The sequence below is a fragment of the Macrobrachium rosenbergii genome, chromosome 6 (assembly GCF_040412425.1).
Source record: "Macrobrachium rosenbergii isolate ZJJX-2024 chromosome 6, ASM4041242v1, whole genome shotgun sequence".
Lineage (NCBI taxonomy): Eukaryota > Metazoa > Arthropoda > Malacostraca > Decapoda > Palaemonidae > Macrobrachium > Macrobrachium rosenbergii.
This window is the reverse complement of record NC_089746.1, coordinates 65,504,235-65,576,323: the sequence shown is the minus strand read 5'-3', so window position 1 is coordinate 65,576,323 and position 72,089 is coordinate 65,504,235. Positions and strand designations below refer to the sequence as shown.

The 72,089-nt window shown below is 37.1% G+C and overlaps 2 protein-coding genes and 1 long non-coding RNA gene across 27 annotated transcripts in view; 2 read left to right on the top strand and 1 right to left on the bottom strand.

Moving 5' to 3' along the window:
- The window catches only part of LOC136839673 (uncharacterized), a 9,624-nt gene extending 6,039 nt beyond the window's left edge, over positions 1-3,585 (top strand). The window contains exons 3-5 of the long non-coding RNA XR_010853432.1: positions 25-135; positions 695-778; positions 1,933-3,585. This is a non-coding gene — a long non-coding RNA (uncharacterized lncRNA). The remainder of the gene's footprint in view (positions 1-24; positions 136-694; positions 779-1,932) is intronic.
- A 14,600-nt stretch (positions 3,586-18,185) lies between these two features.
- On the top strand, positions 18,186-50,933 carry Pak (serine/threonine-protein kinase PAK 3-like protein). Of its 20 annotated transcripts, none has more exons than XM_067106010.1 (14): positions 18,220-18,328; positions 22,184-22,666; positions 23,782-23,965; positions 28,214-28,240; positions 38,431-38,590; positions 40,640-40,770; positions 41,003-41,226; positions 41,348-41,491; positions 43,537-43,723; positions 43,923-44,011; positions 44,954-45,057; positions 46,091-46,252; positions 46,548-46,720; positions 49,748-50,933. In XM_067106010.1, the coding sequence occupies exons 2-14, from the start codon at positions 22,611-22,613 to the stop codon at positions 49,829-49,831; spliced, it is 1,725 nt and encodes a 574-aa protein (XP_066962111.1). In that variant the 5' UTR covers positions 18,220-18,328; positions 22,184-22,610; the 3' UTR covers positions 49,832-50,933. The 20 variants fall into 20 exon arrangements, with proteins under 20 accessions (XP_066962116.1, XP_066962111.1, XP_066962125.1 ...); XM_067106009.1 differs by having other exon boundaries at positions 18,234-18,324; XM_067106012.1 differs by having other exon boundaries at positions 18,270-18,316.
- Positions 50,934-57,167: 6,234 nt separating this feature from the next.
- The window catches only part of LOC136839669 (adenosylhomocysteinase-like 1), a 296,235-nt gene continuing 281,313 nt past the window's right edge, over positions 57,168-72,089 (bottom strand). For all 6 annotated transcript variants that reach the window (XM_067106005.1, XM_067106003.1, XM_067106004.1 and 3 more), the window contains 10 exons: positions 68,216-68,316; positions 67,093-67,195; positions 66,050-66,217; positions 65,534-65,684; positions 65,208-65,360; positions 64,619-64,784; positions 63,858-64,025; positions 63,071-63,149; positions 62,730-62,850; positions 57,168-62,165 (listed from right to left, as the gene is read on the bottom strand). In XM_067106005.1, coding sequence (XP_066962106.1) covers positions 62,159-62,165; positions 62,730-62,850; positions 63,071-63,149; positions 63,858-64,025; positions 64,619-64,784; positions 65,208-65,360; positions 65,534-65,684; positions 66,050-66,217; positions 67,093-67,195; positions 68,216-68,316 — 1,217 coding nt within the window. In that variant the 3' untranslated portion in view covers positions 57,168-62,158. The remainder of the gene's footprint in view (positions 62,166-62,729; positions 62,851-63,070; positions 63,150-63,857; positions 64,026-64,618; positions 64,785-65,207; positions 65,361-65,533; positions 65,685-66,049; positions 66,218-67,092; positions 67,196-68,215; positions 68,317-72,089) is intronic.

The window sequence follows — 72,089 nt, the reverse complement described above, 5'->3', positions numbered from 1 at the left end:
ATCACATTACTTATATATTTTCAGGTGACTCTCAGAAATTGACGATACCCTTGGACGGTCCCAGTGGAGTCCACATCACCTGCTTTGGAGATCCTGTGCAATGGAATGAAGTTATCACATGTCCTCACAACAAAGGTATTCTTCATCCTACAAAGGGCTGCTGACATTTTACGCTCCTTCAGTCGCTGGTTTACTTGACATAGGTTATTGGTATACATGACATATAAGTGTGTTAAAGCATTTCCTTTAGTCAAATTATAGCTAAAACTGGCATGGGTGAAAGCACGCTCTGAATTTTCCGTGATTTTTTATGCTGGTTTAAGTAGTTTTTTTCAGGAAGTTGTTTAAAGAGATGTTCTTCAGAAATTTAACTTCTTACTCCATTAAAAATGCCTCTTACAATGAGATAAACATTCACTCACTTAGAATAGAAATTATTTTTGCATTACTGTATACACTTCATATGCTGTCAGCAGCAGTGCTTCGTCAGAGAGTTTGAATTTTAGAAACACTGGAAAGAGGTTCAGTAAGGGAAATTTGCAAGATACATTGCTGTTTGTCATTTTTTTCATTGAACTTATGGGTAAAGGTCTTTGAGCATTTTTGTTCTCAGAATCAAGAGTTATAATGCTTAGCTAATTACTTCAGTCCTGTGTTCAAGAAACCCAGGTGATGTGTATTATTCATTCTACAGGAAACAAGCATTATCCCATTGTGGATGTAGGGTAGATGTGAAGATGATGTTGCAAGCTACAATTAATGACAGGACACTTGTCAGGTAATGGTGAATATCTTAAATTATTAAATCTCATCCTATTCTTAGTATATTCTTCAAAATGATTAAATCTTATCTTATTCATAATATATTCCTCAAAATGATTGAATCTCGCATATGTTAGTGATTAGCTGATATCAGTTCTGTTCTCGAAGACCCCACTTTGCGTTGGCTTTTCACCCAGGGGATTAATTTTAGGAAGAACATCAATTTTTCCATCATGGTTTGAAAAATTCTGAGAAGCCTGTTGTATCATAATGTTATTTCACAAGCTTCTGTAATGGTTGGCATTACTGAGCTTTGTTTGTAGGCCTTAGTAGTGGTTCACATGCATTAGTAACTTTAAGTCTCGGTATGTGAGTGAATTTAACATTCTGCTTTCTAGTTGGTTCCTGTAGGGCATTAAGTGCTGTCAGTGCACTGCATACTGTAGGCATTACTTAAGGTTCTTTGCAGTGTCCCTTCAACCCAGCAGTACTAGAACAGTCCTTAGTTTATTCAGCAATACCCTGTGCAAAGCTAACCTCAGTGACAGTAATCCTTTATTGGGCTCACTAGGTCAAATTTATACAGCTATTGTATGCCAGCCTTTCTCCTTGCAAATGAGGCTCACACTTCTGGTGTACAGAAAAAGGAATGGTATTCTGTGTGGGTATATGAAATGAAATGATGTGTGCTGTGAAAAAAAGAGATACAGTGTACTGAAAATGGCCCTTTTCAGGGTAAGTGACAATATTCAGATGGCTACAGACTTTGAGTTAGTGGTCCAGCATGTACATATATGGAGTTGTTAGCTGAAGGTTTCCTCTCTGTCAAAACCTTTCACACCGTTGGACTGTGGAACAGTCTCCTTGAGGATGTCGTGCAATTAGAACTTCAAAAGTTGAAGTGAAGATGCAGTATATTACCACCCAAAAAATAAATCACCTTGTATTTTACTAATTAATTTATATCTTTATCGAATTATTTATTATCATGTTTTCCTTTTCTGATAACTGATATCCTCTTTCTGTAATTCCATTCAAGTGAACTCCATACTCTTTGGAAGCTTGCCTTTCAAGTCTATGCCCCTATAGGCTTGTTCCTTATGAATAAGGGTGTATTTTCAAGTGACTGATTTTGCAGACTGAATATTAAACTGTGTTTTTTTTTTACAGGCTGTGTTAGCTGAGCTGTACAGGCTATTTGACTCCTGTAGTTGATGATTGATTGAAAACGTCCTCCGTGCAGCTACGTCAGAATTGAGTTATCATGTTTTAGTTGAACAAGGGAATTTTCGTACCAGACTTTGAAAATGTTCTTATTTACTTGTGGTATGCTAATTGAGCCTTCCAGTTTTCAACAAAATGTATACGTAAACAACAGGAACACATTCTCATATATATAATTTTGTATGTAAGAATTCAAACTGTATCAGTTTGTATGAAGTGTAGTAAATGTGGCATTGATGAATTTTAAGGGGTAGACTTCATTAACTGCTTAAGGAACAATTATTTATAAATTCTTCTTTTGAAAGTATTCAAAGTATGCCTCTTAGACTTTGCAGAATATACCTTTTCTGTCTTTATTATTACAGTTTGTGAGATTGCAATGCAATAAAAATACTGTCAGGACAGTCATTTTGCCCATTGTGCATTTCATCAGTTTTTTTTTTTTTTAATATCTGTCTTTTGAAGTCATGTGACCAGTTTTATACAGGTTGTCAAAGGTCCAGTGCATTCTAGTCTGTCTGGTAAATAGTCATTCCATAGGTTTTGTTGTTATTGATAAGACTTTGTAGGCTGGAGCCAGTGTTCATTTTAACTTGCGTCCACATGGTCATGCAGATTATTGATACATGATCTGCGTACAGAAGTCTCAACCATTTTTGAGGATGTTGAGAGGGGCTATGGTATAATTTTAGTATTGAATTGGAAGGAGCTGATTATACTTTAGTTAAATAAGGTCTTATGAACAATTCTTTGCATTTTCCATACTTACTGCAGGTTGATCAGGCTGAAGTTCATTGGTCTTAAATGTTGCATTGCTTGCCTAAATTCATATTCAGGTCAAATTAAAGAGATATATGTTACTTTAAAAGCTTTGAAATACTATCCTTGTAATCAAAACGTTCAATCAGAAACACATGGAATCAGAAACACATGGAAATGTTTGCTGGATATGAAGGCTATATTTGAAATATTCCTATATTCTATGGTAAATTTTGTATCACTGCAATTCAAACGTTACTCTGTTTATCCGAATTGTCACTGAAAGAATTGTGAAAGACCTATGGCTAATAAGTTGGGTTATATAACAAAACTAGAATGACCTTTGACAATCTGTAAAAACATCTTATAAAGAGGAAACCTTTCAGTTTATGGTATTATTACTTAAGGACTCTATTTTAGCCTTGTTTATAACGCACTTTTCATGTAAAGTAGACCTGTTTTTAGACGTCGTAATGTTAAGCAGGAAGCATTTTGACTATTCTTCAAAGGGATTATGAAGCTAAGTGGCCAAAAGTCTTGGATCACTGAAATGGGTTCAAAGTCTCCATTCCACCTGTTACTTGAAGCAGCCTCTTAGGAGGCAGATTTGCTCCAAAGTTAGTTATGTAGAACTTGGAAAAAAGTGACGTCTGGTCAAGTTACAATGCGATGCAAATTTTCTCGAGTCCTTCTGTCATCTGTGTCAAAGATTATTTCTGGTTCTGTGGTTTGAACACTTTTACAAATTTCAGCTCAAGTATTAAAAAAGGTTTATGATGACTTTCTAAGCAAGGAAACGAATTGTAACACAGTCTCAGGTAATAAATCTCTACAGCTTCATAAGACTTTTCAACAGACCTGTTTCAGTTGAAGTGAAACCAACTGGAAAGCTTCCAGTAACTAAACAGTTGTAAAATACTTTCAACTTTCCACTTGAGAGAAAACGAATACTTTAATCCACTTAAATTTTCTGTAGGATTTTTTGGGACTTCTATACAGGTCCTCTGGGCTCATATTTGCCAGCATAGTGTTTTATTAACACAAGGCCAACCCCTATTTTGTGGGGGACGCTAATGTATTTGTAAAAAAAAATTTTTAATGTAATATTTTTATATTTGTTTTCGACTTCTGGGAAATAAAAGAATGTGTTAAGTTCTGTTTTTTTGTTGGCCTTTCTGTTGAAATATAAACTTTCTTACAGTTGTTGAAATATTTTCTGACAGTACAGTAATGGAAATTTCATATAATACATCCGCGAAGCCAGTTCCTAAGCCCTAAGGGGTGTGAGGATGCCTATGAATAATTAAAGCAAAATATATTTTTATATACCCCATGTTTTTTTTTGCAGAAAAAAATAACATGGGTATATAAAAAATATATTTTGCTTTAATTATTCATAGGCATCTCGCACCCCTTAGGAACCGGCTTCGTGGGTGCGAGTACCCCTGGTTAGAAACCACTGCATTACAAGCTCAACTTTTAAAAATATTTGCACATTCAGTAGTGTAATGAAATGACCAATAATGTACTTTACACTACGTTACATGGCTGTTCAACTTCTTCAACCTAACCTTACTCCAATTGACACGGAAATCATTCCCTTTGTGATAACCTTACAATGGAAAAGATGTACATATGAATTTTTTTTTTTGGAACATTAAAAATAGTTAAGTAGCTACTATTCCTAGTTGCTCAAAAGTCCACTAAGTGAATTTCCCTTCTAGGACAAAAGTTTGGAAAATACGTATTTAATTATTTAATGAAAAAACTGCCTAGTTTTGATGTATGAATCTTTCGATAAAGGTTAGATATTAATGTAAATATCTAAAGTGCTTGTGTAAGGGGAGTGTGACAATGGTATCTTTGGTATATGAATTTATCTGGACTGCCACATTCAGAAAAGTCAAATTATCCTCACAGTAGCAATTCAGCATTTTGAATTTGAATTTACATATAATTTCATTTACCTAGAATATCCCATTCAGAAAAACCACATTATCCTCACAGTAACAATTCGGTTTGAGTACCTAACTCACCACCCTTAAAACAGTATTTTGAACTTGGGTTTACTTGAATCTTGTGCCTGCAATACCAAATTACCCTTATAAACACTTTCAATTTGAGTTTACTTATTTAATAATTTATCCACCATAAATTTGACCCTTATAAACACTATCAATTTGGATACCTTACGTGCTAGCAGTGTCTTGAGTTAAGTATATCTTAGTTTAACCAGACCACTGAGCTGATTAACAGCTCTCCTAGGGCTAGCCCGAAGGATTAGACTTATTTTACGTGGCTAAGAACCAACTGGTTACCTAGCAACGGGATCTACAGCTTATTGTGGAATCCGAACCACATTATAGCAAGAAATGAATTTCTATCACCAGAAATAAATTCCTCTTAATTCTTCATTAGTTGGCCGGAGACTCGAACTTGGGCCTAGGAGTGCTAGCCGACAACTCTACCGACTCGCCCAACGAAGAACTAGCAGTGTCGTGAAATATGCAGGGATGCCGTGACAGTAAATGATCTTAAGATGGTTACATTAACACTAGTATTCACTTTTAATCAATCGGTGTTTCATGTCAAGCAAGATGCATTATTTTCATGGCCAACATCACACACAAGAGAGTAGTGATGCAAAAAAATAAGAAATTTTCATAAAGTTTCTTATTTAGACACTTACCTACTGTTAGAATGGCTTATATCTCCTGCTAATTTAACAGTAGGTAAGGTTCATCCCAGATAATAAGTTACCCATCTGTTATTTGAGATAAAAATTCCTAAATGAAATTCTGAAATGCCTCCTATCCTAGAATATAAATACGTAAATATTTCAGACTGACCTCCCTCCTGCATAAAACAAAGCAAGTATGTACACAATCTTCACAGTACCAATGCTTATGTAATATTACAATGACCCAAGACCTAGAAGCTATTAAGAGTCCAGTTCTGCATTAACTGACATATTATTATTATTATTACTACTATTTAGCAGATAAACCCCTACGTATTCATATGGAACAAACCTGCAGTGGCAACTGACTTGAAGTTCAAGCTTCCAAAGAAACGGTGTTCATTTGAAAGGAGTTACAGAAGATTATAGGAAATGCAGAAAGAGGAGATTAGTTATCAGAAAATTTAAAAAAAATGATAAAATAATGAATAAAAAAAAATTTAAATATAAGGCGAACTGTTTTGGGGTAGTAATGCACTTTTCTTTGCTTGAGTGCAATACCTAAAGCTAACTATTGCATGTTTTAAGGCTACAAGGAGCTTATAAAAAACATTATTCAAGGTCCCTACTCTAATGGAAGCTGATTTACTGACCTGTTAGAATCAGCGGAGAAAAACTATCAGGAATCATTTGTACTTCAGCCCAAAATACTGCCAGCTCTATCAAGGTAATACATCACAGATTCTATCCCACAAAACTATTTCTTGCTGACTACTCGGAAGATACCCCTCGTCTTTGAACTAATGAAGCTATTTTAATAATTTTTAACGCCAGGAAATGACTGAAAATAATAAGAATAACCTACAGTAAGTCTTACAAGAACTGAACAATGACCTACTGAGGATGGGAGGCATAGCAGGGATTTGAGGAGAAAGGAGCAGCGATATCTTCTGCCGCAGAGGGAGAAGGAATAGGTTCAAAACTAGCCATATTTTCGGCTCTAAGGGCCTCCTTCCTCTTCCTATCCCTCTCTAACTTAACTGAGTGAGATTTCAATACTATCCGCTTTTGATCATCCCAATCCTGACATTAGGCACAAGTAATGGCTTTATCACAGTCCTGCCCCTTACATTTGACACATTTACAGAGAGTCACAAGCGATCTTGACAAATACCGAACACCAGAAGAGCTAGTCTGACTACGGTCTACCCCAAAGCCAAATCAAAGTCCTTCAAAAGAAGGCATCGTGCTTACCCCATACAAAAAAATGGGAAAAAGCACGTTAAAAGAAGAAGTTAACCACAGCTAACGATATAACTAATAACAAAACCTTTGGCGCAAGACCGAAACACAAAATCTGAATACTTCACCAAAGAGATTGGAACAGATATCCAAAAATGAAGAAAGGATTGCACAAACCCACCGATGTTGATCGAGAACAGGCAGAAAACGAATTAAATCTCTTTGCCGAGTTGTACCTGTCAGTCCCGATTGTGGGCGGGACCTTGTCACCTACACAAGCGATAGATAGTAGCGCCACCGCGAAATTTGATTTTTTAGACTGTCGTGGTGGGAAGTTTGTAGCTATGTAATTACGGGGTAAATCACTTTTATAAAAATATGGACTTATGATCAAGTGCTAATCAATTGCATAAGCACAGACCAGGATTTAATGACGATATTCACAAGTGAACGAGAAATAGCAGCTGTGGACATTTACAAACCCACACACACACACACACAGGTACAAGTAGCTTAAGATTGGTAAGGCATCGACCTAGCTGATCCCAAGAGCATGGGTTTAGGGTACTGTAGTTCAAAATAACCTGAAAATTTCAGGGCACTAATTCCAAAACAAACTTACAACCCTAAGAGAACAACCTACGAAACAACACAGACTGGGACGTCCCAACAACCACAACCTATCTCTACCAAAACCGGTATGGACTCTCTCCTCCCGACCACACTTCCTTCTTCACCTATACCAACCCCTTTCCATCTTTATTTTCACCTTTACAAACCCCCACCCAATCCCCAAGACCACAATTCAACAACATTATTCACAAACGACTGAAAAGCAACTGTTGCACACATTTATAAACCTGAATGGACTCGGGTTTACGGCACAGTATTTTTACTTTTTAGAAAATGAAAAATTTGATTCACAGTTAATTCCATCGCTGGATGCTGAAATTATAGCTCTGTTGTGATACTGCGCTGCTAATACTACCATATAAATAAGTTTTTACTACTAGGCTAACCCTACCAGCTAGCTCATATACATAAGCCATAAAACCCTCATGGCTCTGAATTTAATATAAAACCTGGAAGTAGTTTTAAACCAGTATTATCTCACAACTGGTATGCTCCCATCTGTTCTGGCACTACAGTACCAGTGGTCAGCAAGTAAGCACCTGTATGGCAGCGACCAGTAGCTCATACACCATAACCATGCTGGTGTAGCACAAGAATAGTAAAAATTTCTGTGAAAGACAAAACCTGATTTTGTTACGAGTTTATTCGGGGGTTAAATAACTTTTTCTCGGTTCACAGTACGTGCAAATAAAAATTCAAAGGCATTCTGGTTTACTCCTAGTTTAATACTTCAAACCCTATAGGCTGTGCCGTCACCAGCCAATCCGAGATTTCAGACCCTAGGCCAAAGACCGTTGGCTTTGAGCCTTGCGTCATTATGTCATGTTAACGCTAGCCTCATTATAATCAGAAGTCTTTAACTTCAATGAATTAATAATGACAGATAAAACGGGCTACAACTCCCCAATCAGAAACCCTAGAGTGTCGACCTTTCTATCTGAAGGCTATTACTATGACTATTCTCAATTATTCAATTAAAATTTTCATTAAATCAACACACAAAGAAATACAATAGCCTAATGAAACTGGAAGACATTGCACGGTTGAATGACTTTGAAAACTATGGGGTCAGTGGAGAGGGGGCAGCAGCTCCCTACTCTCAGATATGATATGTTGCCTAAATTTCGGTCCTAATATAAAAGTCTTAAGATACAACCTAATCCCGACACCACCCCCAACACCAAGGGGAACTTACTGACACCCCAAGCCGGGGTTCAGGCGAAGACTCGCCTTCTACCACAAGTTCCAGCCAACCTCCCGCTGGCCAACCCCCAATCCGCCCAAATGATCAGCTCATTCATTTCCCATCTTCGTGAGTCGCCGTGGGTATACTAGGTATAATCTCTTGGAATATTTTTGGCCTCAAGCGGAACATTCCTCCCCTAAACATGTTCTGCAAAAACTTCTCAAAGGCACCATTACATTACAAGAAACGCTCCTCTAGCCTCATGACCTTAAGTGGCAGTAGAGGACTCTAAGATCTCAATAATTGATGTTTATATGCCCTGGGAAAAGAACAATAATTTTGATCAATACTGCATGCTTCTGGGTGAGTTACTCAGCATTATTCACGATTCCACTGCTGATCATATTTGTATAATCGGGGACCTTAATTCTCACCCCAACAACAATTTTATAACGAACTGATTTGCTTCTGTCAAAATCACGCTCTCCAAATTAGCGATGCAATACTCCTCCCTCCCTCCTATACCTATGTGCAGAATAGAACGGACACAATTACAGCCTACTGGCTGGACCACTGCATTCCGTCCCCTCAACTTCATGACTCAATTGTGACCTGCAACATTCGCTACGATCTTGCAATGGGCTATGATCACATTCCCTTACTTGTGTCATTCCGTACCTCATCCCTCCCTACCGTGAACCCCCTAACTGATCACCCACCTGCTGTTAATTGAGATTTTAAAAACCAACAGAAAACCAGATCCTTCAGGGAAACCAGGCGGTCAATAGTTCAACCGGCAGACGCCTTACTGTGCACTAACCCGAAATGCAAAAACGACCATCGCAGGAGAGACTTGAAAGAATTCTATTCGAATATAATTTCCGCTATGCTTGCCTCCTGCAGGGATACCTTTAGATCTCGTTAAGGCAATTCTCGTAATAGAAGTGAATGGAATGACTTGGTTAAAGATCAATATACATATTCACGAGAACTGTTCTTACTGTGGAGGCAAAATGGTAGCCCGAGGGAGGGACACTTGGCACTGCTAATGAGGCAGGCGAGAGCGCAGTTCAAACTTGCCCTTAAGCACTGCAGACTGAATGAAAAGCAACTGAGAGCTGATGCAGCGTCTAGAAAATTAGCATCTGGCGATTACCCCCGTCTTTGGAAAGACATTCAAACCCTAAATCCCAAAACTAAAAAGCTGTCACAGTGTAGGAGAAGCCGTCGGTGACGAGGCTATCGCAAGAATGTGGGGCGATCACTTCAGCACTATCCTGAATTGCATAAACGATCAAGAACAACTTTATACCTAATAATAAATCGCCCGGCTGCGATGGTCTGCCTGCTGAAGCTTTCAAATTCTGCAATCTGGTAATTTACATGTTGCTATAGCTGCTCTGTTCATTGCATGCATAATTCACCAGTTTTCTCCCAGACTCCCCACTCTTAGTTCACTTAATACTATTAATAAAAAAAAAAAAACAAGCTAAAGGATGCAGTTGACCCTGGCAGTTAACCGCCCGATTGAAATTACTACAATTGCTTCGAAGATACTCGAGTCTGTTCTTCTAGGGAGACCTCTCCCCTTTCTACACACTACTGACAACCAGCTCGACTTTAAAGCAAACCACTCGACCGACGTCTGCATCTCCATCCTAAAAGAATTGCTGAACTATTACTTATCATCAGCCTCTCCTGTTTTCCTGTGTTTTGTGGATGTGAGAAAAGCATTTGGCAAAGTAAACTGCCTGAAACTCTTCCTGAAGCTGCACAAACGAGGCACACCGCTATATCTAACTGACATTTTGTGTTGTTGGTTTTCCACGCTGCAATTCTGTGTCAAATGGGCTAACGTATTGTCGCACACCTCACAGGCTCCCTAAGCGGGCTCCGGCAAGGGGGCATTCTCTCTCCATACCTGTTTAGCACGTACGCAGATGCCCTGAATGTCAAACTGAACTCACTCCCCAACCGGATGCACTATCAACGAAACAACAATAAACAACCTCTGTTACGCCAACGATATGGTTCTGACCAGAGCAAGGTCTCCAGCGACTCATCGACACCTGCCGCCGCCAATATGCAGAAGGATTTGATATCCTATACAACGCAACCAAGACCCAGTGTATGTCGCCGCTCCCGTGATCGCTTAAGCACATTGCAGAACCACTAATTTTCCTCTGAAATCATCGTCTGGAATACGTGCATGAATTTCCGTATTTGGGCCACATTATCACGGACGACCTAAAAGATACGGCAGACATAGAACAGAGACGTCGTAAACTATGTGCAACTGGTAACACGACTGCAAGGAGGTTTGCCTTCTGTCACCGAGACACGAAACTGCCGCTCTTCCGCTCGTGCTGCTACAGAATGAATGGGTGCTCCCTTTGGACGAACTATACCTGAGAGACCATGAGACGTATCACTGTTGTTCACAATGACTTATTCTCTATTTTATCAGTTATGAAGTGTCTTCTCCAGACTCTGACATTATCATCATTATTATTATATTTTTAAGTTTCTTGTTATTATTGGTATTTTCACTATTTATTATTACTGAGGTTGAGGTCATTGTAGCGTTTTGCAATTTTCAGTTTTCGTATTTAGCCTTCTGGACCTGACTTCTGTAACCACCTAAGGTCTCCAGCTGGAAATTAATCGTCTGCAATCTGTATTTTTAATTTTTATCATTTTTAATATATTTTTTCTACTATTATTCTCCATATAATTACTGTCATTAACATTATTATGAACTCTATCTTTTCCTACTTCTTCAGCAACTGTGTTGATACTGATGATTATTATCTTTATACCATGTTATCTTACGTATCTGGGTTGTGTATATTGTATTTGTACATTCCATGTATATATCCCTGAGCTGCAATGAGGTCATATAACCTGGGGTGAAATAATAAAAGCAATAATTGGAAAAGAAGCAAAGATAAGGAGTTAAATCACGTCTATGAGAGAGAGAGAGAGAGAGAGAGAGAGAGAGAGAGAGAGAGAGAGAGAGAGAGAGAGAGTTACAGGAAGTTATATGAGTTTTCTCTTGTTTTTGCTCTGCAAGCAAGCAAATAAACTTAAGCAATATCGATGCATGTGCTATGAAACAAATACCACATCAAAATCAAGAATGTCAGCTAAGCATTACCGTTGGTGAATCACTCTGTACATTTCAGTTTCAGTAAGACTTGCTTTTGGACGTTATATTTGTAGATGTGGAGAACTGTAACCTCCGTATGGGATCGACGCCGTGGACATACGTTTTTTTAGGGAGAGGCGGCGGGGAGGGGGGAGGCGTAGCAAACCGTTCTTACAACTGTTTGAAGAAACGTGACGTCATAATACAGTAGTACTAAAGGTGTGTGGAACTCGTGCGGATAAGCTGGTCGATCTATTGATGACCACTGATGTTGAGGGGGGTGGGGGTTTAGGATGGGGGGATGGAGGTCAACGCCCTTTTGTGGTTTTGCAAATTAAACTGCATTATATTTGCGATACGAGAAAGTATCGTTATCGTTAACGTAACCTAACGGTTATGAATTAGATTGTATCGTACTATCAATGTTATACACGCATAGGCATCATATATTAAGAGTTCATGCTTAGGTTAAGAAAAAAAAAAATCAACGATGGTAATAAAAACAACTTAGACATAAGTTTGTATAGCCTGACCAAAAAAAAAAAAAAAAAGAAGTCTAGCATCACATTATCGAAATCATTATTAACCTCTGTATTTCACAACCCACGACCTCTCGATATTTTGCAAAATCATTCATAAAATACAGAAAAAAACAAGGCAATAAAAAAACTGATTAGAAGATGGAAGTGTGTACGCTCACGTCTCAGTCTTAAACTCGCTAATCGCGAGAACTCCCTGAGGAAGATTGTGAAATATCCGCCATTAATATGAAAAGACTCTACCGGGAATTTCTAAATACCTGATACGTATTGGCGAATCATCAGTTGAGTGGGCTATCATTTTGGGTATGACTGATCCGTGAAGTGAGACAAATAAATCACCATTTTTTGTTATTTTAAGGATAAAATCATTAGCAATGAATAAAGATTTGTATAGTAAAAATAAATAAAGCTAGCAGATATAAAAAAAAAAACTAAATCAAGTAAACGCGATGGACTGATGGTGTTAGCGGGAACAAATTTAACAACGTGAGGAGGGAGAGAGAGCATCTTTAATAGCAACGATTTCCTTAAAGTTAGCCGTGCTGCTCGTCATTTCAGTAATAACAAAGTATTACTCTAAACTATGAAAGCGAAATACTCACCTGAACCAACGTGTTGGGCTAAAAGTGAAGACACTGGTACAAGGGCAGATTCAGCTTACTAATTGGATGGGTGGCTTCCCTTATTATGCGCTGGACATTTTAGTCTATATATAATTACGCCGCTTTATAACGAGTGAAGCCTTTTGCTAATTGGGTTGGATCAAGGCTCTTCCGACTGCTGATTGGTTGATACAGGTCACAGGGCGTGACCTCACCGCCTTAAAGATTGTAAGGTGGAGGACAAAAGGTCACACGGAGACTCCTTATGAACCACGTACCTAACTCATCCTCTTTGATCGATATTTTGCTGAAAGAACAATAACTGTAAGAATCTCAGACGCTGATCTCTTAGGAGGATTAATTAAAGGAAAGAGGGAGTGGCGTCTGACGACCGTAGGGTCAATGATCTCTCAGAGATAAGTTGAAAAGAAGATAAGGATTTTACTCATGAGAAACTTTTGTGGTCCTGAGGGAACCGTTAGGACTGTTTGCAACTGTGAAAACGTACTGATTCATTAAATAAAAAAAAAAACAAGAACGGCAAATAAAAGCATCGTATAAAGAAACTGCTGTGTTTGGTAAGGCCTGTAGACGTCTTGCTTAGATTAGGCTGACCCAGTGTCTGAATGTGATCTTTACCAGCGAACAGCTCATTTCCTACCACAGAAACCCTTATATTCATGGCCAAGCACTATCATCATCAGAAACGGCACGAGAAAACAAAATAACAAAAAACCACAAGAACAACAACAAAAAAACAAGGACAACATTAGCCTAGATTTCAAGATGGCTGCCAATTCCTGATGATCTATGCAGCGGCCCTCAGCAGGTATCAAGATCAACCCAGTAGCTCTATGGAGAAATTAATGTCAATTAACATTAATATAACCTGGAGAACACACACACAACATATATATATATATATATATATATATATATATATATATATATATATATATATATATATATATATATATAATTCAGGACGAAATAACTTGAAACAAGGAAAAGCAAAAGAACTGATAGTGTCATTTCAAACAAAAATTAGCATTAGAAAATCTGAACCAATCAGGTCACATAGAACCTGCTGCCAATGTAAAACAAGAACATCGAGGCAAGAACAAAACAAAAACATTAACACGTTAGGAGAAGCTAGACGTTAATTAGGTTCCGGGGAAGCCTTATTGTGTAGCTTAGTCGTTTCTTTACGTCAATTGAGGCGGTCTAAGGTGGAAATAGCCTATACTATTCTCTAGACTTACCTATACGGTAAGCTCCTATTCCCTAACGCTTGCTTCTTCATTTTTACATAAAGACCTTTTTGCCTCCCCGGCAAATGCTTATAGTTTAGTACATTTGCCAAAGGCACCCTCAACTCTCTCTCTCTCTCTCTCTCTCTCTCTCTCTCTCTCTCTCTCTCTCTCTCTCTCAGATAATGTTTGCATTTAATAACAATTGGAGGAAGTTGATCATTTGATAGCAGCATTAGACTCATCCTTTTATCTTGTGACAAAGGTGTCTCTTGAAGTGATGCTAATTATTATACGTACATTCATATTATGAAGACATACAGTAAATGCATACATACATACATACACACACACAACTTTGTTTGCGTCATGCAGTCGGCAGCCAAGAAAGTGCACTTGTATAGATTCCATAGACTCAAGGATTTCTCAGAGGGAAATTTCCTAATTAGAAGAAGAAGAAGAAGAAGAAGAAGAGGAAGAAGAAGAAGAAGAAGAAGAAGAAGAAGAAGAAGAAGAAGAAGAAGAAGAAGAAGAAGAAGAAGAAGGAGGAGGGGGAGGAGGAGGAGAAGAAGAAGAAGAAGAAGAAGAAGGATATATCGTTGATATCGTTCTGATCTGCATAGATGTCTTCCGGCTACTCCACGTGAGACGGAACAAACTTGAGAAGACTAGAACGATACACAGGGATAGACAGACAGTCCATGAACATAGGAATGAAAGGACAAACTATTAATCAAATAGGAGGAGAAAATGGCGGTATATAGAAAGCAAAGATACTCTAAAAACGCCGATAAGAAAAGAGAGGAATGTCCGACTGTCAACGGAAATACAACTGGCAAATAAGGAACGGCGACTAAGCCCCAGTCAAGAGAGCAGGGGTAACCCCCCTTAAATAGAGCCAGTTTTGGCCAGCAGGGCACTATGCCAGGCCGTTGCTACGAGTCTCCGGAATGTCTAGGGCAGTGACATTAGACTCACCCGAAGTTCCCGAGGGAGGATGACTAAATATAAGTAAAAAACAACACTGCCGATCGCCAGTTGACCATGTGTTAACGAAGGCTTTCTTGAACAGAGAGGATCGAGGACGTTCTGGTGGTGCCAAATGGTTTAGGGCATCAGTTTCGTGTTTAGCGCGAGCACGAGTTGGTTTTAACACGTCGTTCGTCACGGAAATAATGTTGATGAGAATACGGAACCATTAGAATCGAAGGAAATTGGAAAATAGGAGATGAACAGACGTGTTTTTGGAGATCTCTGCCGGAAGAAAATGGAGGGGCCCAGATGTCAAAACACGGTTGTTCTTTAAAATGTCTTTCCCGTTTGCCTTTGTACACCATTCTTTACTGACCTGGCGACAAGAAAAGTTCACTTTTAAGCCAAGTACACTTGCTTTCTGCACAGGAACGGTCTATGTCGTAAAAAAGAAAGCTATCCTGATTTACATAAATCGCCATATCATGCTGCTTACGGTGACATTTAGATGACAACTTACGTAAATGGGAACTTTATGATGATTCATGAATATCGTTTCATTTCTGTTTTACTCTCATTCATTATTATTATGATCACCTTTATGAAGTCTTATTATCATCATCATAATTATTATGACTAAATGTGCAAGGGAACCTTTGAAAGAGAGCGCTGAACTTTATTCTCCTCACGATTAATAAGTTATCATACGGCTCTCTGAAAGTTGTCGTTTTTTTAGCGTATCTTGTCGTACATGACAGATGTATTGTTTTTACACTATTTCGCCAATTAACAAGTCTTTAGCTTTCGCTACTAAAGCATTTCGTAAAAACTTTAGTATTTAAGAAGGAAATGTGTGGTTACCTTCATTGTTTGTAAAAGAATGATAATAATAGGTCTTATAATAGAGTACATGACTATAAGGCTCACGTAACATAAAAACAATAGTTTTCCGTGACACCTTCCCCACACTGCAGGTCTTCCTCAGGATAAGTGAAGTGAATAAAAATTTGGGTCGGGTCAGTACCTGGAATGGTAACCACCATACAAGGCTAGAAGCCCTTAGGCAATTGGCAATTAAGCATCTGCGACCATCTGTTGGGGGTTGGGGGACGGGTGGGCTTCGGCGGAGTACATATACAAGAAAAATCACTACTTGGAAAGTTGCAACAGGCCCCAGGTGTCCTGTCTGGGTGGTAAGAGAGAGAGAGAGAGAGAGAGAGAGAGAGAGAGAGAGAGAGAGAGAGAACATATACGCTGACCGAACAGAAATATGATATCCCTTGTATCCATAACCGTAACGTATACTGTTGTCATAAACCAAAGCCTTTCATATATATTCATGCTACAGCCACTGTTGTTTTTGTCTGAATGTTTTTAGACGATGCAGACGTTGAACTGAATCGAAAATTAGCAGGATTGACGGATTTTGTATATTCTATTCAAGGGTTTTCAATTTAGGTCTAAAAAGTTAAATACTGTTTAGACTAACGGAAGTAGGCCTAGCCGTAAAGTGGTGTTATGTCTTATTCCTGATATTTAGCAGTCAGTCCGTAGAGTGAGTCAAATCTTAAGGTGCATCATAATCAGTAAACCGTCCGCTCTCTCTCTCTCTCTCTCTCTCTCTCTCTCTCTCTCTCTCTCTCTCTCTCTCTCAACTAAACATCCAATTCCAGTTGACCTTCTGCCGTAACGCTTCTTTCATCCCCTAATTTCCTAGTTTTTTCTTCAAGAAGACATCTGAACTCCACCTGAACATCCCTGTCCCTATTCCGAGAAAGAATGAGGAATAATTCCTCATAAGAATGAGGAATTATTCCCCATTCTTTCTCAGAGACAACATTTCAAATCTCGCCACCGAAGCCCAAAACTTGCTTAATGGCTGTTATGCAAGCTTTCACTCTTAGTTCCCCTCCATTGGTTTGCCTGTCACACGCCACTCAATTACCATCTGCCTGACCATTTCATCCCAGAAGCTTTCACTCTCTCCCTCCCTCTCTCTCTCTCTCTCTCTCTCTCTCTCTCTCTCTCTCTCTCTCTCTCTCTCTCTCTCTCTCTCTCTCTCTCTCTCTCTTAACATCTGGTTCCATTCCACCTGTTTGTTCTGTTTAGAACGGTCTACGAGTTTTAGCTGTGGATTACGCCTGTCTTTGACCGTAATCTGGTCGAATTAAAAATGTCTGCGGTCATGTTTGAAATTACAAACACGTAAGGTCTGACGAAGCACCTGTGCATGGTACTATAAAAAAAAACGGTACACTTTAATGATTGCCGTACACCGGCTGCAAGTTTAAGCTGTTGATTACTTCTGTCTTTCTTGGACTGTAATCGGTACAGTTTACAACTTTAGCGATTTTCGCACACCATCTAGCAGTTTTATTGTTACACACGTCTCCAAACGTAACCTGTGCAGTTTAAAGCTGTCACCAGTCATGTTTTAAATTACAAACACATGCTATATCTCCCGAAACACCTGCGTGCGGTACATTTAAAAAAAAAAACCGTACATGCTATAGCGATTATCGTACACCATATACCAATTTAATTGTTACGCACGTCTTTAAACGTAACCGGTACAGTTTAAGACAGTCTACAGTCATGTTTTAAATTACAAACACATGTTATATCTCACGAAACATCTGCGTGTCGTACATTAAAAAGAGAAAAACCGTACACGCTCGACATTACTGTAAACCATCTACCAGTTTAATTGTTACGGGCGTTTCTTTAAACGTAAGTTACGGTTAACCGGTACAGTGTAAGACAGTCTACAGTCACGTTTTAAACTACAAAACACATGCTATATCTCCCGAAACACCTGCGTGCGGTACGTAAAAAAAAAAAAAAGCCATACACGCTAGCCATTACCGAACACCATATACCAGTTTAATTGTTACGGACGTTTCTTTAAACGTAAGTTACGGTTAACCGGTACAGTGTAAGACAGTCTACAGTCACGTTTTAAATTACAAAACACATGCTATATCTCCCGAAACACCTGCGTGCGGTACGTAAAAAAAAAAAAAGCCATACACGCTAGCCATTACCGAACACCATCTACCAGTTTAATTGTTACGGGCGTTTCTTTAAACGTAAGTTACGGTTAACCGGTACAGTGTAAGACAGTCTACAGACAGTCACGTTTTAAACTACGAACACATGTCATATCTCCCGAAACACCTGCGTGCGGCATATATTAACGAGATAAAACCGCACGCGCTGGCGATTATCGTACACCGCACCCCAACACAAGATGGCAGCACCGGCGCTTCTCAGCGACTAGTGAACCATCACAGTGACGTCATCATGATCCTACTGTGTATATATGTGTGTGTGTGAAGACCTTTTATGTTATTTCGACGCCTTTTATATATCCCATCCGCGACGATTCCCCCTCCCCCTTCGAGTTGAGGAGGTACATGGGGCCGAAGAGGGGGGAAATCCCCCCCTGATTTTACGGGGGCCGCATAGGCCTATTTACGGAGATGATTCATTGGTAGAGGTTTAAAAGAGGGGGGCTTTTGAGGGGGGGGGTGGCGGCCTATCGGACGGGCCTATGGGTGTCCAAAATTAAAAGAGAAAAGGGGGGGCCGCCGCCCTTGGCAGTGGCCGTAACGTCGGCTTCTATAAACATTCCGCCCCCGCCCCCGCCGCCGCCGCCGCGAACTTTTGGTGGGGGAGACTGACGACGAGGCGTGTCACTTCGGCGGCCCCCCCTGCTGTAGGCTCGTGTCCTGGGCCTGTTTGTGTGTGTGTTTGTGACTGTCGAATTTTACGTCGAACTGTTAATAATTTGTTTGTTAAATCTTGACGTGACGTCTAGGCCTATGTGTGTTTGTTAGTGTGTGTCTGTGACGTCGTCCGTCTCCTTTCGTATTTTGTGAGGACCCCTAAACAACTTTTATAATGTCCGTATTGCCATTTTTAAATCGGTGTTAATTTATATTTGGCTTGTCGAGGTCTAAAGCCCAAGCCTAGGCCTATGCGTTTGTGTTTGTGTTTGTGTGTGTAACTGTCGTTGTCTCTTGAACGGCGTTTTATTTCCTGGCATTCGTCTGTATTGTTTTGCTCGACTCGTCGAGCCTTAGGACCGGTCCCGGTCGTTTCGGCCGCGACGTCCAAAAAAAAGTAACGCGTTGCGTTGACGGCATTTGCCCTCGTCGTTTTGCGTTCCGCGTACGTTCCCAAGGCTGCCGGTACTAAACGCGGCGCCCGCTATGCATGTGAGCGTGCTTACAGCCCGAACGACCCACGGCCGATACGACCCGAACTCTTCAGGACTAGGCTGCGTGAAGTCTAGGCAATCTACTTCAGCCTGACATTATTAGACTTGAATTTTAGGCCCGGTCTTGACGGTGCCGTGTCTCGGTTTATTTTTGAGAATTTCGTGCGGAAAATTCCTAACCGAGAGAGCAGAATTAGGTCTGCTTTGTAAATGCCTCATATTTGTGTCAAAAACATTGCTAGTCCTAGCCCCATATTAAGGTAGGCCTAGCCAAGCTGCCAAAATGAACAGACACCGTTCGTATTTCTACATTGATGAGTTAGCATTTTGATAGCCTAACCTCATGCTTGGTTTTATACAGACTAGGCTTTTTTTTGAGTCTTCTTTTGGCGAGGTTAGGCTTGCTCGACTGTCCTATAGACAGATTTTGCCGTAAACTATACTAAGTATGTATTTTGAATGTAAAAGTTTAATACTTTCTTATTTTTTGTTGGTTCCATCAAATATCGTTTGTTTTTTACGTATACTTTCTTATTTTTTGTTGGTTCCATCTAATATCGTTCTTCGTTTTTTACGTCCGCATTTTAACGCTGAGTTTTGCTAGTGTGTCGTTATTCACCTATTCGTTATCAGTCATATCATTAATTTATATATTTCTAGTGTGTCATTATTCACCTATTCATTATCAGTCATATTTTTTAATTTATATATTTCTAGTGTGTCATTATTCACCTATTCATTATCAGTCATATTAATTTATATATTTCTAGTATGTCATTATTCACCTATTCATTATGATCAGTCATATTAATTTATATATTTCTAGTATGTCATTATTCACCTATTCATTATCAGTCATATTAATTTATATATTTCTAGTATGTCATTATTCACCTATTCATTATCAGTCATATCATTAATTTATATATTTCTAGTATGTCATTATTCACCTATTCATTATCAGTCATATCATTAATTTATATATTTCTAGTATGTCATTATTCACCTATTCATTATCAGTCATATCATTAATTTATATATTTCTAGTATGTCATTATTCACCTATTCATTATCAGTCATATTAATTTATATATTTCACCTTCGTTACGGCACCGAATAACCCCGATGGGTTCCCGCGCTTGGTCTTCAAGACCTAAATTTCATAATCAATCAATCAATGACCATAGCAATTCTGATCCCACCCATGCCAAAAGGGGCCACGTTAAATACAACCTGACGGCTGGGAGCACGACTTTACCGTGCTGACGAGCGGATGGGTATAGTTTTACTGGTAGCATGCACCTACCTGGCGTATTTTATTGATGTAGGACCAACAGAAGTTGTTTTTGCTCGATGTACTAACACTTATTTCTTGTGAAACTTGCACAGTTATTGGTATAAATGGTCAGAATTGAAATCTTTTAAATTTACTGTAGTCCCACTGCACTGTTTTGCTTTACAAACAAGCGCAGTCAGCTGTTGCAAAGCTGGTTCTACATTAGGTTAGTTGCGGTGAGAAATTGATCAGCGTGACAGTCGTCTGACAGAAAAGAAAAAAAGGTGAATTAAAAAAATGCTTTTATTTACTAAAACATTTAGGTTGTAGAATTGTTTCATTTGATAAGTTCTTTAAGTTTTTGGTTTTTTGAAGTGTTGAAGGATTAATCTTTAACTTACCCACCAGGAGGATTGCATCAATCAAAGCCAAATAGCCTTACTGATTTTTACCCCCAGAAATACTGTAAATCCCTTTTGGCATTTTAAAAAAGGAGAATTTGATACATCGTTATTATCATCTGTCATAGCATGCAGTTGTGGCATTGGCCTTGTAATTCTTTTTAGCGCTTTTGCCCTGAAATCCCTTCTTTGTCTTCATAATTTTTTGTCGTCCCGTTGGTCGTGTCAGCTACTTACATGTTTACTTAGTTTCTGACCAACAGGTCCTTCTCATTTGCAAGCAGGTTTTTCCCAGTGCTCTCCAGCATTGAATCTTAGCATATTTGAGTGACCTTTGTTCAAAATCTCCCCCATTTCCTTTGTAAGAGTACGTTTTTTGATGTAGGCCATACGGTAATGTTCATAGGGTCCACAAAGGATTGCTTTTCAAAAACCTTTATTCTCAACTTTTTGTGGAAGGGTTTTACAATGGTGTCCGGGTTGCTTGTTCATTATTTCATTATGCCAAGTGATTTGGAATTTCATTATGTTGCAGTAACACGAGGCAGTTACATTAAAGTAAGATACACCCATACCCAGAGTTTACATTTGCAGGATCAAGAGCAGACGCAGTTTTATCGTCATACCGTCGACAGATTGCTGGGACCCCTCGGGTGTCTGTGCGTCTGAGTAACAGCGTTTGCGATGACATTTATCACTTACGGTATTTGGCTGAAGGTTTGACAGCTCCAGGTTCTTGATTCTTGGCATGCCAGGTACCTGATGTTGTCTGGTGAATCAGATTAAAACAGGTCGTAAAATATGTAAGAGTTTGTATATTAAGAAACATTTTCATCGTATGTTCTATCCCGTAAGGGGTCAGTGCCATCAGTGCACGTGGTGCGGTGCACTGTAGGCATTACCTGAAGTTCTTTGCCGCATCCCTTCAGTGCCTAGCTGCAACCCCTTTGACTCCTTTTTCTGTATTTCTGTTCATATTCCCTTTCTTTCATATTCGATTTCTTCCATCTTACTTTCCTACCTCTCCTCACAGTTGATTCAGAGTGTAACTGCGAGGTTTTCCTCTTGTTACACCTTTCAAACATTTTTACTGTCAGTTCCCATTTCAGCACTGAATGACCTCATAGGTCCCAGTGCTTTGCCATTGGCCTTAATTGTATATTCTGTTTTATTGCATGTTTTGATTAAGGTTATGTTCAGTTTGATTCTGTCTACACAACAAAGTATTACAGCACATTCAGACTAACTTTTCTCATTTTTTACAATGGTGTTTTCTTCTTTCAGGGATACACAAGATTGCTCTAAACTAAAGAAGCATTAATGTCGAGGTCAAGTTGTTTAAAGCTGAGACCGAATCTCACGAGTCGTGCGTTGAATGTTACGGTGGGCCGTTACGTTAAGAAATGAATAAGATGAACTCATGAGAACGGACTGCTAATTTTGCCGTTGTGAGCCATCAGAGCTATGTGAGACTGAAAGACTGGGCCGGGCACAGAGCAGTTATGAAGTGGTGTCCTTTCGTTCTTTGAGAGCTGTGGTGGGTATGACGTCTCGCTGACTGCGAAATTGCGAGTGAAGGAACTGTGAAGGTGCTGGGTAGCAACTTAGAAAGGAGTCCGTTGGGTGAACTACCCAAGATTGTGATTTTTTTGATGTCTACATAAAAGCCGCCAAGTTGAGTACATTTGGGCATTCACCTCTTCGCCCCGCCATGTCTGATGATGAGGATAAACCTCCCGCTCCACCTGTCAGACTAACTTCAACGAGGTAGGTCGGGTCTTTGTAGCGGCAAAGAATGAATTTTTGTCCTGAAGCAGTGATTGTCTGTGCTTAATGGGGCTGCCTATTATTGAACTGTAATCAAGACTTTAATATAACCTTTTACAGCAGTTCTATGATTAACGATGTAATATAGTTTGCAAAAGTAAGATTTTGAGTGTTTGGTGTGTATATTGCTAAATGAATTAATAACCCCCTCATACTTTACTGTTAGTGATGTTCTCATGACTATTGTCTTAACATGCCTTTTTTTTTTTTTTCCTCTTTGCACTTCATCTTCCTTTGCCATTTCACTTGATGTTGCTTTTCACTATCAACAGAGTTTCTGCAATAGCATTTTAAAATGCTGTATAGTACTGTGATATGTTTTATGTGTAGCCTAGGGTACGTTCAGTATATTTAATTGTGTAGCTTAGAAACGTTACCTTTAGGCAAGGACATTAGTTTGTTACTGATTGTAATAATAATAATAATCCAGTGAATAGGCCTGTAGAATTAAACCTGAATCAGGATAATAGATATTTCACAACTGTCATGAGAATGGTTGTCATGATGTGGGGGAGTGGGTTTAATGTTGACAGTGTACAAATTTTTTGTTTGTGAGAGAGAGAGAGAGAGAGAATGTTTTGCTTCAAAATTTTTCTAACAGCTAACAGTATTCAGTTTATAGTTTTGTGTCTGTATAAACGGCAAAATGATTTTTATCTCATTCCTAGTGCACCCCTTGGGGGTGTGGTAGTGCCGTCATTGTACGTAATTCAGTGCACTAAGAAATTTTCTTAAGATTCTGTGCAGCGTCTCTTCAGCCCCTAGCTGCGATACCTATCATTCCTTTTACTATATCTCAGTTCACATTCTCTTTCTTACATCTTACTTTCCACCCTCTACTAACAATTGCTTCAACATTATTTCTAGCACTGATTGACCTCATAGGTCCCAGTGCTTAGCCTTTGGCTTAAATTTTGTATTCCAATTCCAGTCCTGTATTTTATAACTACATCTCAAAGTTATGGAAATTTGATTAATGTTGTTCAGATTCATGTAAATTTCATTTGTGATGATTTTATGTTGGCGTCGCTTTCATCATCTCGTGTATCTTTCAGGGCTGAACCTGTTATGGCTGTGGACATGAGGCCTTTACCGAAAGAACCCGAATCTGAAAAGAAGAAGCATAAAGGTCACAAGGGTGGAAAACGGCACAAGGATGACAAGCCGAACATCTCGTACCCAACAAACTTTGAGCACACGATACACGTTGGCTTCGATGCCTGTACGGGGGAGTTCACGGTGAGTGTAGCCTTCCACTCTGTGACATTAAACCTCTTACATACAGGGTCAGTGATAGGTGAATTTGGTATGTGTCTGGCACGTTACAGATTAGTAGGGCAGTCAGTCGTGGCGACGGTAGTTGCCCGACGCAAGGTCTGTGTTGGTTCGTGCATACAGTTTTTGATGGAGATTGCATAAGCATTTATAGTTTCTGTACGCAATGTGAGGCAAAAGATTTGAGGTAGTTGAGCAAAATTGTTTTTTGTGTTTTTACAGTATTATTGCTGTTATTGGTTTTTATCTTTATTTTTGTAGTACTGTATAGTTTATTGTCCCTGCTTGATTGTTATTTTCTCTCTCTCTCTCTCTCTCTCTCTCTCTCACACACAGTTGATATTTGTGTTTTAGTCATTTGTGTTTATTTCTTCATGTGTGCTTTGCTGTAGAAAGGTAGTGCTTGACTTTTAAGTTGACTTGTTTAGCACTTTTGAGTATCATTTTTTAAAAATCAAATTAGATTCTTGTCAACATTGTTCTTTTGTTATTTTGTATTAGATTCTTGTCAACATTGTTCTTTTGTTATTTTGTACTTGGGTGCTTTGTTTATTTCTAGCTATCGTGATGCATGTGATTAACATGAAAGGCGTTTTATCAGCGTAGAAAGAGTCTGTATTGAGAAACTACTGACCAGCTGGCCAGTCGATGTATTGTATGTTTGTAATGACTGAAAACTTGTGTTAACTGTTCCAACATCTAGTGCTTGTTGATTCTGATATTTTTGTGATGATGGAGGAATCCACGTAGATAAAGTTGAGTGTTCTTTTTATAGCTTTAGTTACATTTTTATTGTATTTCGTTTCAGTTTACAGTATTACGGTCAGATGGTTCTGATAATGAAACGTGATGGAAGCACTTGCGGAAGAAATTTGCTGTAAAAGCAGTTGAAAGTATTCCATGCAATGTAAGAAATCATGTTCACTTTTGCAGCATCTCTGAATCTGATATTCCATAAAGGATAAAAAATAATGTTTTGAAATCAGAATTAGGATGTTTCATATTGATGAAAATACCGAGGGAATGTCGTACAAAGAGGTGTTTATATTTGTAATGGAACTTAAGTTGCACAGGTATTTTTGATGTATGCGTTTATTCTTTAGATGGACTCCGTATGCAGTTGCAAATGGTTTATTTTTTTGTCTCATTCAGACACCTTTTCTTATTGTTTAATTTGAACATTTTGTGCCCCATAGGGGGTTAGTGCTGCCAGTGCACCTCACGCAGTGCCCTGTAGGTATTACTTTGAGGTTCTTTTTCATGTCCCTTTGGCCCTAGCTGCAATCGCTTTCATTCCTTTTGCTCTACTTCCATTTGTAATGTCTTTCTTCCATCTTACTTTCCACCCTCTCCTAACAATTGTATCTTGGTGCAACTGCAAGGTTTTCTTCCTGTTATGCCTTTCAAACCTTTTTACCCTCAGTTTCCCACTCAGTGCTGAATGACCTCATAGGTCCCACCACTTGCTTGGCCTTTGGCCTAAATTTGATATTCCATTGAACATTTAGAGAGGTGCTTGGAGTTACCAGACATTTAATGGCATTTTGTTGGTAATCTGAGTCCAGTGCTAAAAAGATATCTTTATTTTTTCATTTTATTTTTTAAAATCAGCACAGAGAGCTTTTGGTGAATTTTGGCAATGTGAATGAATTAGGTAATTGTGTTTTACTTGTGAGTTAATGACTGTTACTGTCAGTGTCAATATATCACTGTGAAGATTAGACAGGGCTGCTGTTCTTGTTTTATAGGATGATTGATAGTTTCTCTCTCGTGTATGATTGGATGTGATGTTGGTACCCTTTCCTTGCACCTTCAGTTTTTACTGATGGCACTATGAGCCCCAGAGTTTGCAACAATCTTAAAGTTTTTTTTTTTTTGCAAATTTGCATTCATATTCCAAAGAAATGGCTTTTGACATTTTCTTATTATATTATGAACTGGTTTTTTTGCTATATGGTCATGAAGGCCCCAAATGTTGGTGGTGTTTGTTCAGTATCGCAAAGCATTAGCTAGATCTTGGAGATAAGCATTTTGTCTTATGGACTGCCCTGCAAAAACAAGTAGTTTACGGCATAAACCTGACAAATGAAAATGAGCAATGAGGTTGTCACGGTATGGACAGTTTTGTCTCATGCTTTACCATCCATCTTTGTGATTGGTCAAGGTGTTTCCTTGGGACTCAAGATGTACTTGAGATTCAGGTACCTCACATGTGATTTTTTACTTGCCTGCCATGACGCCCCTAGTTTATTAGCATTGAAGGTATCTGTTTCCTTTGAGCATGTTTTGGAGTTACCTCAGTTCCTTCTGTCAGAAATACCACTAGGAAATCGGCTTTGTTCTTCACCCAAACTTATAAGTTGAATACTGCAGTATTATGATTGTCCAACCCTGTTCTCTCTCTCTCTCTCTCTCTCTCTCTCTCTCTCTCTCTCTCTCTCTCTCTCTCTCTCTCTCTCTCTCTCTCTCTAGTTGGTATTAGGTAAAGTTAAAAAGTGTAAGCACTGGATACAGCTTTATGTAGGGGCATTTTAAGGTTTTTTTTTCCTTGCTATATGATGGTAAGTTGTCTCTATATTTTGAAATAGATTCTTGCACTGGTTAAGTTTAGTCTTATAAAACGTATTTCTCATGGTTTCAAAGCCTTTCACAGGAAATATGCATACTTTTGCTGACCTTGGTAATCTTTAATTCAGGTACAAAGTTTGCAGACAGGGATGAAGTTATTTGGTTACAGACAGTGAAAGGTTTGAAATGTTGTATTGACTTACTTGTTGCACTATCCAGATTCTCTTTTAAAAGTTACACCACAGTTTTCAGTGGTGATACAATTTTCACCTATTTTCATTTTCTCTTATTAATATTTTGGGCTTGTGAGGGTGCTAATTGTTTCTGTTCTCAAGGGAAAGTGAGTGATGCCTACACATTAGGCCATTGTTAATCTTTTGTCAGTGCCATTTCTACAGTATATATACATATGAAACGATGTGCTCTGGACCCATTATATTTATGGTTCCAGTTATTTAGATGTGATCTGTTGATGTTAATGTTAAAAAATGAAATATGTGTTCTTTTGAGTTGCCTTAGAAATTTTACGCTGGACTTTTTATATCACAGATTTGACATTCTACAGTAATAAACATTAGGCAGGCACTATCAACAGACTTTCTTTTCTTTTGCAATCGATTACTTTTACCCATAATATTTGCGTCGATCTCTCTCTCTCTCTCTCTCTCTCTCTCTCTCTCTCTCTCTCTCTCTCTCTCTCTCTCTCTCTCTCTCTCTCTCTCTCTCTCTCTCTCTCATTGTGTTGATTTACAGGCTACCCTTTTGTAGTAGTGGTATTTTGGGACAGTGCCTTGTTGCATGGAGCTGCATGGATATAATGAAATAGGAGACATGGAAGCCAAGATCCTTTTTTTTATGACAAGTTGTACAATGAATAATATCCTTGGAGGCTTCGTCATTTATTTTTCATGTAAACCTTTTTAGACATACAAAATGCCATGAGTGTGTGTTGGCATTTGGGTACATGATTTTATTGATTTTATGTATGTAACAACTGTCAGGAGACAGGGATGTGAGATCTTTCTCTAGAGGATTTTTCTTTTGTATTGAAGACCCAGTGGTTGGTTGCTGTACCAGATCTTGCACTAAGGGCTCCCCCCCTCTCTACAAGGCCAGACTAGTACGAATAGATGGGAGCAAACTGGTGATCCAGACAGACAACATATTTTATTTTTGTTTACTTGTCCCTGTTCCTAATCTCATGTGACATATGAAGTTGATAATAAAAGCCTGATTTTACAGATCATCATCATCATTTAACTTGAGCATGCATTTTTTCAGTAAAGCTGTGCACAGCTTGGTATAATTGTTTTGATACGGTGTTTTTTAGCAAGGGAATTTGCTTTGTATTATTTGAGATGCCAGTGTCAAACAGCAATAACCACAGCACTTTGGTCAAAGCTTTTTAATCCGTTTTTTATGGTCATACCTTATGTGATGAGTTTGAAATACTGTACCTTTTTTAAGCATTTACCAGTGTTTTTAGGATTGGCCTTTAGGACAGTATCTGGATCAGGCCCCTGCCATAACTATTGTAGCCATGAAACTAATTCATACAAAAACAAGTACTGTAATTGTGAGAGAGATCATTTGTTATGCACAGCCCATTATGCAGATTTGATCCTTTTTTTTTCTTTCATGCAGCCAACTGGGGACCATAGCAGTTGTCAGGTGCACCTTTTATTTGTTTGCTTGTAACCCAGAGCCTTTTGAGTCTTTCTTTCTTGTTGGGTCGTTCTGTTATGCCAGACCCCTCGTTGTATTTTCTTTTCTACAGAAACAGCTTTTTATTACTCACTCCCTTCCTTCCCTTACTATGAATTTAATTCATTCACCTACTTTGCCAGTGTCCATGATAGTAGCAAGCTTGGTAGTTGTGTGTGTCTTTAGTGCAGATATCAGTGAGTTTCTGTTGTTATGTTTTAATGTTCCGTTCTATTTTTACGCTCATAATGACAGCCTTATTGTATTGCATAATGGCAAAGCCTTCATCTTGACTTTTATCAGTACTTTTTCCATTCTTCATTAGGATGACAATCTTCCTTGTCAAGACTACATTTGTCATGAGTTTCTTTGAATTTCTTTTCCCATTGATGTTTTCACAAGTCTCATATATATAAGAACCAGTGGTTTACAGTGTTTGTCCTCTCCTGAGTCAGTGTTACTTCTACAACATACTGACATAGATGTTTAGTCTTTAATAGCTTAAGAATGTTGAGTCATCTGGTTAAACTGTTTAATGGAAAATTATTTGACTATGGTATAGCTCTTTGCAGTGTATATGGTCTGTTGAATTCCATTGCTTAGGAAAACTGAGAGAGATCACTTTTTTAAATCGCGAGTACTGACTTATCTTGCGGGAAAATAAACATAGCATGTCTATTCTTGTTTCAAGTAAATTTAACAGAATGCATCTAGTAAGGCGTCCTTACTGGCGGTGAAGGCTTACACCTTTATGAATGCAGTGTCAAAATAAGGCTGACATGGTGATGACTAGTACAAGTCTTTTGCACAAGGTTTACATTTAAAGCACAGTTATTTGGATGCTGTCGTTAACGGAAGCGACCTTGTGAGGATGCTAGGATTAGAGCAGTCATATACTGTGGAGGTATACTCCTTCCTCATATGGTTCATGCAGTTTGCTCTCCTGTCTACTAGTGCTCTTAGGTCACATGGGGTTTGCCTTAGAGGTCAGACATTTATTTGTGGGGGGACTAGACGGAGCAGTTTGATCAAATTGTGTATGCTTTTAGTGTATAGACAACTTTTTCTAAGCAGTATCGTCTTGTATTTGTCAATGACTCATTCTCAGTATTGGCGTAGTGATGACATGTTTATATATATATATATGATGTTTCAGTGTCATTTTGTTCCTATCAGTGTTATTGTGTTCATTTGTCTTGTTGAATAATATTTAGAAGATTTTCAATAGCACAGTCTATAGAATTGTATGCCCAGTTTCTTTTTTTTTTTTAGCAGAAGATGGTAAGTAATATTGTAAACAGTTCACAGTGTCTCAAAATTTACTCGTTTGTATAATGTCAGTACTTAATTTATTACAGTTATTCACTTATCTTGATAATGGCTTCATTTCTCTTGGGGTTTATCTAAGAATCACCCTTTTCCCTTTCTTTCAGCACACTGTACCTCTGCTCAATCTTATTTACATCATACACAAGGTGGCATTTAGATTTTATGCACACTTAAATAATGCTCTAACCTATCAGTGGAGTTTGAATATGAAGAGGATGAAGTGCTGAGACAGGTCTCATGTAGAAAAGATAAAATTGTTTCTGATGCAAACTCATCATTTATAATTACCTAATTCCTGGTCTTAACGAATCCTAGACACCCCATTGTTAAATAGCCAGAGAACTTGCTGGGTGGTTTCCAGCAGGGCATATGCATACCCTTGGATCTTCAGTTATATGTAGATAAGAACCTCACATTGTTTGTGTGTGTGTGTGGGCCATGTTAGCAAGTCTCCTCTTAAACATTCAAGGCTGTTTTTTTTAATTTTCCGTAACTGTTATTTACTCTATATATTTCATATATTTTGCCCTCTTAATTTTCTTGCTTAAGTGATTAACCTTCTTATTGGATAGCAGACATAGGCAGTTTCTCATGGTGTGGTGACCTTTGTCACTGTGCTCTTCCAGAATAGATTCTGCAACTAACTCTGCCTGTATTGAAGAAATGCAAGGAATCATTTAACAATCCAGGCTTCATCAAGGCAGCAAAGGACAGTACTGTTTTCCAACCTACACTCTTTACCACTAGTTTAGAGCCTCCTTAGTTGCAATGGACTACCTGCCTGGGGATCTTCTACAGGAGCAGCAAACGTGAGGTTCATGGTTAAGTCACTCGATTTCATTAGATTTTGATTCCCATCTGAGCATCAAGAACACTAGTTCAACTTTGGGAGTGAGCATGATAAGGCCCTTATTTCCAGGTTTGGCCTGTTCCTCATACCGGACGGAATTGACCAACTGGAGCCGTCTGTCAGTCATGTATGTGACATCCCACCTCCAAACCCTGCTCAGTTGCTGCCATGCCCAGGCTACATAGGATATGAGGATTTTACCCATGTGGAATTGAAGGCCTCAGGGCATGCATAAACCCGGCAGCTAACCAAGCAATAGATAGTCTTCTATTTGTTGTTAGAAAATGGATTGTCTAGGATTCATGAATACCTGCAGTTAGGATATTGCCTAGGATTGGGTTTTGCCCTTCCCAATTTTGTATCATTTTCCAGTTCTGAACATTTTTTAAGGGAATTAAAGGTTTTTTACTTTATAGATAATAAAAATGCTGTTTACTGGTATTGCAGAGTATATGCTGGTACACGTTTTATGACACGTCTCATATTTTTTCAGTTTTTTACGCAGAATTTTCCTGTGTATGTAAGTGTGGTGTTACAGTACAGTGTACCATATTAACCACCCGGAAGCATTTCATAATTTTTCCCTTTTTTGAATTTTAGTAGTATTGGAGGCCACAATATTGGTTGGAGTTTTATGGCTTGTCAAAGAAAAATAGACTAGCATTGCAAACAGAAAAATCAGTATGTAAGCTGCCTAATTCTCTGATATCCTGCTCTTGCTAAGCACAAGCAGGAATAAGATGCAGGAAAGTAGCTTAGTCTAAAGGTGTGTTGACTAAGGCTTGAAAATTCTTATTAAGGCTTCCTTGACAGTGTAGATGCAAATTACAAATGAAGGATAAAATAACTAACATTAGTCATTTTGACACCAGGAAGTCGAATAAATTCGTATTTTTGGTTGTATCAACACCAGCAGAGAAAGGAGAATAGTTTATTTTTAAGGAAAGTTATTGGCTCACGTCTACTAAAAAGGAAGGGTGGTTCTTGCTAAATTGAAGAGTAGTAGTTTTGTTCCAAAGAAATGAGACTGCATACCTTTAACAATCCTGAAGGTTCACTTCTATATGCATCTCCATTCATTTCCTAACCACTTGTCCTAGGGAAAGAGAGGGCACTGAAGAGAGAGATATTTCTTAAAGCAAGCCAAACTAGGCCTTAAGTAGTTGCTCCTAGACTATATGGCATGGCTTTTTCAAATGTTTCTGTAAGGTTAATCCATCCATCATCTCACCTGGATTGTCCTGAAGTTTGTAAGGACAGAAAATACTGAAATTCCTGGTCCATGCTTTGGACCTGTAGTGCAAATCTGAGAATAAAGAATTTGTCATTTAGTTTCCACAGGTTTGGATTCTCTTCAATCAGTATCCTTTAGTTTAAAAGGCTCAGGAATAGCTTTTTCTGCTCCTGCTGTGTCTGTCCAATTCTGTCTTATCGTCTTTATTGGGACTTGTCAAAAGGTGGAGGAGTGGGCGGTAAGAATGTCTTTGCATCACTCCAGTGACTACATGATTACAAACTTAGATCTTAACAAGTCTTGGTTAGGGTGTACTTTCTGAAGCAGGATTTGCTTTTGGTGTGGTTGTCTGTTAGCAGGGAACATTAAATTTGATTTAGGTAGGACTCCTAGTGTAGTTCTGGGTCAAGGATTCCTTCATTCCTTCTGTTGCAATTGTCTCTGATAAGTAAAAGAAGAAATGGCAGCTAGTTGGTGTTTTTCATATTATTTATGTTAATGACAATGGCTATATACATAATTGTGTTAATTGCATTCTAGTACATTATTCATAAAAAATAGTATAGATGATGTAGAGTGTATTTGGTAACTACTAATTTAAAGGCTTGTTATTTTTATTAGAAATGTAGATCCAGTCATAGGAACAAACCCTAAAGATTAGTAGAACATTGTCCAGAATAGAATACTTTTACGTACGTGTACTGGAAAATTATATAAATACTTCCCAAGAGTTGCTTTTGCAAATGTTAGCATTCCCTGATTGCCCTTTCTAGTTCTAGAAGTGGTGGAGTGGCAATGAAGCACATTCTGGTGCAATGCCATTAATGCTAGGTTTTGATCAGCTACCTAGATGTTTTATTTAAGTAAGTCTGTGACTGATTTGTTTGGGTTTAAGGGTGATGTTGATGCTCTCATACCATTTTGAAGGTTAGTCACAACTATGCATTAACTAGAGGATTTTATATTCATTATATGACAATTTTTTCTTTTTTAACAAGCTCATTACGAGAAGAGAACTTGTCACTCTTTTCCCTTGACACTTTGTTGTGGCCATGAATAGTCTACTCATACCCAAATTCCAGGCTTCCGTTCTAAATACTGCCCTTTCATCCAGTAATTATGGCATATACAGTACAATTTAAGTTTAACAGCAACATTGTTGATCATAAAGTATTGATGTCCATATCTCTCTTCTCTCCATTGTCATCTGTCAAAGAGCTGGTTTTGTTATTTAGAAAACACAAACCAAATATGCTTGCTGTGGCTGAAAGGACCATAGAAATTTTTTATTGGAAAATTTGGGTAGAATTTATCCAGATCACCTCAGCGTTGTGTGCTGTTAAGATCCTTTTTTGATGTAACGGGAATGGAAAATAAATTGGTTGAGAAAGGCTCAAAAATGACAGGTATCAGTTGCAAGAATATCAAACAAGGTCTGTTTGGCTATAACAGTTCTGTGAATCAGCTATGCTTTGCCCAGAATGTTGGTTGTCTCGTCAGCTAACGAAGGACTAATATTAGGTTTGAGAGACCTTAAGGTGGAGGGTTTCAAAGGCAAGACTGATGATCCAGAGAGGGTGACCGTAATTTGTGACTTCTGTTTTAAAGAGGGTGAACATTTCTCTATTGTGTAAGATCTTGTCCTGTAATTGCCTGGAATTTAGAAACAAATTGTGTTAAGTAGTGGTCCTGTACTACCAAAACCATTACCGTTTCAAAAATGGTAGAAGTATTACCCAAATTTAAGGCTCTTTTGTTCATCCAGTTTATTCTTAATTGTATTTGCAGCCACAGTTTTATGTATGTATATTTGTTGATGTATATAAATACAGTCAGCCCTCAACTTAGACATTCCTTATGTAAATTTGAAAATGCACTTGGAAAATGATAAAAAATCCAGAATCACGAAATCTGAATTTGATGCACACATTGAGCGCACCGAAAATGTAGAGAATGTTTAAAAAAAACATTTAATTTCAGTAAGGAAAAGCGTAGTGGTCATGTGTGTTATTACCTTCTAGTAGTAATAAGTATTCCTGTAACATGACCTACTTTTCTGGATGTTCCCCCTTGCAGCATTCTGTTATGTAACCATAATTTCCAACTGGAACTAGGACTTTCCTTAGTAAAGAGTACCGTAGATGCAGTTGCTGTTGTTTAAGAGCAAATACCAAGCTTCCTACGTTAAATTCTCCGTTACAGAATTTGTGCTCCATGCAGTGAGGAGAAAAATTACATCATATATTCTTATACATACCAGACATGCTCAGTTAAATTCAGTTACAAAATTGAAACTCCAGTGATGTAGAGATGGGAAATGGCAAAATTGTATATCATACTGAAATTCTTCATTGTGTAGTTGAAGCTTCGGCTAAAGGAAGGAAGAGAGTTAATTTATAATTTCTTATATAGCAGTACTGAGTTTATACATATTTTTATTATTGTTTCTTAAAAATCTAAATAATTTTTTGCATAGCATTCACATTCTTTAAGGTGTTATGATATTAATGTCTAGAAATGATAAAAAGCATATAGTGTGCAATGGTGTACGTAGGTTATGGATATATAGGCACATATGCGTTAATATGATGTATCACAACATTTTTTGTAAGGAATCTGAATATGCACCAGACCCCTTGTAAGTTGAAAGTTGAGGGCATTCTTTATTTCAAACATTCCTGCATACAACAGTTGAGATGGCTTGGACATTTAATGAGGAAGGAGCCTGAAGCAGTTTGTTTGAAAGTATAGCTTTGAAAATAACTGCCAGTGAACTATTAGGAAGGCTTAAAGTACAGAGAAGGGCATAGTTTAAAGCTTGGACCAGTTGGGAAGTTGGGCAGAAAGTACACACAAGACTGTGAAAAAACTCATTTCACATCGAACTCCATAAAGGTGAAAACCTGTCTGGGAAATAGAAGCAATAATAACAATAATGTCGAAATCATCCTGTATATATGCAAAGTCCTCATTCATGTTTCGATATGCTTTAGTTATGCCCTCATTTATTCTTGTTTTTCCTTTTTTTTTATCTTCCATTTGTATGGGCATCCCTAAGACATATTTAACTGTGAGTTTTATCCTTCTACTGAATTGTTGTTTTTTGCCATATATCAGTTTTCTAGATTGATGAATAGTTCTGTAGTGTACCATTTTCATCTGTGTTGGTTGCAAGTGGTTCTATACAATAAAGCATGTTTCATGCTCTTTGTTCACTGTTAGGATGAAGAGAAAGCGTGCATTCGAGTCCATTTTGTGTAAACGATTTTTCACCCGTAGTGCAGTTTCTGTTTTATATGAATGGTGGAGTCTATTAGTGTGTTGTGTGGAGGAGTTACATTTTGATGTAGTGTAGCAAATGTTTTGATTTTACATATATGTCTGGCAAAACTTTTTATAGTTTTAGTCTGATTCTCAGTACAATTCACTTTTCTTAGTGCATCACAGTTAGCCTTCCTCCTTGAATGCTATTGATGGTTGATATTTAAGTAGAAATCCAGGAACATTTATGGAGAATAGTCTTTTTGTAACGTTATAGTTTTTGGTAGTCGTGAAGCCACATGGTCATGTACTTTAAATGTTTTAATACTGGACATGAAAAAATATTTCCTCAAGGATTTGATTTTATATTCAGATGTTGCTGCAACAAGTCATAGTATTTTTTCCCTCTCTTTTACATAAACCTTACTTAGTGTCAACTGATGCTGAGGCTTTTGGGAATGCAAATAAGCTGTGTGGTGATCGTTAACTGAAGTACTTGTTCACAGGGAGCTTTCCCAGATAATTTTTGCCCTTGGAACTTACACGTTGTATGTGTTAATGTTTTTGTAGCAATATCCATTTTACCTTCCTTCGTTGCCTAGATGTTTTAGGGGAGTATTTGCTGTTTGCAAGTGAATAAAAGTCCTAATAATTTACAGAATGCTTTATCTGTTGCTGTCAGAGAAAGACCTTTCCACACAGGTAAACTTTTTAGTTTTGTGGGATGCCAGCTGTGATTACCTAGTGAGGATGAATTTTCCATGAGGGTTATTGTCTCTGATACATCTTATTCAGGTGTTGTTATGAAACAAGTATTCAGAACTCTTGACACGGAATCTTATTTTTCTTCCCTATTTGATAGCCATAAAGATTTAAATCTTGGAAGAATGTTATTCAAGTTTTCATAAATTTTCCATGGTATTTTATTCTCATTATGAAATGCATACCCATTTTTAAGTGCATACACTGTGGAATCCTTCCTGTGATCAGTTGGAGCCCATGTCCTATTTGTCCTTCTTGTATCCGCTTATTATAACTTGTGCACAGTGCACCATATTAAGAAATGATTGTTAAGGGTTTTTTTTTTTTTTTGGTCTTGATTTAGGTTGCTTTCATAAGAAGAAAATTTAGTACTTTGCTTCATATTGTCCAGACTGCCCTCTACTGTAGTGCATTTTTTGAGCTTGATATTGGGCTCCCTAGGTTCCTAGTTCTTGAAAGCACAAGCCTCTGGGACAAAGAAGAGTCTGTTGGTTGTTGAAGTTGTTTGAAGTTCTGTTACCATTTGTAAGGCATGAGGCATTACAGTATTATTGTCCTTTTTATTGGGCAGAGAAGGATTTTAAATCTGTACAACCAGAAACTACAGAGGCCTCAGTCACAAGTTGTCTTGATCTGTTATTGCTGTGTTCATAGATCTTGCCTAGTCATGCACACTAGAGAAGTGTCATGGTTGTTGGTGTGGAAGAGCAACAACAATTATGACCAAGTTGAGCACTACCTTTAAGCAGTAATGCTTAAGGGAGCCATTCATTCATTTGATACTCGTAGGTTGGAGGAAGTTGGTTAAGCTCCATACAGCTTCACTTTAGTTTCGGTCTCATAGTGTTAATTTTGTGTATATATAATATATTTACATATGGGCTATTCATTCAGTGGAAACTAGCTTTGCAAGATACATTATTAGTTTTTGAGGTGAGTTCCATGCAAATGTTTGCTCATTATTAATAGTACAGTAGTAATAATAGATAATGATAATACTGTAATAATAATTATTAATATTGTGTTCAGCATCTTAATCCTTGGCTCAGGCTGAATTACGTCACAGTAACCTCCCTCCCTTACGGCATCTCCCCCGAAGATCGTATCCCCTTACAGCATTCTCAAAATTAATTTCATTTCCAAGTACCCATTTAGGCCTCTTGTTCCCAAGTCCCAGTTTACATCTTTAGTGCTCCCAAATACCCACTTCTGGCAGTGCAGCTGTTAACATTTTGCCAAATTCCTGTTTTTCTTTGTCTCCCTGTTTGTAATGTCTTTCGTAGGATGATTGTAATCTTTTATATCCTGGGATTTATTTGTGTCAATTCTTATCTTCCACTGGTTCATTTTGGACAACTATGCCAACTCCATTTTGTCTTATCCAGCCTCCTCTCCACCAGAAATTCTATTTGTGCCACTGCCATTTTTAATTTCTTAGAGTGTGCACAATTTATGTTCACTTTATCGTCTCACAAGCATCTCCACCACCTCCTTAGTCTTTCATAGTACACACTGTATTTATTAATATTCACTACATTCACTTTTGCAGAGCTTTCTTTGTCATAGATTTTATTTTGTATGGGATTCTTTGCACCCCAGCTATTTAAAGGGTGCTGTGTACTAGGATCTTACAGCTCAGTGGTCTGGTTAACCTAAGGTATACTTAACTTAACTGGGATCTTACTTCGTTTGGATAATAGTTATCTTTTATAGACTTACTACATAAGTATTATTTAATACCCTGAAACTCATGTACACTATTAGCAATCGTAGGTGGTTACAACAAGGTTGCAAAGTGCCTTGCGCATAGCACTCTAGAAGGTGTTATGGTTCTTTGCCTCATCCTTCTGTCCGTAGCTGCATTGGTTTCTGCCCTTCAGTATTCATGTTCTCTTGGCTCTCGTCATACTTGGCTGTTCAGTTAACCCTTCCAGTAATCACCTTCCATTTAAAAGCATATCCTTTGGCTGAGTCCTGTTAGAGTTAGTGATGTGGACTAGTAGCAGCTAGTCAAGGGCCATCCTACTGTTAGGGGACCTTCTCTCTGTGATTGCTCTTTATAAGTTAGTGTAACAGGACTACTGAGTTATTTCTGCATTCATAGGGTTTGCAGAAAGCAATGCAGCTTGGGTTGAAGTGAGTCTACAGAGAACCCTTCATACCTCCACAGTTTGCCATGCAAGGCACGCTGTAAGTGGTACCCTCTTTGGGGCCTAGAGTCTTGAAATGGTACACTTTCTCCCCTAGCAGCAGATAAAGCATTCTTGAATCCTTTTTTTATTTTTTTTTATCTTCCCCTCGTGGTTTTCTTTTAGTTTGATTTTAATCCTGGGAGATAGTGTATTTAGTGGTGGTGAATGGATTGGGATGTTAATTTATATTGTGCTGTGCTTTTGAGAACAGTATCGTGATTACGGGTGCAAACGTAAATACTGGTCATGAATTGAGCCAAGGTCATCTCAGTGAAATTTTTTTTTTTATCTTGTTTGTTTATTCCCTCTCTTGAAGTTAATTGTTAGTTATCTCTGTTAAAAAAATAGCAGCATTTGTTGAGGAATGTTGTTCCCAGGTTCATATCTTTAAGACACAAAATTTTTTTGGTTCAGTGCCTGTTTCTTGTAGCATAGGATGAAAGTGTTGACCTACCTGTGATGTTTTAAATCTATTTCCATTATCATTGCCTACTTATTGATTTGTTATATTTGCATTTTTCTCTTCCAGGGAATGCCAGATTCATGGACAAAGTTATTATCCATCTCCAATATAAGTAAACAGGAGCAGAAAAATAATCCCCAGGCTGTGTTAGATGTCCTTAATTATTACGATGCCTCTACGAAGGAACATCAGACTTCAAAGTTCATGACTGTAGCAAAAACTGTTGGTAAGTATTATACTGTGGTGCCGTCTGTATCTTAATTATGAATAATGGTTTCGTTAGTTGTGTATTTCAGCCTGTCGTGACTAGTGTTCTTTTTGCAACATCCCTAAGTATTTGCAGATTGTAACAGTTACCAAAGAATTTAGTGAAAAGTTGCATGATTATGCTTTATTTCAGCCCAGTAAATGAATTCCGTTTTATTGTCCCCGCTTTACTTCTCTTATTTTCAAGAGGTACATTACAAGCAGTGAGTAGTTAGTGAATTCAGTAGTAATGCTGTGAAAGTACTTGATCCTGAGCACTGGTTTGCATGTAGTTTTCCTTGTTAAATATAAATATAACCTTAACCTGTCAGAAGTTCCTCTTGATTTAACTTTCGATAATTCTTAGGATTTTTTTTAGTAGTTTGTAAAGTACACAAATTATAGTGTAAAGTACACAAATTATAGTTTTACAAGTCAAATTTGCTTAATCATATTAGGAATGAAATCAGTTGTAGTTTTGTAATATGTAAACCATGTATTTAGCTAGCAGATGATTTTAAGTGCTTCAATGTGTCTGTGTACGCAACTAGGAATTGTCATAAGCGAGCCAGCATCCATGTGGGTGACATCTATTTTGAGTAGACGGGATGTGTTTTCTATGAGGTTCATTAATGGTTGTGAGTAGACTTTTCAAATTGTTTGTGTGGTGTGTGGTTTGACTTTTTGTACATTTACCACGTTGTTTTGATAATTTGAAGTATTAGGGGAAAGAAGAAAATATTAAGAAATTGTAGTAACATTTATCAAAGAACATTCCATAACAGTTACTGCTTACACACAAGATGGAAAACGTTACAAGTGACTGACCACTTTGGTTCACATGTTTCCTATAGGGTAACAAGTCAGTTTAACTAGCTCCTGTTCATTGTTTTATAGTGACTATGAGGCAGACATTTTGTGGAACTTTTTCTTAGAAATTAGGTCCGTTTTACAGCAACAGCCGGTAATTATCCAGATTACTGAAGCGTAGATCACAAGAGAAATAGATGTCATCCAGTAAAAATGATCATTATTCAAGAGCAAAGTGATCACAGGGTTTTGCTGATATGTTTTATTTAATTATTAAATGTATTGTATTAATAAATTTTTGGAAAGTCACAGAAAAAATATTTAATTATATCACTTGAAGACAGTAATTTTCTTTGAAAAACAAAGTAGCCTTTAACAGATATGGTACCATTTCAGGTAAAGTTTTCAGTCTTAGCCAGGCGTAGGTTTTTATCATAATTAGATTTTAATGAACACTGTAAACACTACATAAACACCAGGTAAAGATCTAAAATATTGGTCTACATTTGAGGAGAAACTTTGTTTGTACACTTATCACAAAGCACAAGGGGATATAGGTATTTGAGTACAGTACATTGAAAGCTACAGATCCATTTATTGATCACAATTGTTTGTGTATTCGTGTACACAGTCACAAAAGATGCACGGGATAGTTTTGTACTTTGCAGAGTTTTACATGTAGCACAGTTAATGAACACATCAGATGCACAAATTGAGTAATGATCACAGAGATTGCTGTAGATAGAGCTATCACAGCACTGGTGTTTTGACATTGTTTGTACTGTAGAGTTGTTTCACTTGTGCACTGTACTCAAGGTTTCACTTGTGCACTGTACTCAAGGTTTCACTTGTGCACTGTACATCTTGAGTAATGAGTATTAGTTGGGATTACGATTGTTTATGTATGAAAATTCACTTTGTTTTATTTTCAATAACTTTCAAGTTTAAAGCATTAAGTACTTTTTGGGTACTGATAGAAAAGAAAGGATTCTTGTCCAGGGTAAAATAGTTTTTCAATATAAATTTTGTATATGATAGCATATCTTTTAAATTTGAAAACTTACACACTTGTAGCACAGACAGAATTAAAATTTTTCTCTGTGCATTTATAAATATAAATCTATATTTTTCTCTGTGCATTTATAAATATAAATCCATGCATATGAGGTATCTGTTTTCACATCAGAATGAGCCAAATGCAGATGTTTGACATTTTCAGACCCTTCCCCGAGACCAAGTTATCAGGGAGGTGTGAACATTTCCGGGTATCCGGCAACGCCTTCTCCTCATAAGATTTCTGATGCCTCCTCAGGGTCACCTTCAACTCCTGAAACATGTTCAGAAGTTAGTGTAAGTCGGTGTTTTTGAAAAGGCCCCAGTGATTGTAAGGGCTATTTGGATTTTTGTATTCATGAAAGAATGAGTCACGGTCTTGTTGTTAAATTGTAAGCATTCTTTAGATCAGTAACCAATCTCAAATGGTCACAAGATGGATGTTTAGCGCAATATATGAATACCTTTGCAATATGTCACATTGTCATGGGGACTCTTAATATGGTTGCAACGGGACTTTTTTTTCCAGGTTCCCGACGAAGAGGAGGAGGAACCTCCGCCTCCTCCTATAGCTACAAGGCCCGAACGTACCAAATCCATTTATACAAAACCCGTAGAAGATGAAGCCAATGCCAATGGGGCTGCCTTAGATAGTAATCGTAATCCTCAAGCTGCCAGTATTACCCCAGTGCCAGCACCTACAACCATACCTCCGCCTGCGGGTGCCAACTCTACAAATGCCATAAACACAAGGTTTGGACCACTCGTGTGTTTGTTTTTAAGATGCTGCTTTAATTATCTGTGGATTATTTTATGGAGCAATCTTGGGAGATGCCGCATGACTTACTTATCTGGTTTTCACCTCATTTTCCAGTGGAAGCACTGCCTTAGAAAGAACAGCCGAAAAGCAGAAGAAGAAGAAGATGAGCGATGAAGAAATTTTAGAAAAACTTAGAGTTATAGTCTCAGTCGGTGACCCCAATAGAAAGTATACTAAAATGGAAAAAATAGGACAGGGGTAAGTGGTGTTTTCTTAAATTTGACTGCTTAGTGTTTACGATTTTAGAAGTCCTTTATGATGACTGATTTATCCCGTCTTGTGTGACACTTGAGAAAATGTTAGTGGAGGAGTATAAATTTAAATTGAGTAACTGATAATTTATTCTTGGAATTTGAGTTTTTTGCAGCAGTTTTACATTTTTTTCATACAAATTACCTAGAGAAAAATCTGCCATGTTCCTTTGTAGGTTTTTTTCCCAGCCCGAGAAGAACCCTAAAAGAGGTCAGAGGTCTGGTTAAACAAATCATTTATAACTAACTAACTTTGTAGGTTTTACTGTAAATCGTCATAATGTACAGCAGGTAATTGAACTTCTTTATATACAGGTAGTGCTTGAGTTATGATAATTCGATTTTGCGTTGGGGTTAGCAATTAATACTGATACGACAATATAGTTAGAAAATATTTTTAAATTTCGCATGGGCACAGGCAGCAGTGTACAATCAGACAGAGTGAGAGACCAAATTACAATAGACCAATTAATTTTCCTCCATCTCTTTATCTCATCTTCTAGTTAGAAAAGTAAAAGAGTATGATAAAAATATTGTTAGTAATGTTATACTCTTGCGTGAATGTGTACAGCCATAAACAACTGAACGAGAAACTGCTGTTTTGCTAATAACTGAATCGGATAACAACAGCTGTTTTGCTTGCATTTCAACCGTCGTACAATAGTAAATAGTTACCGTAGTTATGTTACAAATGACGTTAAGTAGAATAGGACTGATATATATTTACATTATACCCTTATTTGCTATGGAGAAAAGATCGGCAAGGAAATATACTGCTAAATTTAAGCTGCAAGTTGTAGCTGAAGCTGAGAAAACAGTGTTCAAGCTGCTAATGACTGTAGATTATTGTGCATTGGCAACATGGATGAAACCCGACCGTAAATAAAATTAGAGAGAAAAGTATTTTAATCAAAACTATTGGTCATAAAAAGAACACTCATTACTGCTGTTTTCATGCCGATAAAAGATGAATATGTAAATCCCGTATTATGATGAAAGCAAGTGAAAATAGTGAACGGAATCTTGATTTTTTTTTTGCACAGAACAAACATGCTGCCAACGTCATCTATTGACGAAAAAATAGCTGAATTAATTTCACAACGAGACGTATTCAAGTTACACTTCGACTTAAAAACACTTCGTATAACGAAAAGTAACCTTGTCCCATATAAATAAAGTATCTAGTAATTCATTTACACTTACTAGAAGCAAGGAAAGTACGGCAAAATAAACTTATTGCATAATCGATTTCCAAACCAAAACATTGAGTGCAGTTTATAATACAAAAGCAATATGATGTACAATAGTATTGCATACAGTGAAGTAAAGCATGACTTTTTAAAAGGTCCATGGAAAAGATGCATATTTGTTATGTTGATGGTAGTATAATATATTAATATGTCAATATAGAGTACAATATAATGTAGGCTAGGCTACTGTATATGCATACGATACACCGTAGTATAGGCTAAGCTAATTCTTGTTTGTTATTCAATTTCTCTCTGTATCGAATTATCATAAGTCAATATGCATGAACCTCCAGAATTAGCTAATATTAATAATTACTATACCGTATATGTGTAGAGTATACTTTATAGTGTAGGCTAGGCTACCATATATGCATAGATGGTACTGTGAATACCTTAGTGTAGGCTAGGCTATATTCGAGATACGTTATTTCCAACAAACCTAACCCCATCGTAAGTAGGATAATACCTGTGTAAGCACAGTAACTATTTGAAGGGCAATTGTGTTGTTTCAGATGTAAAATGAAAACCTGTTGAGACTCTTGGTGATCTTTATAGCTTCAAGATTTATTGTTCCAATTGCCAGATTTGTTGGTTAGTTTTGGGCTTTGAAACTTCAAAATATATTATGTTAAGTTGGCATTCATGCTTAGGAATGCCATCTAAGGGATATTCTTTTATGATTATTGTAAATTTTAGTTAGGATATTTACATAGTAATATATATTTATTTATAATCTTTCTAGAGCCTCAGGCACAGTTTACACGGCAATTGAGACGGCGACGGGAGTGGAAGTTGCCATCAAACAAATGAATCTCTCTCAGCAACCGAAGAAGGAACTGATTATAAATGAAATTATGGTAATGCGAGAAAATAAGCACCCTAATGTAGTTAACTACTTAGATTCCTACCTCGTCAGTGAAGAGTTATGGGTAAGTTGCATACCAATTGCCCGTTTTTCTTTATTTTTTATTCATTGTGTCATGACAAGGTTCTCAGTGATTTTGTAATGTCTGTGGTTGAGAATTGTTGTTCTGTTAAAATGGCTGCTATGTTATTATTAGAACTGGATGCACCTTTTGTATTTGATATATTCGTACCTGGTCTCTTATTGTAACCATTTGTCAACAGGTCGTAATGGAGTATCTTCCTGGTGGTTCACTCACTGATGTTGTGACCGAGACATGTATGGATGAGGGACAGATTGCAGCTGTTTGTAGGTAAGTAATGAAAACTCAGTATAAATAGTTTTATGATTTTGAATCTTGACCACATTAATTAATGTTCTTAAGTTCACCAGTCTCTTGTCTCTCAGACAGAAGAAAGTAGCCTCTCCAAGCATGTGCCTTCTGGAGCCATTTGTTTCTCTAAACCAGTAACCTACTTTTCAAGAACCTATAGTACTGTTAGCAGCTTATTCTCATTCCTTCAGTGTTTACACTGCAGAGGTTTGCTACATAAGGGAGGCTTACTATTTCATTTTTTAATTAACTGTCATTTACTTTAGCCCTTTTTCATTTCAATGCACTTATTAAACGATGAAGCAGGATCTTTGTGCAACCCTTTAAGCTGCCAGGTGGTTTTTTTGTATAACTCTTTGGAGTCCATGGAGCATGCAGGAATATATTAACACTGAAGCATTCAACACCTTGGCCTCCCACTTGAATAGTGGTTGAGGCATTAACATGATTGGGTTGTGATGAAACGACATATTTTTTCTACAAATCCCATTGATTATGATTATATTGCACATGAAAAGTGAGGTTAGTGTTAGAGACTTCTTGTATACCAAGAAGATGCATTTGAGGAGAGTGTCATCTTCTGTCTCGGAGGAAAAGAATGGTAAACCTGGAAACATTTATGACAAAAATGTAGTCATGTTTTGATTAACAAGATTGTGAGAAAAAACTTTGAATCTCCAATATTACTAGAGTCAGTTTGTTTTTCCATTTATGGTGTTATTAAATGCTCTCTTTACCTTATGAATCAGATTTTTTGTGAAATTCAAGTGTTTCCTACTAAATAATCTGTATGTTGTGGATTATCATCTAATTTTATAATTTTCTTTCTGAAATGTAGGGCTTCTTGAAGGTCTTGTGCTTTGTTGTAAGGATACATTTTCATATTGAGTTTTATTTTGATTCATTTCGCTTTCATTTCAGGGAAGTTCTTCAGGCATTAGAATTTCTTCACGTTAATCACGTTATACATAGGGACATCAAGTCTGATAACATCCTTCTTGGAATGGATGGCAGTGTGAAATTAAGTAAGTACTTATGCTAGTAGACACCACAAAAATGTTTTTTTGTTGACTTGGATATTGCTGTATTATTTATAGAAACATGAAGATCTAATTAAAAAATATCTTCAATACCTTGGGTGGTCACCCAGCATTGGGACAAAACTTTAGAAAGGTGGTTTATGTAAGGAAGGTAAATATAATTTATTAAAAATGCTTCCACTTTAAGAACGTACAGTATGCCTGTTATATTATATTGATGGTTCCCTGCATTCACTTTTCATCCATTCTTATAAGGTTTTCCCAATCAGCTGTCCAACAATTTGACCCTGCTCCAGTTTTCACTGCAAATCCTTTGCAGTGACTTTATTTCAAATTTCTTACAACAGCAACCCTTTTGCAGTTTCAAATTTCTCACAATAGCAACCTTAGTGCAGAAGGCCTTTAAAGAAAAAGTGTGCAAAATATATAAGTTAAAAGCAATAAAAATGCTGGTTTTTCCATAAATAATAAATATTCTTTTACAAAATCAGCAAGGTAACATAGAACTAGTTATGAAACAAAATTGTTATTGCCTTTTTTTTTTTTTTCCAAAAGTAAAATGTAAGTGCAGTTGAAGTTTGAGGAGTACCCAAATAACAAGCATAAACTGCTTGTTGCCATCTTTAAGTCTTTACCTACAGTTAACTGTATTCATTCCTCTCCTTGTATGCTTTGCCTTATTGTTAAATCTCAGATTGACATAAGTAATTAGAATGATAGTGGGGGACCTTAAGTATTGTGCATTTTCTGTGAAAAGCATAGACCCTGGCAGAGTAGTTCTACGATAGTGGGGCGCCTTAAGTATTGGGCATTTTCTGTGAAAAGCAGGAACCTTGGCAGAGTTGTTGTACATCATAAAAGGGAAGTCTTTGCCATAGGGCGAAAATATGAGAGGCAAAGTCCCCAACTATGAGTATGGTGGTCATTCGTAATGCAGTCTCTTTTGGTCATTCCTGGACCTAATAGTTACTGTCTTGTCCAGTGTGGTTTACTGATAATTGGTCGTTTTTCTTTTCAGCCGACTTTGGGTTCTGTGCTCAGATTTCCCCTGAACAAAACAAAAGAACGACAATGGTTGGCACTCCATATTGGATGGCACCAGAAGTTGTAACAAGAAAACAGTATGGCCCTAAAGTAGATATATGGTCTCTTGGAATTATGGCCATAGAAATGATTGAAGGTATGGTAATCATCACTTCATTAATATTCATTGTGGCTCAGATACAGTAGTGTGCTTTGAGTTTATGCAAGCAATCTTTACTTTACAGTACCATACACTCCCCACCGATGATGTAAAGGTTGTAAATGTAGTGCTATAAAAAGTTGAACTAGATTGCAAGTTTACCTATAAATTATCTTAGCATAATGTTTAATGTCTCTATACAGCATTTGACTTTTTATATTAGTTTGCAGAATATGGATGCATGCTGAGAACTTTGTTATTGCTTGCTAACATTTTTTTTTTTTCTTTTCAGGGGAGCCACCGTATTTAAATGAAAACCCCCTAAGAGCACTGTACCTTATTGCAACAAATGGAAAGCCAGAAATTAAGGAGCGGGAGAAGCTTTCTCACGTTTTTCAAGATTTTCTTGATCAGTGTTTAGAAGTGGAAGTGGAGAAGCGATCTACAGCCAATTGTCTCCTGAAGGTATGTGTCATATGGCTGGAGGTTATCTACAAGTATGAATTAAAATGGAATATCAAGTAAAATTTATTTGGTTACACATGGACCTTTAATGTATTTTACCTGAAAATGCACTATTAATTGTAATTGTACACTTGAGCAAATTAGCCTAAGGCTTTTTATTGTCGATCACCTACATTAGTTCCCATAAGATTGTCGTTCCTAAGAAGTGAATCCAGTATGTGTAATGGCAGTGTGAAATAGGCTCCCTGAAGGTCTAGTGACACCAGGTAGTGCCTCTTTGCCCTACTGTAGATCTGATGAACTCAACCCTTTCCATAATTAGTTGACTGCATACATCTTCAAATGATGTGGATATGTCTTCAGACCCCTTCCAAGGCATTCTTCTCAAGTAACTAGCTTCAGAACTCCACGGTCACTGTGAAAACTTTCCTGATTGCTTCTGTGGCAAGAAATATAGCACATCTGAAGCTTGGACATCATAACTGAACAGGGTGAGAAAGAGGCAGGAACATCTGAAGCTGTGACCTTTTTTTAGCAATTGCTGGTTTGTAGGTCAAGATTCTTAGTCCTGGATCTTTTAGAACCTCCATAGTCCAGCTGCAAAGAGATTTGTGCTTGCCATAGGGTGATAATAGCCTCTAGTTGGCTCATGCCCCTGCATCCTTGATACCACATTTTTAAGGATGTTATTCACCAATTTGGCCTAATGAAAATCTTATCCCATCCTAGATTCATCATCAGCACAGTGTAGTTCCCACAATAGTTTTCCTTAAGTGGTGGGATGGTGGAACAGGGTGTGGAGATTAAAATTCCACGGATGAGACCTCATCGTAAGCCACCTTAAGGTTTTTCCACTGGCACTTCATTGAAATTTCCATCATGACTGCTTAGTTCAGTGAAGAGCCACTTCTGTCTTGTTGGTTAGAGGCAGTGAGGAGTTGGGAGATACAGTATGCGGGTAATCTCAGTAGTCTTGCCCTTTTTGTTTTTGTGGTTTGGACTCGGTGTACACTGACTTCCAGAAGTAACTTAATCATGGTATCTTCTTACTAGTTCATGTGACTGAATTGAAACTGCAGCTAGTTCATGTGATTGAATTAGAACTGCAGATATTTAAGAGTACATGTAAAGCTCTGTTGTTGGACCTCTGCTGAACCTTCATTGATGTTTACACTTGTGCTCCTGTAAGTTTCTGTATGGGTAACTATTCCCCACTGGAGCCCATGTGGTTGATTAGTATTTTGCTTCTCCAAATGGGGTTACAGCTTAGCAATAATAATTAGTAGCAGCAGCAGTGGTCCAATTCACCCTTAGTAGGTAGCTGGAAGAGTGCACTAAAGGCAATTTTTCTTCATATTGCTTGATAATTGTGTAGGTCTTAGGATCGGGAATTGTCCATGGAATTCACTGAAGTCTGTTGTAAAACAATCTGGATCTGCAGTGTCTTATCTTTTTGGCCACAGAGAATTGCTTCTGCAGCCAATGATACTCCTTGAGGATTGATCCCTCTCACAGCCTCTCTCCCTCAGACGTCTGGGGACAAAGTGCAACAGTACTGTAGTTCATGGCTCGTTTTCCTTATGGTGGTTTGTATACAGCATTAACAGCAGTGGCCACAGCATTTAATTCCAGTGAGTTAGGAACACAAGGCACAAGCTGCACTCCGTGTAGCACTAATCAATTGGACAGGAGGATTCTCAGCTGTTGGTTAAATTTGCTGTGTGGGCAAGGATTCTGGTGTCACAGGAGAGGGTTTGAGTAGTAAAGGTGGTAAAACACCTTACCTTACAGTCTGTTGCTGGATGCTCAATGAAGATACCTGTGAGTTGAACGCACACCCCTTGATCTGGATACGCACTACTAGTAGCAGAACAAGAGGTGACAGTGGAGGAACCAGTCTAGTTGATGGTACAAACATGAACACAGCTACACTTGAAGGAGCAGAAATGAGAGTATCTCACCCCTGGGTGAGAGGAAGAGGGTGGAGGAGTTAGTTTCCTGGTGTGGTAAACTTTCCAAGGTAGGCAGAGTGTTTGGTCAAGGAATTCTCTCCTCCTCCTCTGCATGATGTAGACTCAGGGCTTTCAGGAGGCAGCATGATACAAGGAAAATTTTCATGTGATGATTGACAGTGAGTGGCAACTGGGAGACATGGAAGCATAACTGTAGACAGATGATTCTGATGATGCAACTGCTGGATTCTTTGGTGTGTGCTTCATAGGGTCTCTTATGCACTTGAGAAGGTACAATTGCTCAACAATTCAGTCATTACACACTTCACAAGTCGTCTCTGGAAAAAAGACAAGAGGTTCTTTAGGATGACATGTATGAACTGGATCCCCAATCAGGGAACCCTTGACACATGCTGAGGCATGGTTGTAGTGGGTTGAGTATAATAGCCCAAGGGCTGGAATTCAAAAACCACCCACCTTTCAGACTTAGCAGCTCTTCAAATGCTATTTACAGCCACATCCATCCATGAACAAAACACAAGACAATCATAGTAAATTTTGTTATAATTTACCCCAGTTAAGTTAAAATCATTTTGACAAGCTCAGCAATTAGTTAATCACAAGCCAAGTAATGGAAAAACCATACAACCCTTTTAAAAAGCAACAATAAATTCCACCAGCTCTAAAAAAAAAAAAAGTGTTCACATTAACACCTGGTGAAGGTACATGATTGTCTGGTTAAAACTGACGAAGAAATATTGATGTGGAAAAGTCTGGCATAACCACTGCGAATAAGTGGTTCAGGGATAGGAACTATAACACTGGTGGACTGAGCAGAAAGCTTAGGAGCAATGATTTAGTTACCACGTTAATTAGCAATTTAGCTTTATTATATGGGTGCTTAGAAATGCAAGCATTGAGAATTCGGTCACCAGCACTTGGTCTTTTAGGCATAAGTAAACTTTAAATGGTGTGTATATTTATGGAACATATCCTTAATGTTTTCATATTTTTATATGGCATGGTGGCATGAGTGTAGTTTTTATTATTTACTAAAGTTTCTCAATACTTTCAGCACCCCTTCTTAAAACTGGCCAGACCACTGTCGAGTCTACACCCCCTCATCGTAGCTGCTAAAGAAGCTGCCAAGAGCCATTAACGTAGGTTCACAAAGGTATTACAAACCTTAATCCCTATCCTTAACCTTAAAACAATCCTCCCTATTCTTAATCTCACCTGACCCTACTACCTTACCTTACCTTAATCCTTTCCTTACCTTTGTTACGCTGGTGCATCAGGTGCTGCTTCTAATCTTCAGTTGTCAGTGAGGACGACCAAGCAGCCTTGTGTGATTATTATAACATTAGCCAGCTCAACAACTAGTCATGGGAATCAGAGGAAACTTCTCTTCAGTTGACCCTGCAAGGGATCCAGTCAAAGTCTTCTTTGGAAGGCCCTCGTGCTGGTCGAAGAAGCGTCGACATGTTATTTTCTAACCAAGATCTACGTGAAGAACCTCAATTCTCTCTCAGTAATCTCATATTGGTCTGAAAATAAAGTAATGAAGTATGTGTTCATTTAACTCATAATCTTAAGACGATGATAACTGCAGATAAGTAGGTAAATGGAACATGTAAAGGAATCTCTGTTGTGTCAAAAAATGTTATTATTTAAAGACTATATTATTTAAAGACTGTGTTCTTTTTTTTACTTAAATTTTGTTGTGCACAATTGCAACTCTTATAAGTTTTTTAAACGTTTTACTATTGGGTTTTTCTTCTGTATGTTTGATTCTGCCTTATTATTGGTTTTTCATGTCGCAGTTACATAATCAGCAGGAGCCCTTTAATAATACTTAACGTGCTATGCAAGTAAGAGCTCTTGTTTTTTTAACTCTAATAGGGCAAGTGATATGGATCCAAAAGATGCCATAAAAATGCATTTGTATTTTAATTGACTTGCTTAATTGTTACGACTATTTATTTTTTAAAAGATTTCCGTTCTATGAACGAGAAAAACAATTTGAATCTTACTTTTCTATATTGATTGCTTAGATAAAAGAAAGTAGTGTGTTTCTGTTTCATGTAAAGTATATTGACGAAGCACTACTAAACAGGGATATATGCATTTTGTTATTGAAAATTTTTTTCAGTGCATTTCCATTTTCCAGTGTATTATAAAGCACAAGTAGATATATATAAATAACCTTTGCTTTTGGAGAAGGAATCTGTGTATCTTGCTAATATAGGTAGTAAATTTTCCTTTGTTGTTTCTTTATCCCTTGAATTTTCAGAGTGATAGATCAAGTGTACTTGATAAGTAGCTTTGTGAAACTATAAATGTACTTTACAACCACATCAGTTTTAAAATAATAATCACACTTTAGAACCACATCAGTTTCAAGAAGTGCATTCTTTACAAGAAGGGCAATTTTACTAAAAGCAACACATCAGGGTTTGAGAGCTCACCCAGGAAAAGGTATTCCAGATTCCCATATCACATAGAGGGTCGTTCATTTAGAAGTTCTCTTGACCATCAGCATATCTGGAAATAAAAAAATGAAGTTAGTCCTGTGAACACTGGTTGTATTGAGTTGATTTTACATGCACAACATAATTCGAACTTTTAAGGAAGCAAATTGCAATTGTTTTTATCAGTGTACCCAAAATAGAAGGTATATACTCCTAATTTTTAAAGTTTTAAATGCAGTTTTTCCTTAACCCTGTGAAATGTAATTTTCACTTGCCACTGGTTGTAATTCTCCCTTTCTATATCTACCACCACCTAATTGTCTGCACCTTACAATTTTTGTGCCAAAACCATTTGATCAAGCTCAGGTGCTTATCACACTTATGCCACATCTCTTAGCCAATTTATCTGCATAAGAATTTACCATTTCACCTCAGCCGATTTTATTGGCACTTTGTGTGTCACACATCTCGAGAATCACTTGCACTTTATCTTCCAAGACATGTCTCCCTTGCATAGAGAAGTTCTTTTGTTTACATAAAATTTTGCTGTTTTATGAAGAGACCACTTTGCCAACAGTTCTAATGCAAACTTTAGCTCAACCCGTATTTCAAACAATATTGATAATGTTAATTTACTACTGTCATCAAGGTAACAGCTATACCATTCAAGGCTTATCCTACCACTATAATCCATCTCCATTTTGTACAATTGCACATGTGCACAGACAGATGCTACCACTGACATGTACATATAGGAAAACAGCTAAAGTGACAAATACACATATTGAAACATTATCTCACCGAGATAACGGATAAAAGAAACTCCGATATATACTTATAACCTGTACCCTTAAACTAAAACAAAAATATACCTTAAATAATAAAACTATTTAATATTTCAAACAAAAATACACCCCAAACCATCATCCCAAAACACCCAAAGTTATCTTGCATTACCCTTCGACATCTGTTACTCTTAAGTGTACACACCCCTAAAACGCTAATAACAATGATGATTTGCTAATTTTAAAATGTTAATATTAATGTAAACACAGCAAAATATCTATACAGGTTTACGATCTCTTATCCGCAATTCGAAAAACCGAAATATTCTCTGGGGAAAAGTGATCATTTGCAAAGTTTAAACAGTACAACTATGTTTACAATGATGATTTAAATGAAGGTTGTTTTGCTTGCTGCGTCCAATTACAGTATTTTAAATGTATTATCATCACGTTACTGTATTTTACAGAATACAAACATTGCCATCGTATGCCATTTGCATTTGATATCGTTTTACATTCTCAAAACCTCTGCTGACTGAAAACTACCAAGACCAACGGAAGAAACATAATTCGGAGATACGTTTTCTTGCAAATTAACAAGTTGGGTTTAAAACGTGCGCATTACTTAACTGAAAAAGCATGAAGTGTGACTTCGCCAGTCACTTTAGCCTATTCCAAAAGGTTTTACAGCCTGCCCTTTAATCGTTTAATTCAACCTCGTGTAACCCCGAACTATAACCTGCAGCTTTATGAGGGATGAATAAAAATGTATATTTTTACTTACGGAAGCCACGATTGAGAATCCCCAACCTTTAACGACTTGCTACTCAATAGTTAGGCTACGATAAATGTTTCTCGATCCGGAATTCTAAAAACCGGAATTTTTTTCAGCGGAGGATGGAGCATCATCATCAATATAGCGGTCGATGAAATGGGGGGGAGAGAGAGAGAGACCATTGTCCCGGTTAGGCTGTTACTATCGATTTGCAAAAGTCGAATATTATTAATAGTTGTATTGAGAATAATGATAATTTTAATAAAACTTTTACTGTAACTAATATTTCATGTGTTATAGTCATATCGCGTCACAAAATATGAACAGAGCGATCATGTGCCATTTGAATTCTGGTTTTGTTTGCAGTCTTCAAGTACACATACGCGAACACACATTTTGAAACATGCACATGCACATACTAATGTACATACATAGATTCAAACAAACATGTGCACATGCACATACTAATGCACATACATTCAAACAAACACTGCTATTACACATGAACATGGCCTTCAAGCTACGTACAATTACACATGTGCACAGATATGGTCTCACAAACTTACATACAGAAATAAGCTTACTAAAATAGCTATTTATATAACCACAAGTACCGTGCACGTATGCGTAAGCCCGGATACACACGTTTATACGCATTCAAAAATACAGATTTTTAAACATACCCGCGTGTTCATACATACTGGTATACATTCAAATAAAAACACGTATTATCACATGTGTAATAAATGTATAATAATGTTGATGTTATCACCACTTGTGGCTTGATAAGTCAATATTGTACTTGACTTACATTATTCGGAGGCTACCATTCATTTTAGGACAATTAACTCGAACTAGCCTATACATGACAACTCAAATCTAATAAACCCAATCCTACTCTTCCATAATTGTTAGACTTGGTTCCTAAAGTGGTTCTTATACTGGTTCCCTGTAATACGAATACGAAAAGTTCATTTTGGACAGCCCTTTGTTACATTTACGCACTTTCGTACGCACACTCGATCATAGACAACCTCAATTTCGATTGGTTCACTTAACATCTTGATCAGATGAAAACCAATTCGTTTTTCCAGTCCACCAATTATTGTGAAGGGTATTGTCATTAATTTGAATGAAGCGTTTCCATCATTACACATTAACATGGCATATAGAAATACACATGCACACATACATACAGATACACATACTAAAGTAGCTATTTATATAACCCAATTACACATGTGTATTGGCACAGATGCACGTTTAAAACACTCATGTGAGCACGCACATACATATGTGCATGTACAATTAAACATTTATGCAAAATGCATCATGTGCTTTTACATATGCAAATATATGCAAAAATTATTAGCAAAATTAATGTTACTGTCAAAAGCAATTGCGATAAACTTGCTTCATTCAAGTATGAAATCTTGCATTATGCATTATCTGTTATAAAGACTTTGGGTCTAACAATCACTGTTTGCATATTTAATCTCGTGCTGTTGTGGGGGAATGTTATTTAATTTGATTCATTGCTAGGTGATAAACTTTCTTCTGTCAACAGGAATTTTTTCTATAACCACCAATGAATTTTTGACATGCACAGCAGGTCACTAGAGCACTACATTCATCGATAGTCGGCAACCCGTTTCGATCTTATTGCTTTAGAATCCTTCCCACACTAAGAACTGGATGAAAGTTTAGTGTTTCACGGTAACAGCTATTTACCAAACTATACTTGTATACTTGCTCAGAATATATGTGAGCATGCAATAAACTAAAATTTTAGCTGTTATAGAATATTCAGTAAATACTAAAGTCTTCAAACATTTATCTCTGATTTTTAATTAGCCTTCCCCATCCCAAAATATCTAAGCACTCAGAATGATAATGTTAAAAACCTAGTCCTATACAAGGGGTTCAAGTCTATCACATTCTTGTTCTATTTTGCTAAGCCTATCCACAAAAATGGGTTCTAACAAACTTCATTCCAAATCAAGAGGATATAGTATTCATAATCATGAGGTCATACCTTAGAGAGGATTACCCAGCAATCCTTCTGACGCAAACTCACTCACCTTTATAATTTGAAGATGTAGTAAGAATTCATGCTTGTCCTTGGCCTAGTTCTAGACTTAGGATGCGGACACTGATACACTCAATTATTCACTAATCAATTGTTTTGTCTTCAATAAATTACAGTTGCAACCAGTCACAAGCATTCAAGGGTTCTTTTCAAGCAACTGGATTGAAAAAAGACACCTGTATGAATAACAGGCAGTCAAGGACTCTCAAATTACATTACAAGTAGAAAGGGTGACCTCTGTTGGCAAAGTGACAAACTATGAGAAACTTAACCCCTTTAATGCTAGGAAAAAGGGACATGAGTCAATGAGCTATAATCCGAAACATTTTGAAACAAAGACAACCATTCAAGTAATATTTGGTAAAATTTTCAGTTTAATTTTTTTTAGGGAAAATCTACCTTGATTTTTTTAATTACAGTTATGCATATGTATATTTACCCTTGGGATTGAAAAACCTGTTTTTAGAACACGTCTCTTAAACAGTAAATTGCAAATGACTTGTTAATTTGGAGGGGAATTCCAGACATTCCAAAATGAGCCCTGTTTTGTAATAATTTGTAGCGAGTGTGTCGCGGAGTATAATCTTTTCTGGAGAAAAATAAAAACGTCCAGTTCACGAGATGAAAACTATGGAAGAGAAGCAAAAACCCAACTTGAAAACACTCATTAGGTGACCTTCCCAAGGTGATCGAAGTTTGGGAGTAACCATGCAAAACCCAGTTAGAATTATTTATGAACTGAACATATTTTGATGTAATTCTGGTGTATTATGCCAAGAAAGGTATATTTTGTAACTAATGAATGTATTTTGATGTTACTCGGGTGCAATTATATGTATACATTGTATACATAATGCATGAGTGTGTACAGTAACAAGAACTTTTGCTATATATATACACTGAGGAAACCTGATTTCATGCACGTATTTGAAGTTTATAAATGGTCCATATACATATTAATGAATTATCTACTATGTTTTTGGAGAACCCGGTATATTTTTAAATCCTACTTCAGTAGATCATATACTTTACGTCAGCGTGACTAATTCACCCAGGTGCATCTTAGCGAGATATTACAATAAACCTTCAGTTGTAAATACTGTGTCTGCTTCCTTTTTAGGTTCATCATAATATCATGGCTAAGACATTACTCAACAGCATTTCGTCACCTAAGCTATAGTTCAGCTTTGTTTTGCTGTCTTATTTAATTTGGAGTTAAAAAACTGGTAGCCTACTCTGTGCTAACGTTTTTCAGCAGGCCAGGCACTTGGTAGCAACTATAAAAATGCAGATTAAGGTGACATAACTCATCCTTATCTGGTGATACAAGGAGCGTTTGTAATAGACCCTCCTTCCTCTGCCACTAATCATAACCATTCAATATTTGCTGTATCCTCTTTCTATTGATACAATATAATGGCAATTCCCCTAATGATTAAATTTTTGAGATTTGACAAAGGGCAAGGTCACAGATTTTGTTTGTCTGAAATGCACTCTAGCTGGTTGCATAAGTGGAATTTTATTCCTAATTATCCATAGCACTCACCTAATCTACCACCTTTTAAAAACAATGTTTACTTATTTCCACCAACACTTGTTTCTCTCTTTAACTGCTTCAATTCTTAAACGTAGGAGATTTCAATATACACAAAACTAAAAGGCTGAGTGACCTATGGGTAATCGTTAAGTACTTTACTATTCTTCCTCTTGGACATGTGTGCTGGCTCAGTCCGTCTGAAAATAAGGCGACTGTTGTTCATTCGAACAGCCATTTTGTTACTTCAACAAGTACTCAAATATACTTGACTCACTTTGGAATTATCCTCCAATTCAAAGTTGCATCTACTCTTCTTCATTCCAATTTACTTTTCTCAAGACATGGACAGATTAGGGCATTTGGTAACCTATCCCACTGGCATTTTCATCACAAAAAATGCATGATTTTTCCTGAAAAGCTCAAATACTTTGACATTACAGCTTTGGGGGCAACATGTCCTGCCAGCATCACAATGGCAGTTGCTAGCCTTTCCAAGTTTCTGTAGGATACTTAGTCATCATTAGACTTGCATGATGGGCGACTTGTCTCTGAAATGAAGCACAGACATACCTTCACCAATTGATTCAAGTGATTATTGTTCAATAACATCTGTTACATAATTATTACTCACCGTAAATCTTAGAGCAATTAGCTCCGCTTTTCCCAGATTAAAAAAATTAATTTTATCAGTTTTCAAACTCCACTAAGTCAGCCAACAGAAGTTCACTTTTGTTTAAAAGCTCCTTGACCTAATAGGTCTACTTTGTAGTCAGGTATGGCTGTTAATGGGGCAGAACATCTTAGAAACTATTAGCCGTCAAGGAGAATAAAAGACCAATTCTACAAACTAATATATTCTTATAACCCTTACCAACAATATTGTTTAGAACACAGAATAGGTTAGTATGAACATGCTGCTATTTCCAAGTTTCACTTAACTTAAAAAATTCTTTTTACCAAGGCTTCACTTTTGCAATCAAAATTGCCTTTGTAATAATCGCTAAAAAATGCATGTGGGTGAGAGAAGCACAAGACAAGTTCTGAACGAACATGACTCTTAAAATGAAACAATCTATTGCCTACCGATAATGAGTAATGGCACTTTTAAATGGTTGACCTCCAAGAATAAAAAAAAAAAAGAAAGAGATGATGAAGCAACAATGAAGGCAATGAATAAGTCCTATAACCTAATATATCATTGTATTTTGGTGTTAAAATGAATGGTTCTTACACATCCACTGCTACACAACTTTTTTTCTGAAAAGGAAAAAAACTGCTAGTAGAAATAAAATGTAAGCACCAATGAGATCCAACAAACTTGTCACTGTAAATTTTATGGAATGTCAAATATAAGATAAGCTCACCCACTGTGCAACCATCTTTTGAAGCACATCATTAAAACTAAGTTTATTTGACCTTATTGCTATATCCTACATTAATATCTCAAACCACGTCGCTCTGCTTAGCCCTTTGGCCAGAAATTACGTTTCTTGATGCACAATCTAATGTCTTCTCACTTTAAGATTTCGAAGCCTGTTCTTGCTTAGTCTGAAGCAAAATGTAAGTGGAGCTGTTTACACTGAGACATTGCTTGCTAGAAATGTCAGTTATAAAAAGTAAGGTTCATGTTTTAGTATAATGACTGTATTCAACTTCGAAATGCTAATTCAGATCTAATAAGTATTATACAGTGTCAACTAAAATGGAAAATTATAGGCCTAGAGTAAAATTTAAGATGAAGAATTAAGTAAAGAGAAGTTACCCAATTATTTGCATACACCCAAAGAACTTTCCATTGTAATGGTATTCCTTTTCTTCTTCTGTGTCCATGTAACGACCAATCAAGAAAGCAATGACTAACCCAAGGGTTAAATGTAGAGTGACGAAATCCTGCTGGCAAACTAGCTATTTGATTCCTATATTTGTATTTTATATTGACAGTGCTATGTAATGAGTTCACTTCGTGCTGAAATATTTGCAATCATGTCCATGAAATACCTTGCGCTTCCTCTTAGTAATGGTGAAAAGTATGGTGTGATATAATAGGAAATCAAACCCCATGAAGTTTTTCCTGTTTAAGACTATGATGGAAGTTTTATCACAAAACATAGCCACCTGAATAGTTGCATCTGACCTAATTTTTTCAAGATTAAAACAAAATCATTTTCTGTACACAACTATGAACCACAAACTAGATTCAGTTGATGATTTAAGTCAGCATTTATCATCCGTAAACCAGAAAATCAAAAAGGTAGCAAAGATCAGATGCTTTTAATCATGGCACAAAGACTTTCAGAGTTAGAATACAAATAACAAAATGGCTAGAAGGCAATACCTCTCATGTCCCGATAAACAATGTACGCTTGAGATGGAGTTTACATACTGGCTGCAATTATGCTGTTACGCCGGACAAAATGTAAACCCAATTATATATAAACTGGTAACACATTGCAGAATGATGAAAGTAAAAGTTCTATCAGGCATTCCCTAATTCTATGACCTTATACTGTAAAATGACAAAACTCTCTGAGTTATGATAAAAAAATATTCTGAGATAATGATCAACATGGTGCTGGCATCAATGGCACGGAATAATTTGTGTAATGAATTCGTGATTGATTTAAAAGTGACCACTAGGCCAATCCGTATCACTCAGTGGAACCACAGTAGAGCCATTCAGGGTTGACATCGAATACCTTCTCCTGCTTTCAACATAGAAAAAGAGACTACCATTAAGGGGTGACATCAAATGGCAACTCTTAGTTCTGACATAAACAGATAGAAAGTGAGGAAAAAATGAAAGCTTCGAAAGCTCCACTACAATTACTGCGTCGTTCACTAAACGTTCTTGCCTCTATATGCTTTCACTCTGAAGTGAGCTCTCAAATTACAAGCCTATTAATGTACTATGTATACTTCATTACTTGAAAATATATTTATTTTAATATAAAGACTTCTCTTTTATCCAGTAAGCAACTCAAGACATCCCTGGGAAAACTAAAGAAACCTTTGCAAGATCTTGTATAATGAAACGGCCAAAATAAAACAATCAGACATTTCACAGCAACAGAGAAAGAAAAACTACAAATGTAGTGTTTACTTCACTTTTTATACCTGCTTCTTGACACTGAGAAAAACAGCATTATAAACAATCAGCAAATGAATTTTTGGTGGTTCAGGTACCTTTAGTTTTCCGCAAACCCAGCTTTTACTGTACAATAGAGATAGTTAGTTACAAAAAGGTGCATTATCATACAAAAATTTTCAAGACTTGTATAGTACGTCTCAACCAATACTGATGAAGTTTTGTTTTTTTAAATACACATTCTGCTGATACAGCCATGATGACAAACCCTTTCCCTTTGCGCCTCATTCAAGAGATGTCAACTTAGTGCCATCATTTACGTTAGATCGTCTGGATGACTCTATGCCTCATTGATGTGCTTGTCATTCAACAATGCACTTCAGTAAATAATTACCAGAACAAGCATAGCAGCCTTTGGTTTCCTGTTTATAAGAATGTTTGTAACTGAAATGAATAGGCCCTGTTTAACCAAAGGTTTGCAATGCATCCCTGACAACACAAGCAATGAGGCATACTCACTTTCGATTTTGCTAAAATGATGCCACTTATGATTGTCTTGACAGCACCGACCGAGAGAGACAGTGGATGATGAGCTAGTGATGGTTGCGCATTTAACAGTATAGTTATAATGGCAGCGCATATAACAGTAGTCATAACAACAACAATAATGTTAAGGTCCTTGCTCTGATGTATTATGTAATAAAGGCATAAGTATTCCATGTACATTGGCAAGAGCCAGTCAATATCGCTAGACACCCAACTTTAAAACTCAGTACTGTATATTCTTTGTATTACATAATGCTTCAAAACTAGACCTTGGATGAGCAACACGATTAATTTGCTGTATGTCACATGGAAGCAAAACATGTCACCACCTTCCTCCATCTTGGAACGTGTTAAATTCAACACAATATACATACACACACTATCTTTCTCAGTGACATCTGATTCTTAGGGGTCCTTTTGACATCAGTGGATTGTACACATTTATCTCGGTAACACCTAATTTTTTAAAAACAGATTGTGTCAGTAAACTGGACCAGTACTTCTGCATCTGATGCTTATCAACAAATATTGTCCTTTACATTAGTTACATGTACATGGTGACATTACTGTAATTTACATATGCTACACAATATACAATGTGGTTAATTCCCAAAAATTACTAGTAGTTTATATCAGGGATGACTAATATTCACTCAATTGCATAAAATTCCAAATGACAACAGGCTAATATAGATTGGGCAACAACAGTAGGAAAGATTTTTTATCCGTAAGCAAAATTTCTTCTAAGAAACAAAAGCCTGTTGCTCAAGCTGCTTCATCTTCGCCTCAGTGAGCACCTGGCACTGTACACTAGAACTATCACAGACAAAAGACACACATCCTATCAACAAACATGGCCTATTCATGTTACATTATCTTCAATATTTGGCTAGCTTAGCTTCACAGACTGCTAATGAAAGTAGTAATTAGAAACAAATGAATGTTTGGCTAACTATCTCAGGCTATTTAGGCTATGTACATTACTTTCCAAGTACAGAACAGTATCGTCAAAACGTGTCTTACTGGTGTACTTTCAGGAAAATATCTGGCCCAAATACTGTGATATTGTTTAAATTATCCTGAAGAAAACTGCCTGCCTTCAAGCCCTTTTTAAACGTCGCTTTGAATAAGTTCCAACAAACCAAGTCCCATAAAAAATTTGTAAAGAATCCATACACCAAATGATTGACCATCAAGTTATACAAATCATCTGAATACCAATTAGCAAAACTCAAAGTACAATAAAAGACTTTTCATGAGTTTTACCCTCTATCAAGACATCAAAATACAACCAGCCCAATCATTGAGTGTCCCCTACGTTTCACTATACACAGGTTAATTTGTATACATCTGAGTAAATATTTTCCTGAATGTGAAATTAACAAGAAAATGTAAATCACTAGTGTTTATTTACACGTGGATGTAGATTTATGTGACAATAAATATAATAACCAACCTATAAATAGGTACCTTGGGCAGTGCTCTACAAACTGAGCTACAAGTCTCTCAATGATTAACAGGACTCTAAACTCTTACCTACACATCTGTATAAACTAACTGGAAGTGCAATGGGCTGTATTAGGTACCCATACAATCGACTTCCTTATACAAATCAGCCAAAGCATGTGCTTGATTCTCTCTCAATCTTTAAATAACGATTAACGCACATGATTCAAACTGGCCAAAAGACTTGACCCACTACATTCATTTGTCTTATGATAAATCAGTATCACACAGCCAAAAAATTCAATGACGTTACGGTACCGCGATAAATACATGACAGCAGTTAACGCATCCTAATTTTAAGAAATGTATCTGATAAGTGGCCTCAGTAAATATACACTGTACTTTCTTCAAATGTACATAAGACTAAATATAAATATATCAGTATCACCAATGTTAATCCTTTTCCGCAGATGCAGACATTAAACGAAGTAAACCTCCAACCTTACACTGATTCCTATTAACCCTAAATACCAAAGGAAATTATGACAACTTTTGATCATTAAGATATGGACAAGTTTCAATTAATCCAGTACAAGGTCACTAAATTATCATATAGTATTATCAGTGCCTTACATTACATCTTCATAACAAGGCAATGAAACACGACAGTTTAAAAAATATCCTAACAATGAATGATAATATATATAAAATAACCTTTTTTTTCTCTCTCTCTGCAACCACTGATATCCACACTAATATCTGAAAACAGAAAACAGAAAAAACATTAGTCTTCGTTGGCAGAACTTTAAATTTACAATTACAAATATAACTTGATGTGAAAAATAAAACCTTTAAAACTTGCAAGCCACTGGAGTTTGGCAATGCATGAATTTAAATTCCTTATGAAAAAATACAATAACTTTTGACATAACTATTTTCTAAACATATTTAGTGCATCAAAGAGAACATGTTCATTAAACATGAAAAAAGCCCACAAAATTTTACACTTGTTTTAATTTTTTAATTTACATTCTATATTTGTGCTTCCTTTGTTTTCTTGTCCTATTGAACACTGTGCAGTACTGAATACAGAACTTAACTGTAATTTACTTAAAAGTTATCCAATGAACTAACAATTATACTCTTTCATGCACAAAACAGAAGAGTTACAAAAGAGTGTCCCTAATTGTGCCCTCTTGGGTTACTGCTATATTTCATGTCACCACTCCCTTAAAAATACTGGGTGTATACTTTTACTCAGATCACCAAAACAATTGTTTCTACACACAGAGCAAGAACGAAAAACTTTCCACATTACAGTACCTGTAATAATTTGGTTTGAAAGGACCAGCTTTATTCAAGCCCATGTACTTGGCTTGCTCATCAGTCAACTCTGTGAGGTGTGCATCGAAAGTGGGAAGGTGAAGACTGGCAACATACTCATCTGAAAAATAAAGTAAATGAGATTGCAATACTGTACAAGGTACAGAGTATCTGAAACTAACAATTTATTATTAATACAGTAACAAAAGCATCAGGGATGAAAAGCACTGCTCCAACAATACCTTTGAATAATTCTATGTCTTTAAACTTCCAAAAAGGACATTCAATATCTTTCAAAATAGTGTACATGAGTAAGATTTACATGAACTAACGGCACTTACCCATCTTTTTTGGTAACAGATACACATCAGACTTGTACCGCCCAGCTGGTGCATTGAACAATTCAATCAATGCTAGAGCCTGGAAGGATAAATGTTGTTCATTAGGAATGTAATTCCAAATGAGGACTGAGAATCAAAATATGGACACTTTCGCGTATGTATTACTTGCAAATTTTTGTGAGAGCTTCTAGACCACACACAAATACTTGTCTAATCTACCATATAAATATGTAAATGATAAATTCCTTTAAAACTGTAAGGTTAGCTTATTTCACCAACATCTGCATTTTAGGATGTTGATTCCAGCACATTATAAATTTGGCTTTTATACTACAGTCAACAGGAATGTGTGTTAAATACAACTAAAATATGTGATGTCGTTTAATTAACAATACCAATACATAATCAAAAATCATTTTGAAAAACACCACAGCCTCCTGTTCTTGATATTCTCAAAGAAAATTGTTTTAAACCATAATATCCCTACACTGATCTCCTTCTGATGACATTATCATTTTCCATCCGTCATCCTTTGCCTACAATCAAATACAAATAAAACTGCAACCTACTTCCCTTATATTAAATTTTACTTTACTATTTCCTTATAACTGTCAAAAATATTTGGTAATGTTACTCCTAACAGTGAGATATCAGAATATTGGTCTGTAATTTGAAAGCAGCTGCTCAAATCTGTCAGGAGAAAGAAATCCTGGAATGCATATACATAATTAAAAGAAGACAACAAAACCAAAGCTTAGTGACTAACAACCTATCTGTATTTTCTCACCTGAGTACATGATGTAATGGACACTACAAATGATGGCACAGATGAACAGGAAAGATTTACAAGACGTCCCTCAGCCAGCAGGATGATCCTCTTGCCATCGGGCCACAGAATGTGATCAACTTGAGAACGAACTTTCTCCCAGGTCAAGTCTGGGGTCCTTAAGGAATTCTGAGATTGAACAAAAATATGACCAGCTTTAGAATTTCATATTTCAAAGAAGAGTACATCAGTTCTTAAATACTTACTCATGATTATTCATGAACAAAAGACGGTGATATCATTAAAAAAAAAAGGTAGATATTTCATATCTGACTTAAAAATCAAATAAATATAGAGAGAACATATAATTAAAAAATGGTAGATATTTCATATCCAACTTTAAAATCAAATAAAGAATATAGAGAGAACATATAATTATTCTATCTTATAGTTGCTCATGAATATTCATGAACAAAGTACATTACTGTAATATCATTAATAAAAGGTAGATGTACAGTGTATACCAAATATATTGCTTTAAAATCAATTAAGAAATATAAAGGGGACATCATACTACACTGTACCGATGAGCAGAATTTCTAGTGTACATGAAACAAAACAATGGATTAAGATCAATGATTCTTTTCAACTCTAAAAAAAATTCTGGCCTATTTTACAACATTGTTAAAAAAACCAAGTTGTGGAACACAATCCACACCTGTAGTGCAAACAAAAATACATGCACACACCAAAAATGTGAAAAAACTATTGTAGATACTCACCACATCAATTTCTGTATTGGAATGACCCATGTTACAGACAATAGCCCCATTCTTCATTTTGTCCATGTGTTCTCGTGAGACGACATTCTTGTTTCCTGTGGCTGTCACGAGAATGTCTACTTGCCTTATGACTTCTGAAAGCTTCACAACACGGAAACCATCCATACTGTGGACAAAAATAAATAATTTTACAAACTGACAGAATTAACTAGTTACTCATTAGCTATCAAACGGACTTAGATACGTAAATTACATTTCTTTACTGACTTCATACTTCTAGTTGATGCAATAAGCTGTCTTTGAACAACATTTTCCTGGAATCAAATTAACTGTTGGCAATATATACGTTCCAAACAATGCTGTTAGCCCACCCTGGCAACAATGGTAAGACATATGTACAGTTAGCAAAGCATGATTACTTTAGGTTAACTACCAGTATTAACAATAATACTGAGTTATTTTCTTATTTTCCAGATAAACAGGAAACTGCAAAATATTAGTTCAAGCAATAATTATCAAGTACTGTGGCTTCAAGTATTGTAGCTTCACCAGACCAAAGAGTTCAAGAAGCAATATAAAATAAACTCACCATCCCTGAAGAGCACAAACAGGATCGATTTCAGTGACGTACACTGTGCATCCCAAGCCCTTGAGAGCCTGGCAACAGCCTTTTCCTACTTCACCGTAACCGCAAACTACTACCTGCTTGCCACCAAACATGACGTCAGTGGCACGTTTTAAGCTGCAAAAACAAATATGCATTTTTTAAACTGTAACAAACAGGCTTTGCAAGTTCAGAAGTTACTGTTCACCAGCAGGTACTGCATTTGCAAAACTCCAATAAAATTGTTACCACTAGCACAGAAAATTGACATACTTCATTAATGACAGAATATTTTAAGGAAGGCTACTTGCCTGTCAATGATTGATTCCCTGCACGAGTAAAGATTATCAAACATGGTCTTTGTCACTGAATCATTGACATTCATAGCAGGAACAGTCAGTTTTCCAGCCTTACTGAGTTGGTAAAGACGGTGGACACCTGTGACACTTTCTTCACAAATACCTGTTGAGAAGACATAAAATACCTCTCGTCATAAAGGGAATGGAAAATTCGGTCTTGCTCTTGACACCAATTGCAAAACTATCAGTGCAATTACACTGGAACACTGAATATGGAGTTAAAAGCTCCAAAAATCCCTAAATCCTATACATGTACATGATGTTAGGAACAACAATTACAGCCTGACCCATAAAAAACTGTATTCTCCGAGCAATTAAAGGGATAATAATAATAATAATAAAAATAATAAATATAACAATTATTAAGGGACTTTGTTACTTATTAGCAAGACTAGACACCCCAAAACTCTCTGTTAAGGGTCACTTATCACGAAGACCAGAAACCCCAAAACTGTCTGTGAAGCTGACCTTTGATCATCTTGAACATGGCAGGATACTTTTTCAACATGAGGTGGGTGGCATCCCCTCCGTCATCCAGAATCATGTTTGGCTGCCAGTTCTCAGTGTTGATGCATTTGTCGATACACCACCAGAAGTCTTCCTCGCTCTCCCCACGCCAGGCGAACACGGGGTGGCCTGAAATTAGGAGTTGTTGATAAATCAACTTTTCAAAGCAGGCAAATATCACAGTCAGCTACTGGACTTACGAGAAGTGAAACAGAATTTTACGACAATTTAAACATATGAACACCGTGAACAAATGAGTTGTTGATAAATCTACTTTTTAAAGCAAAAATATACCACAGTAGGCTACTAGACTGGTGGGAAATGAAACAGAATCTTTGAGGATGTTAACATATAAAAATGAAGGGGAAAAATGACAAAAATAACACGAGGTGGCCTGAAATTTGGAGTCACTGATGAATCTACTTTTCAAAAAAGCTTCTTCATCCCAACCGCGTTTTCTGTACAGCGTATATTCAACGACAACGAAAATAGATCTATCTTTCGGTGGTGTCGGTATAATGCTGTATGAGCCGCGGCCCATGAAACTTTAACCGCGGTCCGGTGGTGGCCTATCTTATATCATCTTATATCATTGCCAGAAGCACATTTATGGCTAATTTTAACTTTAAATAAAATAAAAACTACTGAGGCTGGAGGGCTGTAGTTTGGTATGTTTGATGATTGGAGGGTGGATGATCAACATACCAATTTGCAGCCCTCTAGCCTCAGTAGTTTTTAAGATCTGTGAGCGGACAGAAAAAGTACGGACAGAATAAAGAGCGGACGGACAGACAAAGCCGGCACAATAATTTTCTTTTACAGAAAACTAAAAATGATAAAACTAAAATAAATTCTATTTTCTATACAAAAATTTAGTGTACTACAACATGACAAAGAAACAATAGTAATTCATATATCTGAATTCCTAATAATAATAATAATAATAATAATAATAATAATAATAATAATAATAATAATAATCACAATTAATATCAGGCACTTACCAGCCTCGGCCAAAGCAGCCGCCACCTCATTCTGAGTCGAGAAAATGTTGCAAGCAGCCCACCGGATGCTTGCTCCAAGCTCGACCAAGGTCTCAATCAGCACCTAAAGAGGGATTATCTCTCGTCAGCTGTGATCGCACTGCATGCAAGAAGCTTTGCAGTAATATAAACTGCCTAAATGTTTCCTACAACTTCTTGAAATAAGACAGTTCCGTTTTAACAAACTGAATGACTGAATTTATGCTAACGGTACTGCATAGGAGCCTCTGGAAATATATTTTTTTGGAAGTGTCGACAGTAAACAGGACTTAAATAAAAAGTCTTAAATGCCAAGAATTGCTGTCTTAAACATACATAAACATTAAAAGTTAAGTTAAAGTCCCCTTGGGCCTCTGTAGGCTCATAGGGCTGGCGCTGATCTCCTGTTTCTGGTAGGCATAAATAAAAAAAGTCTCTTCAACTTCTGTAAATAATCAGTTATTTTTTTAATTTGTAGATTGTAAACAGGAAAAAATGTCTGTTAATTACAATAAACAATGAGTGGGAAACTTGTAGACTAAACAGGACTAAGAACAAAAAACAGCTTTAAATGCAAACAACTGATGTGCTTTGGACATACATAAACAGTCTCTCATCTTCCATAAACGATGACGGCTGAGTGTGTGTGTGTGTGTGTGTGTGTGTGTGTGTGTGTGTGTGTGTGTGTGTGTGTGTGTGTGTGTGTGTGTGTGTGAAGCCCTTTAAAAAAAAGCACAGGAATAACAGGAACCCTGAAATATCGTTACGAAGAAAAATGACTGAAACTGATTACCGTAATTCCACGGTAATTATCAGACTCGAGTTTCTGACCTTTGAAATTCTTGGTTATACACAAGAGTTCACCGGTCGAAAAATAAAGTTAATAATTAATAAGCGTATCACAGTCCAATTTACAACTCTTTTTTTTTTTTTAAATATAATACGAGTTACCTATGAAAAATTATACTAAATTTGTTGTGTGAGAATACTGGTATTTGAACTGTTGATAACAGGCTCAGGTGAAATGTCAAACACACAAGTAATGTAAATTTGTGTGTGTGTGGGTGTGTATACACGTGTATGTATGTATAACTGCAATACTTACAGCTGTCTGAGCATTGATGTGAGTGCAGACTACTATCTTGGCGCCCTTGAGAGGCTTATCATCCATAGCTCGCTTTCGCAAGGCCATGATGCCTGGCATTTCTGGAAAGAAGAAGAATTTAGTTAAAACTCCATTTCATCGGGATAAATTAAAATTTACATAAACGAGTCTTTATTAATCCACGGAGACATGTTTTCGCGTCAATCTGAACGCCAAAATATAGAAGATTTCGAGTTATAAGATAGTTTAATGTTCGCGTGAAACCGACCTGTTTTAAATCGTAGATCTGCCTACTGGCCCTACTTATCGTTTGTGTACATTATAAATTCTCCCATAAAGTTTTGAAACCATCTGCACAGTCAACCGCTTTTCTAAAATTATAAAGTATGATATTTTGAATATGAATGGTAAGAAATATAATGAATAATACAGTTAAGGATAATTAAGAGAGAATACAAAAAAAAAAAAAAACCGTTACACCACCGATATTTAAAAATCATCGTACGCCTCACTTTCTCTAAGAACGGTGCTGCAGAGGGGGAGGAGGAGAGAATACCTATATAAAATACCTGTAGAATGCTTCCGTGAAAATTACCTCCTCGAGGTCATACCTACACCATCAGGACATTATTTATAACGGTTAACGAAAGCAATGAAGTCTGATCTCACTTTGGCAGCGGATACAAACACACAAATCAAGTTAGACCTATATATGTATCGGGGTTGCTGAAATAACCAGTGGCAAACATGCCGTGCCTTAGGCGGAAAGATACCCAAGAAAATGCCCTCATCTGCCCTGGTGTAATTCTACCCACGCCTGGTCAATTGTATAAGTAGGTGCACCATAAGGATGAATGAAACACTGGGTATATGGATCCTGACCGGTTTTATCTCTAGTTTGATAAAGCATCTTCGTCCGCTGGTATATTTATCAGAGAGAGAGAGAGAGAGAGAGAGAGAGAGAGAGAGAGAGAGAGAGAGAGAGAGACTGGGAATTCTTTAATTCTTAGCCAAAGTAAGGCTTTCCTCTCTACATGGGTTGGCTTTGGCTTAAGAGAGAGAGAGAGAGAGAGAGAGAGAGAGAGAGTCCTAGACTACCCAATCCCTATAATATGATTCAGCCTGACTTCCCCTTCTCCTCCTTAATAACAGCAGGAGAGTGGAAGGATAACCGCCCCCCCCCGCCGGTAGTGGCAGAAGGAGATGGAGATATGGACACAAGGGACGCCTTCGACAGTACAAAATGAAAGTCAGGAAAAAAAGGCAATAAATGTGACACAGGGCATGACGTGGCATGTGGCAATATGTGCCAATCCTCATCGGAGCTGCCACAAACACTTAACACACACACAAACACAACCCAAGCGTAATAAAACACATCTAGATGACAAGTTTGATTAGGACCTTTTTTTTTTTTTTTTGGTTTTCCCAGGAATCTCGTCCTCTGCAGCAATATTAGACAACCAGCATCCTAAGTTCATTTATTCTCTCTCTCTCTCTCTCTCTCTCTCTCTCTCTCTCTCTGGCTTCGTCACAACTCTCTTCGTAGAAATTAATGGAGGACAAACAACAAAGTCGGTATTAAAAAACTCAGCGATTAATTGCGACGCCAGATAATTAGGTCACGAATTCCCTCTCTTTGATGTGTGGAGTTTTTTTTTTTTTTCGAATCAGGTCAAGTAATGTCGGAGTTTTGCGACCTATATGATTGAATTTGGGTCGAACTTTTTATTTTTTTTTTTTAATTTTCACGCGGTGCAGAATCTCTGATATCATTCGGAAATTTTTTTTTTATCTATATGATGAATTTGTCATGAAAAAGTTGTGGCAAATTGAGTTATAATAATTTTTGTCATGGTAAGATTGTGACAAATTAAGTTATAATAATTTTATCATAAAAAGATTGTGACAAACTGGGCTATAATAATTTTGTCATGAAATGATTGTGGCAGATCAGGTTATAATTTTGTCATGGAAAGATTGCGACAAATTAAATTATAATTTTGTCATGGAAAGATTGTGACAAGTCATGATAATTTTGCCATGAAAAGACTGTGACAAATTGGGTTATAATAATTTTGTCTTAAAAAGATTGTGACAAATTGGGTTCTTGAACGTCATCCGCAACGTTCTGATCTTTTTAATGATTTGTTATTCAAAGATTGTGGCAAACTGAGTTCGAAAAATGATGTTTTTGATCTTTATAACGAATTTGTCATGCAAAGATTGTGACAAAGTGGATTCGGAAAATGATGTGTTAAGTTTAATAATAATTTTGTCACCAGCAAAAATTACGACAAACTGGGTTACGAAAGTCGTGATCTTGATAATTTTGTCAAGAACAAAAATTGTGACAAATTAAGTTGTCAAATATCATTCGAGAAATGGTAATCTGATCTTTATAATAATAATAATTCGCCATGAACAGAAATTCCGACAAATTGGGTTCTCAAAGTTCTGATCTTTATAATAATGGTGTCATGATGGAAATAACTGTGACCTAATCAGAACACTGTTCAGAATAAGACCTGTAAAATCGTATAAGAGATGTCGTATGCCGATGAAAAAAAAAAAAAACTGTTTTTGTCATAATTAAAAAAATGCTCATTATTATGCAAATCGAAAAAGAACACGATAATATTTGTTCTAAAAATTTTTACATACACAAAACACTTCACCATAACACTTTCTAGGTGTAAAAATACGTGTTCTTGAAATTTTTACATACACAGAACACTTCACACTTCATCATGACACTTTTCTAAGTATAAAAATACGCGGTTCTAGAAATTCGAGCAAAATAGCAAACGAAATCCTAAGTCTTTTAGCAATGGCGTGACTAGCATACACTAGCGATTAGCTTGAAAGCCCATACGAAACACGCACCGACTTTTTGAGGACGTGCGCGCGTGCGTGCGCGTTCGTTTCTCTCTCTCTCTCTCTCTCTGGTGAATATGCATTTGAATTTGATAAATCAACCTCCCTAACCCAACCCCCCCTCTCTCTCTCTCTTTCTTTCTCTCACAAGTGAATATGCATCTGAATTGATAAAACACAATCCTCTCTCTCTCTCTCTCTCTCTCTCTCTCTCTCTCTCTCTCTCTCTCTCAATATGCATTGAATTAAATAAAACTCTCTCTCTCTCTACTCTCTCTCTCTCTCTCAAATGGACTAATAAGCCTTTGAGACATCCTAATCCTTGTAACTCAATATGCATTTGGATTTAATAAAACTCACTCACTCTCTCTCTCTCTCTCTCTCTCTCTCTCTCTCTCTCTCTCTCTCTCTGAAGCCACTCCCGCGTAGCAGCATCTCCTAGTTGGTATCATTTCATTACCGTATCATCCCTGAGAGGAAGAAGGACATATCAACCTGACATCCTACGCAAACAGATGAGAAGAGGTATCGTAGGACTCCAAGACAGGACTCCCGAGGCGAAGGATATGTTTTGGCCTTCCTGCAGGTCCTAATTAATAAATCCTGCACTGTTGCTGTGAGGAATCCGTTGCAGCGTGATTTATTAACCAATCAATCAATGGTTGGAGGGAGCTTCCAATTAGGCTATTAAGTGGCATGGGGAGGCGAGGTGGTCTTCGTTGCATTATGGGTAATGTCGGGGGGTCTTCGTTGAATTGCAAAATACCTTTCATCTTTCGTACGTTTCGGAGTTTTTACTGATTCCATGTTCATTTCTGTTTCACAATATTTAAAGCGGTGTTTATATAGCGGGATTCTGATTGAATGTCTTATTGGATGTGGGAATTCCAGGGTTCATGTGTTTGCATGGGTTAATTAATCTCTCTCTCTTTCTCTCTCTCTGAAGCCATCCCATCTAAAGGGGAAGTCCCTACTTTTGCCAAGAACGAAATCATTC

What these genes read in the sequence shown, in the direction of transcription:
- Pak (XM_067106010.1), top strand. Translation starts at nt 22,611, where the DNA reads ATGTCTGATGATGAGGATAAACCTCCCGCTCCACCTGTCAGACTAACT. An exon ending in CCTGTACGGGGGAGTTCACG is followed by an intron (nt 23,966 to 28,213) that starts GTGAGTGTAGCC and finishes TCTTTCATGCAG; the next exon opens with CCAACTGGGGACCATAGCAG. An exon ending in GGCCATAGAAATGATTGAAG is followed by an intron (nt 46,253 to 46,547) that starts GTATGGTAATCA and finishes TTTTCTTTTCAG; the next exon opens with GGGAGCCACCGTATTTAAAT.